This window comes from Epinephelus lanceolatus, chromosome 1 (genome assembly GCF_041903045.1).
Source record: "Epinephelus lanceolatus isolate andai-2023 chromosome 1, ASM4190304v1, whole genome shotgun sequence".
In the NCBI taxonomy this organism is placed as follows: Eukaryota; Metazoa; Chordata; class Actinopteri; order Perciformes; family Serranidae; genus Epinephelus; species Epinephelus lanceolatus.
This window is the reverse complement of record NC_135734.1, coordinates 38,164,039-38,224,986: the sequence shown is the minus strand read 5'-3', so window position 1 is coordinate 38,224,986 and position 60,948 is coordinate 38,164,039. Positions and strand designations below refer to the sequence as shown.

At 40.4% G+C, this 60,948-nt stretch overlaps 4 protein-coding genes and 1 long non-coding RNA gene across 6 annotated transcripts; 3 read left to right on the top strand and 2 right to left on the bottom strand.

Moving 5' to 3' along the window:
* Window positions 1-8,153: 8,153 nt before the first annotated feature.
* LOC117257406 (adenosine receptor A1) lies at window positions 8,154-10,678 on the top strand. The gene is made up of 2 exons (XM_033627582.2): window positions 8,154-8,762; window positions 9,670-10,678. Exons 1-2 carry the CDS (start codon window positions 8,407-8,409, stop codon window positions 10,304-10,306), a joined length of 993 nt encoding a protein of 330 aa, XP_033483473.1. The 5' UTR covers window positions 8,154-8,406; the 3' UTR covers window positions 10,307-10,678.
* Window positions 10,679-14,859: 4,181 nt separating this feature from the next.
* On the top strand, window positions 14,860-16,864 carry LOC117257510 (uncharacterized). Its single transcript, XR_004501702.2, has 2 exons — window positions 14,860-14,996; window positions 16,309-16,864. It is a non-coding gene; the product is annotated as an uncharacterized LOC117257510 (long non-coding RNA).
* Window positions 16,865-19,196: 2,332 nt separating this feature from the next.
* Window positions 19,197-21,925, top strand: rplp2a (ribosomal protein, large P2a). The gene is made up of 5 exons (XM_033626050.2): window positions 19,197-19,321; window positions 21,096-21,219; window positions 21,304-21,352; window positions 21,443-21,538; window positions 21,791-21,925. The coding sequence occupies exons 2-5, from the start codon at window positions 21,097-21,099 to the stop codon at window positions 21,865-21,867; spliced, it is 345 nt and encodes a 114-aa protein (XP_033481941.2). The 5' UTR covers window positions 19,197-19,321; window position 21,096; the 3' UTR covers window positions 21,868-21,925.
* Window positions 21,926-26,407: 4,482 nt separating this feature from the next.
* LOC117256491 (uncharacterized) lies at window positions 26,408-32,184 on the bottom strand. 2 transcript variants are annotated; one of them, XM_033625932.2, is made up of 6 exons: window positions 31,818-32,184; window positions 29,784-30,412; window positions 29,571-29,681; window positions 29,207-29,268; window positions 27,229-27,495; window positions 26,408-27,077 (listed from the first exon to the last, which is right to left on the bottom strand). In XM_033625932.2, exons 1-6 carry the CDS (start codon window positions 31,829-31,831, stop codon window positions 27,039-27,041), a joined length of 1,122 nt encoding a protein of 373 aa, XP_033481823.1. In that variant the 5' UTR covers window positions 31,832-32,184; the 3' UTR covers window positions 26,408-27,038. The 2 variants fall into 2 exon arrangements, with proteins under 2 accessions (XP_033481823.1, XP_033481822.1); XM_033625931.2 differs by having other exon boundaries at window positions 29,784-30,415; window positions 31,818-32,183.
* Window positions 32,185-49,194: 17,010 nt separating this feature from the next.
* LOC117257344 (potassium voltage-gated channel subfamily A member 10) lies at window positions 49,195-54,283 on the bottom strand. Its single transcript, XM_078170099.1, has one exon. The coding sequence runs from the start codon at window positions 54,148-54,150 to the stop codon at window positions 52,456-52,458; it is 1,695 nt and encodes a 564-aa protein (XP_078026225.1). The 5' UTR covers window positions 54,151-54,283; the 3' UTR covers window positions 49,195-52,455.
* Between the last annotated feature and the right edge of the window lie 6,665 nt (window positions 54,284-60,948).

The following is a 60,948-nucleotide window of genomic DNA, read 5'->3' as shown; positions in this document are numbered from 1 at the left end:
ATGCTGTCTTTCTCAATAAAAAATAAATAAATAAAAAAATCAGAGGGCTGAACACACACAGAAAAAAAAGAAAGAAGAAAGGACAGTCACCATGAAAGAAAAGGCAATACTATGGGGTTGAGGAAGGAATGAGGCCTCGTTTTTTTGTTTTGTTTTGTTTTTTGTTTTGTTTGTTTTTTGGCTACCCAGTGTCACAGATAAAAAAAAAGACTAATTTATTTGCCAAATTAGTAATTAGTAAACCTGCTTAAGACAACACTGTTAAACAGGCAAAGTCCTGAGTGTATTTTTTATTTTTTTTTATTTTAACAAATGTAGCCGACTTAGTTACTTTCCACCATTGCAGAATGGTAGTATACACACCCATGGCAGCCAGAGCTGGCCAGTACTTTTTGAAGAAGATAGGACTATTGTGTAAATGGTCTATTCTACTCTGTAACATCACTGGTGTTACTTTTAATAACCTACAGCATCTGTACCAAGAGAGGATCACCTCTAAAGCTCCGTCAGTTGTCTCAGACTCTGTACATCCCCTCCATGCTGAGTTTCAGATGCCTCCATCAGGGCAGAGGTTTAGCCTCCCTAAATGTAGCACTCAGCTATACAGGTCATCTTTTGTCCCGTCTGCTATCGCTTATCCTAACGAGCAGTGATCCTACATGTCCATGATTTACCCCTGGTAGTGTGTGATACTGGATACTGTGTGTTATGTACTGTGTCTGTTTTGTTGTACTCATGACTTCTGTCTGTGTCTCAAATGGCCCTCGGGGACATTTAAGTTCTACCTTACCTTACCTTACCTTACCTTACCTTAATGCTCCAACAATGACCTGTGTAGCAACAACTACAACTGTATAATCGAGTGTTTGAGGTCAATAGGTCAAATGCATGAAATCTGATACCCTAACAATACTATTAAGAAAGAGAAGAGTGTGCTCCTTCTAAGGAAACACTAGAAATGTTAGAAAACAAACATTAAGTAAAGCAGTTAAAGCTCTAAGGATATCAATTCCCCAAATAAATGTTCTTGATTGCTTCAATGACTTGTCTTTATTTAGTGAAATACAGCTTTCCCTGACTTTGGCAGCTAATTCCCTTCGAGGCACAGCCAATAAATGCATGTGTATCAGTTCATACTTAGCAGGAAAGAGTTTTGCATCGAGTAAATCTTCAACCCTGCTGCATCCGTCATCTATCATTTGCTTATCAGGACACCTTGTCATGTGTTATTTCATCACAATTTGCACCCTCCCATTAAAGCTGAGCTATTTCCAGCACACACACTGACTATAATTATGACCTGTATGTTACCCAATCACACATTAATGGCAAAGAGCTTAAAGGAGAGAGTTTAGAGGAGACCAAACTAGAGCTAAAAAGCAAATTATGGTCTTATATCCAGTCTGCAACAAGTTATGTGCAAGAATAGACAAACGTGACTTTAAAACCAGAGCACAAATGTGTTGTTATCATTTAGATTTAATTTGCATCAGTGGATGTAAGCTGTGGGTTTGAGTTATCACGTATCTGCGCAATAACAACCTTTGCTTTTATGGAAATGCGGGAGTATGAGTTATTGTTTACTCGTTTGCATCAAATTTTCCTACCACAGCTTTCAAAGGGTCAATGTAAGGATAATCCCTTCTTTAATACCTAGTTCCTGTTTGAAATATGTGACAAAACAAGAATAGCACACTGTGAAAAAGATGTTTAGATATTCAAATGAACAACTGGAGTGACACACAACAACAAAAAACACCACAGCACACTGCCAGCCATCTCATTAGAGCCATTAACTCCTGTCGAGGGAGATGGTCTGCTAATATTCAAAGCCACTCCCTTATTTATTTTTAATTTTCCGCTCCATTCAGCGTATTAATTTGAGCACTCATATCCTTTCAGAAAACTTCTGAGACTGACCGATTAATATAGACACAAACAGACACAGAATAGCCGTGGAGTCATTATGTCAGAGTGAAATAATGCTGCATTACGCTGGGATGCTAGCTGAGGATGTTGAGAATAATTTTCTTAATTGGAACCGGTAATAGAAGATTTACTGTCATGTAATACCTGCGGCACATGCGCAAGCGGATCCCTGCACGGTCATAATCGAATTCATTACTTCTGTCCGTAGATGATGATGAGTTGTGTGCTGCAACCATAGGGAGTCTCCTCTAGAGGAATATCAGTGGACGAAATTATGATGTGTGTGTGGTGATCAATTATAGCATATGTCTAATGTCTTTTTTTCCATTGGCCAAAAGAGTCTTCATATTTGCATGATGATGATGATGATGATGGTGCATGCATTTTTACTGACATTTTTCTATTTCTATTTCTGTCATAATTTCTCTATGGATGCATGGATGCCCCACCACCTCTCTTATATAGATCGAATCACAATGTTTAAAAATCAGTTTAGGTGTCAGCTATATTTAGAATATTTTCACTGCTGTCAGACAGACTTTTTTGGCGGGAATTGAGGCCGTTGCAACAAAGCCAGCAAACTCATGGACAAAACCAGTAACTTAATGTAGCAGAGCACTGGAGTTGCTGGTCTACTGCTGCCTCGATTGGTTAGTGTGTAAGGTAAAGCAGAGCAAATATTCAAATATAGTGTACACTTACACTGATATTGATTTTTTAGGTAGCTAAAATAGGTTTTGCTGCGGCCCTGTCCATAGAAGTACATCGCAATGATGTACGATGATCGCAAAGCAACAAAGTACAGTAGAAACGTTAGATAGGTCGGGCGATAGCGATTAACTTTTAATCTTTAAATGTTACAGCTATGGCTGAAAATGAAAACAGAAATCATCAAGTTTGCCGATTTTTATGTCTCCACAATTTTAGTCAACTGCCAATTGTCTACCCAAGGGTTGCACTGATATGGATTTTTTTTTCAACCAATACCGATAACCGATAATTACCTGCTTCTCATGGCCAGTAATCGACACAGTAACCAATAATCTCACATTTTTATGTTCTAAAAAGAAGTGTATAACCTGTAGTTTATAAACACCTGAGGGTAAGAAAGGTTAAAGTAGTGAGAAAACATGACTGATTTAATATTCAATAGCTGTGACTGACATCACTATTGCTAACACAACTGTGTCTCACACATATGCACCCACAGAGAGAGACAACAGTCGAGCCTTTTAAAAGCTTGGTGTTGGATGTAAGCTGCTGCTAATTTGCTCATGCTAGCGCTCTGGAGACGGTCCTTCAGGGCTGCGTTCTACTGGTGTTGCAGATCAGACCCGTGGCGCAATCCTGTTGTCTTCCTCTGTAACTGTGAAAGACGTCCACACCGCAATATGTTTTGCCCTCTAGACAGCGAGCTGCAGTTGTTGTTATTTTAATTCCCTGTGTTTATTGGCAGCTCGCAAACCAAGTTTAAGGGTACATGTACCGTCACCCACTGTGTTGGGTGTGTAGATGCTGCCCTTGTCATGTGAGTGAAAGCAGTCTGGCTTTGTGTTATCGGCGCTACTTAAAGGCTACAATTTTAATGCATAATTACAAAAATGTCCCATTATTGGCCTGATACATATCATGCATCCCTAGTCTACCTGGAAGTGAGTGTTGCTGCTAGCACGACATCATTGTGATTCAGTCTATAGGAGCAACACACACAGACTGTGGAGGTTTTACCTCTTTCTTTGTTGTTTTGCGTGTCTTTGTAGTCATTTTACATCTATTTGTGGTTTTGTGTCTCTGCTGTAATTTCGGGATAATTTTGCATTGCTCCATAGTCGCCATGTGTCTATATAAAGTAATTTAGTCTGTTCTTTGGTAATCCTGTAGCTCTTTGAAGTGGTCATGTGTCTCTTTAAAGTAATTTGGTGAGTTTTTGTTTTGTGTTTTTGGTCATTTAGTGTCCCCATTTTTTTTTGTTTTGTTATTGTTGTCTGTTTGCTGTTTCTTTGCAACTTTTTTATGCCTAGTTAGTACTTCCCAAACATGTATTTCTGCTTACACCATACTATTTTTAACTGAACTAAAAGTCAAATTTATCGATGCTATCTTCAAATTTTTTTCGCAACAAAAGCATGTACTTGCGAAACACTGGGCATACAACTGGATAAATGACATACTTTATTAATCCCCCCAAGGGTAAATTCAATTTTTTCACTCTTGCTGTCAATTACACACAGGTGCAAACACACACATGCACAAACGGGACCTATACATACACTAAGTAGAGAGATGTCAGAGTGAGGGGGCTGCCTTGGCCAGGCATGGACTGAGCTACTGCCACCGACTTGAATTATACTGCATGAGTTGTGTGAGCGTAAACGGATGTTTTGATATAGTTTTGCTGTTCTTGAACACAATATCCAGTAAATCAATACCACATTATATTTGCTGATAAACAAATAGCCATTTTGTGGGTGACGTATCTTTTAATTGTTAATCTATAACCACAAGGAAGATTTTTTTACTTCACTGAACAGATCCAAGACAGGAGAAAAGAAACAAACTGCTACGATGACATGGGCTCTTAAGTACTGAACCAATATGTTCAACACACACTGCAGTATTTGTGACATTTACTGTTAATGCCTCTCCAGATGTAATAATGCATGGAGACTCCCACTTGAGCTAATGAAGCATGTGGGATGACAGAGGCCTAATAAAACTGATTCAGTGTCAGCTCACAAACACTCTAATGCACACACCAGAGCCTGAAATCATATAGACAATGTCCCAAAGCAACATCCTGAGTCATGGCTTTCTCTAAAAAAGTAAAGTGATTGGACTGCATCTATTTGCAGGCAGACATTGAATTTGCTTCCTCAAGCAACTGCAGACCATCTCTTTGATTGCTTGCTCAGTCATACTTGCTGCCAAATTCTTTTCATTCTCTGACAGACCATTAGATTAAGTTTTTATAAGTAATTGAACTTTTGGATCTTATTCCTACCTGCAGTTTACCCTGCAGAGTCCAAATTAGAGAGAGCATGGACGTAAATTATGTGGAAAACAAAATAAAGAATAAGAGTGGAGTGGAGTGTAATGTTGTCTTGTGTTCTATGCATATGTTTGTCTAGGGACCCCCTTGAAAATGAGATGCTACATCTCAAGGTGCTATCCTTTAATAATTTCATCAAATTCATCAAAGAGATTTTAAAAATAAAATGTAAGACTGACTGTGACACTAAAACATTTCATGACTATTTTCAATGAGCACCATAAATACATAAATGACAAAAGAATGAAAGGTTTTTGCAGCATGTACAGAATTTTAGTTAGTAGATGGAATAAATATTAAATGAGTTGGACTATTTGCAAACCATTCAACCAACAAACAACAGAACTGGCTGTTTTTTAGAGACCTGTCGCTGTTTTTCCAGCTCAGTTTGTACCAAGAAAAAAGCGGTTGTTTTTTTACTGAGACATCACCAAGTTTCCGGGTATTTTATGCCAAAACACAATGTTTTCCCAACCATAATCAAGTGTTTTTTATGCCTAAACCTAACCACATAACCACACATTAACCACAGCATTGTTGAAATGTAAAGTTTCAAGATATCGCTGTCTCTCTTATTGTTACATGATTAAAGTGGAACATTATCCTTAAGACAAGAGAAGACTTCAATTCTAACAACAGTTGACCCTCATGACACAGGCTGAATCCACCTTTCAAAACACTAATAAAATATTTATATCATTGGTTTGCATTAATGTCCCTAATTAGTGTAGTGAAATGCACAGATTGCTTCCCTTAAATGAGGTGGTTGAACATTTTGGGAACTGCTCTAATGCAAGTTAGATGAGAGGATTAATACCCATCTCACAGCGGTCCAATAAATATAAGGCTACAGCTATTAACTGATTAGCTTAGCTTAGCATACTGGGAGGACTTGGCGCAGGGAAAACAACCTCAGTAGCTCCCAGCACCTTTAAAACTCACTTCTCAATTAACAAATTATATTACAGGTTAGTCTGCGCAAAAACAGAAGTTTCAAAATGGCAAGTTGTGGTTTTCACGAGGTGTTCTGGCCAGACTACATTTTAGTCAGGGGCGGGGACTTCTTGGAGCCATGTCGTCACATGTAGAAAAGACACCCGCACACTGTCTAACTTGCAAAATAATGACTTTAATGCTGCAATGTTTCGGTGACTGGACCTTCATCAGGCAGACAGTTTTGTAACAATAGCCCTTTTTAGATAGGAATTGTGCAATTTGCAGGAAAGCCCAATCAGTCTTCTTTCAGCATTGGCAGTATAAAAACAAAATCGGGGGGTGCAGCAAAATGCCGCCTACCTACTTTTGTTTATACAGAATGCGCCTTTTTCGGTGCAATGGGGGGCGTGAGCAAGTAACAAAACATGTAGCTCAGCGTGTGATGTAAACAGTGACGTGGGAGGGAAGCTGTGGCTGGTCAGTCCTTCGGCTATTCTCTCGTAAGTTGGCCCATTCTTCACCGTCCCCGTCATTTGACAGTTAATGGCCTCTTCGTTTGCGAGGACAAGGAGGGCGCGTAATTCCTTGTCTCCCCAGTTGCTCATCTTTACAGTGTCTGTCAGGTTTGCGTTTCCCTCTTGCTACTAGCTGCTCGCTAATTCCTGCTATCAGCTGTTTCCTGTTTATCCACCGCCAGTGGGGCGCACGTGCAGCGTCATCAACAGCCCCTCCTGTGGCGGCAGACCGCCTTGGCCTTTTTAAACCAAAAAGGTTCCGCCAATATGACTACCCTACGAGGCACCTCAGATCAACTTGCCAATCCGGCTCTGTGTGTCTAAACACTTGCTGCTTGCTGGCAAAATGGCCCAACATTCGTGGAAAATCTGGCAGTGTAAAAGGGGCTATAGAGAAACCATCTAAAATAGGAGTAGGTTACATTATCCATGTGCAATGGAAAGGCTAAATACCAAACATCAATTAGTGAAAGAATCAACATCATACATAAAATTAAGAACGTCCTTATTGTTAACTTGCATTCTCTAAGCATCAACACACACATAGGAAACTTGGTAATAAGTGCAACAAGGCCTCCACAGTGTCACACAGTAAAAACTGTCATCACGACAGGGTCTAATAATGCTGGATTTTTGAGAGTTAAAAAAGTTAGATAATAAATTGGCCACCATACATTCTTTAAGATAACTATGAGCAACATGTTCTCATCCTTACTCAGGATATTTTGCTGCTTAGAAAGAAGCCCTGGCATGACTAAACTGATACCAGGGGCCAGGACTGACAGATGGGTTTAGGCAACAAAACTAATTGCTTATGGTTAGGAAAATGTTGTGGCTCCCATTGGAAAGGCAGCAGTGTGTCGCTATTCAAAACACTTGGCACTGATTGGCACACATGTGGCAGTAAGACAGGGTCAGCGGTGACGTTCAGGTAACAAAGCTACTTCATTATGGTTAGGAAAATTATCAGATGTTGCTAAACAACACTCAGACCTGAGTGGCACAAACGTGGCTGGAAATGTGCAGCGGCATGTCGCTACCAAACATTCAGCTTTAAGTGGCACAAACATGGTGGAAAGACTGAGTTGGCTGTAACAAAACCACTTTGTTACGGCATCACTATCATGGAAGTCACAAAAAACAGCTTGGCTTTGAGTGGCACAAATGCATGAGCTGCTGCTGTTGTTTGTTGGACACAAACACCAGTATCCTGGGTCAAAGTTCGGTGTTTGTTGCTTTTCTTGTTGTTTGTCAGTATAATAATGACAGGGACACTGCCCAAGCCAATTCTGACACCCTGGAAGTGAGACCAGGCTGCCTATGACTTAAGCATCCCTCAAGTTTATTAAATAAAGAATTGTAATGAGCTGGACATTTTGCGGCCGAAAAATGAAACATCTGTGCCGTCTGCTTTACAAACTGTAATATTGACTCTTATTTCTCGAGCATATCTTTTATCACAGTCTCATGCTGACATGAATAAATTTGTAATATGATATAATCAGCTCTAATGCTCATCAATCTTCATCATCACTATTATTAACACTCTCACTGCATCCTGCCTATCATTACATAAGTGCCTCTCAAAAACCACACTCATAATGTGTGCAAAACTATTGCTGCAGGGTGCTGCAGAAAGCAGAAAGCAAAGTCCCTCCCCTCGATTTTATGACCTGTTTCTCCAGAGTCGTGAGAGAGTGACCGAGAGGGAGAGCAAGTAAGGATGTAGAGTGGTGATGCTCTGGTATCCAGTTCTGTGCAAAGCTTGAACAACATGCTGAGGATGAATCGTTCAGCATCCCTTCAGGAGCACAAGGGCTACTCGTTGTGTGAATGTAGCAAAGAGAAAAAGTAGACTTCTTTCAGCTTGAGATTAAACATAATGGGAGAAGCAGCACTCAAAGTGGAGGCAAGAAGTTTCAACATCCAATAGTGATTTTTTTTTTAACTGAATAACAGTAGGCGTAAGTAGTAAAAATGTCTTCCTCTCCTGGGATCAAGCGTCGGGAACATGTGGACATGATGTACATCTCCATTGAGACAGCCATAGCCCTGGCTTCTGTAGTGGGGAATGTGCTAGTGGTGCTGGCTGTGTGTGTGAACCGGGCTCTCCGCAACACCACCTTCTGCTTCATCGTATCTCTGGCCGTGGCTGATATCGCTGTGGGGGTTTTGGTCATCCCCCTGGCTATTGTCATCAGTCTGGAGTTTAACACTCAGTTCTACACCTGCCTCTTCCTCTCCTGCCTGCTGCTGATCATCACCCAGAGCTCCATCCTCTCCCTGCTGGCCATCGCCATCGACCGATATCTGCGGGTCAAGATTCCCACCAGGTGAGGAACTGTTTTAAAACCAACTGGTTATACTCTTGTTTGAAAGGTGTAGTTAGGTTGTCCCTGACAGATTAAAAGACATCAGGGATTGGTGTGGTTAAGATAGTGTTGGATGAAAAATATTACAGTATCAATCAAAATAGTTCTCGACAGCCTGTTTACGGTCAGACCGATAAAATATTCATAACTGAGAGCAATAGGAAGTTGATGTCAGCATAATCCCTGACTGGTTGTAATTGCCTGTTCCAGTCTGTTGCAGCTTTACTGATAAAAATAGGCTCTGAAATATGATGACATAAGTGCTGTTCATTCACAAGAATGATATCATCAGAACTAAATTCATACACGACATGTATTCCTTCCCATACAAGTCAAATCCAGCCATGTAAGTTTATTTATATTACCCAAAATTACAAATACGCCTTAGATCGCTTTAAAAAATATAGATTTTCTGATAATCTTACTTTCTAAAGCCGCCCCAAGAATATTTGAGAACAATCCATTGTAGTGATTGTAGTCTCCTTGTTATTGCTTTTAGCATCAGAGAGCTAAATATGGGACTCAATTACGAGGAGGCAGTCTCAGTGTTGATGTCTGACATGGTGCTATATTGTTGTCTGGTTTAATGTAAATCAATGGGCTGGACATCAGAAGCTTTTAAGCAAATGAAAATGTCCCTGTCTGCCTAAATAACTGACATAAGCACAGTTTGTTATGGGATTCTGGCAGTTGCCCATACTACTTTTTCTTTATCAGCTGGATCCTGATGTCAAAAGCTGTCAGTTAAGATCTATGGATCTATGGATATCAATCTATGGACTGGCATTTGTTGAAAGAAATCCAATGTGCAGTACGTATGTGGGCATTTGGGTGATTTAAAGACCTTGCTTGTTTTCTAATTACTCAGGTACAGCACCATAGTGACCCAGAGGAGGGCATATGTGGTCGTCTGTCTGTGTTGGATCCTCTCCTTCCTCACTGGGCTGGTTCCGATGATCGGATGGAATAACCTTGATGTTCAAGGAAACCTCAGCAGCTCCAGCAACATTGTGTGTGAATTCACCACGGTCATGAGGATGGACTACATGGTGTACTTCAATTTCTTCGGCTGGGTGGTGGTACCACTGTCCATAATGATCGCCCTCTACGGGGAGATCTTTAGGGTGATCCGGCGACAGCTTAACCGGCGCGCTGAAGCCACATGTGACGGAGACAGATACTATCGGAAGGAGCTGAAGCTGGCCAAATCACTGGCGTTGGTGGTCTTCCTCTTTGCTGTGTGTTGGCTGCCGATACACATCATGAACTGCATCACCTTCTTCTGCCCCAAGTGTACCATACCCAAGTTTGCCCTGTACGTAGGCATTTTCATGTCGCATGTGAACTCGGCGCTCAACCCAATGGTTTATGCATTCAGGATAAAGCGGTTCCGCATGACAGTCATCCAGATCACTCGTCGCTGCGTGTTATGTAAACCCACAGAGCCAACTCCATGCCCCACTAGCACACCAGCCCTGACTGAGAAAGTGGATGTAAACTTGTAACAAAGAACTGCAGCACTCCTGCGGACATGGCTTAAAATGAAACGGTGCAACAGTGACACTCACGGGATGAGGTCATGTTTGGAATATCACTCCATTAACCAACGAAAGCAATGCACTCTACTGAGTCACGGGACAAGTTCATATCTGACTCTTTCACGTTTCTTCAACACTACATTTTAAGAAAACGAGCCTGCAATCAAGAGAAAAATAATGTCCCCATTACCCTGCATTATTTCGTCTTCACTTAATGCTTCCTTGATTCATATTGAATTATACATCAACATAATGAGTGATGCAACAAATATTTCATGTTCAGAAAGCTTGTTGGTAAATTCACGAGAAATAAAAACATATCGCTTCTTCATTCCATTACTAATGTTACAGTTTTTATTTCACATTTACATAAAGTTAAAGCTGCAGTTAGTAACTCTGTGGGCAAAAAATCATTTTCCTCTGCCCACTCTATTGCCTTGTAGTGCTTCTAATGGCCTCACCACCTGCCCGCTCTCACCAAAAAACGACAGCATAGGTCAATTGTGCAAGCAGTTATTATGACCTATATTTATGTTTACTGCAAGGTGGCGCCCCTTAGTAGCTGTAGTAATATTACAGGAGAATAGGATAAGTGTTGCAGCATAAAAAGTGACAGTCCGTGTAAAAATGTACAAATATTAAAGAAGTCCCTCTAGGATGGGTGGCAGGGGTGGTGCATGGGTCTAAGGTAAAAATAGATCTTGATAATATAAGCAAAGACAAAATCTATGACAAAAACGTTAGTGGTGGGCTGTTGGATGCTGAATACAGAGAATGGCTGTGCTTGCAATTATCTTCAAATGCCACATGAGTGACAGGCTGGCAAACTCCAGTAAATAGTTTGTGCCAGGATGTTTCGCTTGCCAGCAAAAACATTCACACTGGAGCAGCGTCAACCGTTGGTGCGAGTTGCGAGCTGTAATTCAGCAGTAAATAAGCAGCCGTGTGTGTCTGACTGTGGATGGTGGAAGTGTTAAATGGATTTGTGGAGTTTAAGTTGCAGTGGTGGCTGTTAGCAGCTCCACTTATAAGCTGCTGAATGGTAGTGGAGCAACATCTGATCCCTTCAGCACTCCACTCAGTCCAGACTGTCTCAGGAAGGTTTATGGGTTGATGCTGTTTGACAGGCAGAAGGCTCAGTTATCTGTGAGTGTAGCTGAGTTTTCTCTGACAGAGATGAAAGTTTAGTTTTTAATCACCAACTCTGAGAGGACATGAGTTTAAAACTCCAGACTGACATATTGCAGATTAATAAAAAAATTCTGGCTTTAAATAAGTTATCTATCTACTTGTATATCTACTTCTTAACAGTGAGATTGATAGGTTGGAGTTTTCAATGAACCTGGGTACAAATCCTAGTTGTCTTAGACTAGTTCCTTGTGGTGTCAAAGTTTTTGAGAGCATAAATTGAGAGACATTGAGCTTTTCAAATGATGAGTGTGTGCTTGAATATCACCCCATTAACCTATCAAAAACTGCTGCAGAAATGACAGTTTGTAAGTGTGTAGAAATCATTTTTAGTTGTAGAAAAAAACTGTCTACATGAAATTTCTATACAAACTGTCACCTTGATTTAATTTCTGATACATGAATAAGCCTAACTGTATTAGTTTAAAGATAAAGAAAACATATTGACTAAAATGTCATTAATTTTCAACGACTAGAAAGTTTCGAGTTTTCATTACTAAAACTATTAAGGCTAAAACTGAAATGTGACGAAAACTAATAAGAACTTTTGTCTCAGGACTAAGACTAAGTCTAAAACATCTGCCAAAATGAACACTGCTAGGTTTTTTTAGCATGCTACGCTAGTGACGTATGTGACCTGTTGTATGTGAGGTATGTCACGTGAAATACAGCATGTTCCATTAGTCACAAAAGTACTTTTTTAATGCCAAACCATGATGTATTTCCTAAATCTAACCACACAGTTTTGTTATGGAGCAGAGCTGCGACCATTTCATGACATTAAGGACGTGTCTAAAACTGCCACCATCAGAACCGTAATATGCCTTTTTGGGGCCGGTCTTATAGGTCGTTTTGGAAGTCAGTGGAAATCAACCTACTCTGTGGTTATGGTATGTGAGCCTGTTGCATACCATATGTGAACAAATACAACCAATCAGAACCGAGGAGTCTCTAACGCAGCCGTCAATAATCTCAATCAGTGCTTGTGAACTGTGGTCAACACTGCCAAACTAGGCAGCGGTGATCAAATATGAATCAAGATTCTGTTACTGCATTGCCTATTTCAGTAAGTAAGTAGCAATAAACAAAAGTTTTGTAGTATTTGACAAATGTTGACTTCATGATGGTGACGGATGAAATCTCAAAGGATCAGCAAAGTTACCACATTTCATCGGAAGGGGAACATGATGGTCTGTATCAAATATCGTGACAAGTGATCCTGGAGACGCTGAGTTATCTTACTAGTTAAGTGAAAACTTGCTGGTGGTGCAAGAAGAAAAGTCCAACACATTCTCACTCTGACCTCATCACATATCGTTGCTGGGTCATGGACGTCCAGATAATAACATGAAAAGTACCCTGGGTAGGTTGGTTGTTGACGTTCTGGAGCACCATGTCAAGTTCTGCCTGATACATGCATCATCCTCTTTCAAAATACACTTCCATTTTCACAGGAAATTTACTGTTTACCGTTTTTAATCTCTTTCAAAATAAACGCACCATGTCAGTACAACAACGCGAATTGATGTTTTTTTTTTCATGGTTGGGTTTAGGCAACAAAAACATGTGTTAAGGATTGAGCAACCACCCATCCTACTTTGACTTTCGCCACCTTAACTTTCGTTCTTGTCCCACCGTGTCTCCCCAATGCCACCAAGCATCATTAAACTAGAACAGCGACCAGCCGCAAATCATGCCGATACTAAAGAACTGCTTTTTCGTCAGTGTCTGACACTGCAAGTCATTGCCCAAGCACTGGATTTCGAGGACTTCAGAGTGAGACCAGGTTGAAAAATCAGTAGATCACTGATCTATTAGGATTCATTCTCTGGGCACCATACATGTCTGTACTAAACTTTATGCCAACCTTTAACAAAGTTGTTGAGTATGCTAAATGAAGATTTGATCGCCGATGACACCAAGATACCACGTGATACCAATTGTTACCAGCTCAACCTTCTTCCCCTCTAAGGGTGGTGACGTTGTGGGTAACCTGTTAGTGTGTGACATGTACTTCATGGTGTATATGGAGGGAAGCAGCTCTTTTGGGGTGTCATGGTGAAGACGGTAGAGACGGTAAAGAATGATGATAGTCGGCAGAAGGAACTGTCTAGATAAGCAGTGAAGACTGCAATAAAGCCATTGTTAGTGAACAGCACCCGAACACCTGACCATCCTTCCCTCTGCCTCTGCTAGAAGTTAGTTACCAGCATGAGCCAAGCTAATTCAATGTTAGTAAGCCAACATGTTCCCAACTACGGTTACACAGAGGTAAACAAAACATTAATTTTGACCCCTCAAAAAAATTTTAATGATTAATTCACAGTATGTTTTTTGGAAAAGCAATAATCCTAAAAGCTAAACATTGTTCATCTACATAAAAATGTTATAAATATAACCTTTAAGCTGGACCACAGTGGTGGACCGACTGACCAAGAGACCAATATTGCCGCACAGAGCCACGCAGCACGGCTAAAAATTAAATTCGATTAATTTGCACACGTCTACATCGGACGCTTGGGTAGTCACGTAAACCAAAGCAGAAGAGTCAGAATGGGAGGGGAGGGAGTACAGTGTGTTCTGAAATTTTATGATTGACGGAAAAACCATTCAGTACAAAGAGCAGACACGAGGCCCTGCCTGGAATGCAAATGACCAATAAAGCCACTAAAGCAAATGAACAAAACTCTGGCAACATCAAAGCAGTCCAGTCATTAGTCTTTATCACAGGATGCAGGCATTTTTTCAGCTAATTCAGCTGGTTTCAGCCATATTTCACTGGCTGTGGCAGGGTGTTGAAAAGCCTCTGAAGCATTTGAGCAAATTACCCAAAGAGCATTATGGTGAAGTGATTTATTCCAACTCTAAAGCTAAAGCTTCTGCTAAAGCTGAGCCACTTCTGCTTGGTCATCAGTTTGACTTCTGCCTGGTTTCAGGCCATGTCACAATTCTGTTCCTCCACCAGCAGAACTTAATACTTAAGGAAAAGAGGTCTAATCTGGTTTAGAATACATGTTTAAATTTTTTGTCATTTGATATGTATATTTGATGTGACAAGGCCCACAGATACATTTATCCTTCTTATATTTATGTACATTCACCTGGCAGGAGTGATGTACCCACCTGAGACTTGTAGGGTTGAACAGTTTCACATGAACATGACATTTGAAGCCTTTACTCTCTATCTATCTATCTATCTATCTCTGTCTGTCCCTCCCTCACCATACGTATTTTACCATCTGTCACCTTCATCCTTGATGAGGGATTTGAAACTGCTGAGTGTGGCCTAATCCCCAGCCTTCGTCTTAGTGAGGGACACGCTGCGTAACCATCCCGGCATTTACCGTCTTCACAGTGCACACTTCTGTGGCTGGTGGCCTACCAAACGCTGAGGGGCACAAGCATGGTGTAGCAGACTCTCTATTTGGTGTGTTCATCTTATCTTCATCTTAAACTAATCTTCTCTGAGGTAAGACTGTTCACATTTATCCTAAAACAGCTGCAAAACAAAGATTGTGAAACTTTAAGATCTTAACCTCCTGAGACCCAAGCTTTTGTTTCAATGTCTCCTAGCTATTTAGGATAACTAGGACCTGGAAAGTATAATAAAAACTAAGCAGTAGGTAGTATTTGAAAACAAGAGGTGCTCATATGGGGACATTGGGTTTGTTTTTTTGTTTGTCACAAGTGTGCAACAAAATATAAAACTGTTAATTTCAGTGCCTGAAAATTGTTGTGCAAAAACAAAATTGCAAGTAATGCAACATACGTTCAATGCTCTGTAACTCTATAGCTTAGGGGTCACTGTTCAAGTCCAAAACTGATATCTTAAGCGCTATATTGTAGGCAACTGGACTTGCTTGAGTTTCTTGAAGACGTTTCATCCAAAAAGCTTGGAAAGTTCTAACGGACTGGTGCAGAGTCGCAGACTTTAAACTCTATGTGGGTGTGAACCCTTAAAGAGTCGCTGAGGTCACATGAGTTGTTGACCCATCTGGCCATCGTGTGTTGTTCGGGTCAGATTTGTCGAGGTGTGGATAGGTATTAAGTCGTCTGGGGAAGGATCCCAAGACTGCATTGTAGGTGGGTGATAAGTGGTGTCATAGGCCACCTCCTCTGCTCAAGAAACTCAAGAAAGTCTAGTTGCCTAGGATATGGCCCTTAAGATTGCCTTGACCTGGATGTCTGAGAATCTTCACTGACACGTCTAAAGCTGTTAATTTCAATGCCTGAACATGGCTTTACAAAAACAAAATTAAACAAAATTTTCCCTGGTACATCTCCAAGCTAGAAATGTCCTTTTTTGTCTGTAAGAACAGTCTGTCGCACCTAATGCTGTGATAATACAAAGGTCCCAGTGTCCTCAAATGAGTACTTTCTAATAAGCAGGGTTTTAGCTTGTTCCTAAAATTGGTCAAATTTGTATTCTATATCAAATATCAAGCTATATCAAGCATAAATAAACAAGTTTCAACCATATAATTCGATCAGATTTTGAACATTGTACACTTTTTGTGTCGGGATTGACTGCAGACTGATTTGGCAGAAAAAGCCACCATCTTGTTTTTAGTGTCTTGTGCTCTTGCTACCACTAGATGACACATAAAAGTGTGCACAAACAAGGACAACAGGTCCAAGTTAAGCAGAATGAAGAATAAGGTGCAGCCATCCAAAAAATTTGATGTTCTCATATGAGGACGCAGGGTCGCAGGAGGTTAAGTTTCCAAAATCAATACTTTTATCCAATCCCTTTTTTATCAACTAAAAAACTTATTTTGCAGGATCAAACCAAACTAAGATGGCTGACACGGACACACCGGAGGGTGTCCAGGACCTGGAATCTCCGGAGGAGGAGCTGGATGACGAGCAGACAGCCTTGCTACACTTTGGAAAATACTGTGAAGCCCGGCGTGCGCTTCCTTGGGACCAGTGGACCTTCAGAGAAAAGGCAAACTATTATATGGACCGCATCTTCCTTGGGGTCTTGATCATTTTTTTGCTCATGTTAGTGGGAGAATGTGCCTATAAAGTGTGGTACGTCACAAACGTGAATAAGATTGCACAGTTGGTGTCAGACTCGGTGGTCTCTCTGTACGACTGGCTCTTCACCCAGCAGAAACAGGAGGAGCTGTTGGAATTGTAGGTTGTTAATAGAGCTTTTTTTTTTTTAGTGTTTTCTACAATGTTTTAGGCACATGTGGTGTTACAAATGCTCAGTAAGGATTTAAGTCATAGCTCTTCTATTGTAACTACAAAAACAGCAATGTATTACTGATTTCTGAACGACATTTTTTGTGGTGAATTAATGGAAATAAATAATGTATGCAATTAACCGAATTATTGTTCTGTCATACAGTGTACTGCACACAAGCTTTATAGCATCCCCAACGTCTGATGATTGTCCTGTGGTCCTGTGGTTTTATTCTTTTATTAAAAGTTGCTGTTATATAGTATAGTATATAGTATTTTAGAATTTAAGGTCCAGTGAGTAAGATTTCGGTGGATCTAGTAGAATCTTGCAGTGAGGATTGCAGATTGCAACCAGCTGAAACTTCTCCCAGTTCAAATTCCTTCAATATTCATTGTTCAGGAGGTTTTTACCAGGAGCTGAATTATCCACAGAGGTCTCTTCCTCTCCAAAACAAACAGACCAGTTGATTTAAACCAGTAAAAACACTGAATAAAGCAGTTTCACATAAAAACAAAATCTGTTTTTTTCCTACACTGCCCATCACAGAGAGGCTGCTGTGAAGTGTGAATGGCCCTATCTAGAGCCTGTGTTAGGTTTCTCCATCTGGGCTACTGTAGAAAAAGGGCGGTGCAACATGGCAATCTCCGTGGACGAGGACCAGCTCCCTAGGTAGATGTAAACAGCTCATAAGGTCACAAACCACAACGATTCTTATTTCCAGGTGATCATACATAAAAGAAAATATATTTATGATATTATGTTCCATTTCTTCTCATATACCCCCCTTAAATCCGACACACTGGACCTTTAAATGAATTCAAGAAATAATCGTGAGGGAGTTTAACTGAGCTCTGACATGATCAGTCTCCTCTACTCATTTACTCAAATACTATACAGTTGTGAGCTATTTGTACTTTACTTTAGTATTTCCATGTTACTCTAAATTCTACTTCAGAGGAACATATTGTAGTTTTGCTCCATTATATTTTATGTTACATCTGTAGTTACCAGTTACTTTGAAGGTTATTAAAATGCAATATAAGACCCATTCTGGCCAGTTCCAATGTTACAATGCTGGAGAAGTGCATCAGTCATAATAATCCAAAAATATAATATTATATTCTAAAAGGGACCATTCTGCTGCCTAATGTGTTACTTTGCTATTTTGGTACATCTTGCTGTCAAAACCTCTACATTTTAATCAAAATGATGGATGTAGGAATTTTAGAGAGGAGCTTTTTCTTAATTTACAAGCTGCCAGGTTGCCTTATATCAATAACAAATAGAGTGCTGATCAAATGAAAATGTTCAATCAAGAAGGCTGAAGGTAAGGGGAGGAGAAAAGGTAAGGAATAAAAAAAAGAAAAAACAAATTACAAATACTCTTGCATACTTACAGAGGTGGAACGTAACTAAGTACAAGTACTCAAATACAGATTTTAGGTATTTGTACTTTATCTTCCTTTCATGGCACTCTATTCACTACACTACATCTCAGAGGGAAATGCCATACATTCTGCTCCTCTACAAGTATCTAACTTAAGAAATTTGCATATAAAACATATGAAGACATAATAAAATATAATGCTTTATTATAAATTAAACTACTCAACAGTATAGAATTTCTGCAGCAGAAATAATTACTTCATTGATCATTTAGTCAACTGACAGAAAATAGTTTGGCAACAATTTTGATATTTGTTCAGTCATTTGTAAATGCAGAAAAAAAAAGACAATTTATTATTGTAGCTTCTCAGATTTGAGATTTTTGCTGATTTACCTTTTATCTTTGATGTATAATAATCAAGTTTTGTTTTTTTCTGCATTGAGTACTTTTACTTTCAATACTTAAAGTACATTTTCCCTATTATACTTGCATATTTTTACTTAAGTAACATTTTCAGCGCAGGCCATTTACTTGTAACTAGGGTTGCAACAGTATGAGGTTTTCACGGTACAGTAACCATCTCAGAAAATATTGCGGTATCATGGTCTTACAGAGTTAATATTATGATCAGTCAGAGTGAAAATAAAAGTGTGATTTTTTTTTGAACAAACATTTTATTGGCATAACTGAAACTCGAAACCATTTTGTTTATGGAAGTACGTGTAAAAATTCAAGAAAATGTACACTGTATGAAAACAGTCAACTTTTATACCATAACATACCTTGAAACCTGTATATCACAGCAAGTCTACTTGTAACAGAGTATCTTTACAGTGTGGTATTTGTACTTTTACTCAGCTACAGGATGTGAATAGATCCTCCTCTACAGTTTTTATTGCCAGGGTCAGCGGAGATCATCTTATTGCACCACATTACAATAATAAAAACACACAATACTAAAAATAATAATAAAATAAAACAATGAATTTAATTATACTCTATTCTATATTGTATTTGCAGGTTAATATTAAATACAGTTGCAGTAAATAATGGGATAAATGTGACAGATTTCTCCCATTGATGTTAATCGGTATGTCTGTCATCCAAATGGACCAATGAAATCCACGCATTCCACTGCTCTATAACTTCCGGTACCTCCCTCTTCCTCTTCCGGATTTCCTAGCGTGACCGACGTTTCGTGTCTGTTTAGACTTAAGTAAGTCAATATTCAATCAATTTAAACTGTGTATGTAGATATCATGTTGTTTTGCTGTGCGTTTAATGCGACATGTTCGTAACTGCTGGTTTTAATCCCTGAAATATGACGCGTTGCCGGAGCAGCAGCCGCTGTCAGAAATGGAGGGCTGTTGGCGTTGTAGGAAAAACACTGTCCGCCATGCTGTCTGTGTTCGCGCTAAATCATATGTATCACAGTTGTTAGATGCCAAATTGCTGGAGGACTAGAAAGCACCGCTGAAAACGATACAATACCAACTCTTAACACTGACCTTTGATTCTTCACGTAGTTGGGGTGTTAGCGTCGTCTCAACACATGCTAACAGCTAACGGAAGCTAAGCTAACGTCTGACTGGGCTCCTCCCTTATCATGTTCACTCGTTCATTAGAGAGAGAAATACAGTATTCTGACTAAACATGGGGTTCTGGTGTAACTGCATTGTTATGTCTAACAGTGTTTACTTGATATACGTAAACCAGGATGTCCTTACATGACTGTTGTAGTTATAAATAAACCTGCTGAATGTGGAAAGCAAAGCAAAGACTGTGAGCCTCCCAGTGGTGATTGTGAGCAATGACGTGAGATACAGGCACAATACTACATTTAGATCCTTTTTAGGAAAGATCCTTGTACTAGTCTAAGAATTATCGTACACAGTTACAGCCAACTTTGTACATTTTACCACATGAGAGCGAATGTAATTTGTTAGTTAACAGTTAATTGTCAAGAAATACTAAGAAATCTGAATATTCCTGGTTTTCTGTGTGTCAAAAAAACAACATCTTTGGGTCTGTACTGTCGCTCAAACAAAATAAGCAATCTGAATGTCAGCTTCGGTTTTAGGTGATTGTGATGAGAGGCTTTCTTGCCATTATTGTGCATTTTATATTCCCAAACCAGACATTCATATAATAATCATCAGATTAATTGATGATGAAAATAGTCCCTATTTGAAAAAAGAATCCATTATTGATTAACAGTTATATTAGTAGTAATAGCCGTAGTTTATTTTGGTCAATATCTAACTTATATAAAATATACACAAGGAAAAAAGAAATAGTAAAAATACTGATAACAGTAATAAGTCGGGACTTTTTTTAAGCAGTGACAAACCAAAGCAAGTGAAGCTGACCGAAAAGGTGTGGGCTGAAGCTTTAGCTTATTTCAGATACCCCTTTTACAGTAAGAGTTTTGTACATCTTTTTAGATCTATACAATGCAGATGAAAGAAACAAGCAAGAATATATACTGTTTCATAAAGTCCCAAACAAACATTCATATACACACTATTGTTTTATATTTGTTACTCATCTTATTTAAAACATTTCTAAGTCTATTAAGTGTTTTATATTTCACAGTTAATCGTTTGAAAATGTCACAAAATCTGGGACAGTTGCCCATCACACTTGACAAGAGTTCATGTTGACATATTCACACTGCTTGTTGTGTCCATCCAATAGTCCATAACCCAAACATACTGACAATGGTATAAAACAGGAAAAAGCAGCTCATGATTTTAAAACAGGAACTATTTTGTCAATTTATCTTGAAAGTTTTTGGTGTATTTAACGCAATTTAAAAAAAAAAAAAAAAAAAGGATGGAAGGCAACGTTCCAGCAGGTTTTGGAAAGCCTCTGTAGTTGGAGTCTTTCCATTATTTTACCCTCCCAGACTTGGCGTCAGAGTTGTGTAACTGGCAGAGTTGCACTCAAATTGTTCACCTGTCATTTTGTTCTCTCTCTTGTTATTACAGAATGCGTTACGTGGCCGCTTACCTCCTTGCTGCGCTCGGTGGAAACACCAGCCCCACTGCAAAGGACATCAAGGCCATCTTGGGCAGCGTGGGAATTGAGGCCGATGACGAACGCTTAAACAAGGTATGCCATTTAACGGTGTATGTAATGCAGTTAGAAAAACTGAAAATGTTGTGTGGCTTAAAATAATCTCATATTTCTCTGCAGGTCATCAGTGAGCTGAATGGGAAAGACATCAATGAAGTAGTGAACTCAGGTAAGGGTCTCTCAGTGAACATACAACAAAGATTTCAAGATGTCAAAATGAAAGATAGCTAAAAATTGCATTTCTTTCTTTTGTCCACAGGCCTCTCTAAGTTAGCCTCCGTACCAGCAGGTGGTGCTGTGGCGGCTCCTGCCGCTGCAGGTGGGGCCGCTGGGGCCGGGGCTGCGCCTGCTGCTGGTATGTGTCATTCTTACCTTCAATTAATAAATGAATGTTTTCTGTATGTGTAGGATTGCTTTAAGTTCTACATGGCATTATCAAATATTGTATTTCAATAGCACTGCAAATACTGTGATGCCCTCACAAATGAATCTGTGGTTGCATTTAGCAGCTCTAAAATAAAGATGACTATATTGGGTGTCAGTGCTGCTAAAAATTCTTGCAGACATCTGTCTGTAGTGTTGACTGTTGTCTGTCTTGTCTTTCCAGCGGAAGAGAAAAAGGAAGAGAAGAAAGAGGAATCTGAAGAGTCAGACGAAGACATGGGCTTTGGACTCTTTGACTAATCTGCCTTCTCTGTGTGTAAAAAGCAATAAAAATGTAAAAGGTTTACACTCATAAAAATGTCCGTCTGTCATTTTTAATTAGTTTAAGAAAGCTCTCACAAATGGCCGCACAAAGCTAATTATTCCCAAAGACGTTAGCATTCAGGGGTTCTCGAAATAGATAGTCTGGCTCTCAAGGCTTGATGTTGAAAGTTATTTTGCTGCTGGCTAAAAATAGTGCAGACTGAGCAACCCCATCATCATTAGGCAATCCAGACCCAGCATGTGGTCAGTCTGTCCGGCTGTTAGCTGAAACCATATAATGACTCCAGCTTAAAGGGCCAACACAGAGATGGCCTCACCACCACAATTAAAAACAAGATTGAAACCTGATACTCCTGTACAGCTGAGTTGTCATCATGTATGTAACAACACATGGTTATATTTTGTAATCGAGTTTTACATTAGTTTTGTTTGTGAACAGTAATTAAACAGGCCTTTTTTAAAAAAAAAAAACTACGGTCAGTCGAGAAACAAAATGCTGTATTTTTTTCTAATTTGTAATTAAGTTATGTTTGTAACTATAGCTCAGATTTTGTGGTGAGACAGTTCACAAATTCATTGTTAGTTCGAGCTATAAGAAAACAGACGTTATTGACGAACTTGTGAAACACGAACTTAAAGTAATAATGATCAGAGGAATAAGAATCTTAATTTATAGAGCACTTTTCATACAAGAGATGCTTTTCAACAAAGATGCTTCACAAAAGCTTTAAGGTCAAGATTGGACACAGTCAATGATAAACAAATAGAAAATAAAAGGTAAAATGAACAGACACCAGTAAGAACTGAATAAATGAAAGAGTCAAGGTAAAATAAGAAGAAGAATTACATTTAAGGGCCACCTGGTGGCTCAGTGGGCAAAGCAGCCATACACAGAGGCAATGTCCTTGCTGCAGCAGCTGCGAACTCAGTTACAACCTGTGGCCCTTTGCCACATGTCAACCCCACTCTCTCCTCCTTTCACATTTCGACTGTCCTTTCAAATAAAGGCAAAAAGCCAAAAAAACAATCTAAGAACTACATTTATTGATTAAAGCTAGACTTCAAAAAAGGCTGTCAGCTGTCATCTAAAAATGTTTACTGAGTCTGCATCTCTTAAAGCTTTTGGAACGGTACTCCATAATTTTGAAGCATTACTAACAAAGGTTGTTATGCCTATACTCGTGCACATGTAACTGTGTAAAAACAAGTAAAAGAACCTTAAAATCTATTCTAAAAGATGTAAGGTAAAAAGGTGAAGTAAATGGTATAACATTTCTCATTAAGCAACAACTTAATTAAGCTCCGATAGATGTTTCTCTAGGTAAGATTTTCAAAGGAGAAACAGGACTTGTTTCTGAGATAAAACCCTAACCTCAGCCTCAGCTTTTTAAAAAGAGTATCAACCTGAGGTTTAAAAGACAGGAAGTCGTCAAGCCAAATAATGAGATGTTTGTAACAAGTGACAACCTCTAACTTCTCTCCCTGTGCAGTTATAACATCAGGAGTGTCCACAGGCTTCATAGCATTTGAGAAATGCATAATTTTAGTTTTATCAGCATTTAAAGCACAGGGGCCAATAAAACAGGGGCCTGGTATAGCGCCTGCAAGGACACCTGAGTGCAGCAGTGCATAACCTACACCTCTCTTCCTGCTTTGATGAGCTATCAGTCTGCTGAGAAACAGCAAATATGCTGATATGACAGCCAGGAATCAGGCTACGTGTTGTTTTGAAATGTGAGTCAATGGCTGTGTCACAATTCATCCTTTGTTATTTCACTTTTGGATACAACATTGATTTATGACAGCTGACTGAGTCACTGACGCTGGTGACACAGTTCTGCTCCCCTGCACTGCACCTGTTTCTGTCACACCTGTCAGTCACCTGAATGTGTGTCAACCTACTAGACATGTCCAGCTCTAAACGTCACATTTCACACTGGAGGACAAACAACTCCTCTGAACGGAAACGTGATTTTCCAGAGCGTCACTATTGGCGTGACAGGAGAGTGAAAAACAGAAATAGCAAAACAACAATGTGATGCTGTAAATGCAGCGTCAGCCGAGGGACACACAGGAACTTCAATTAAAAGGAAATTATTTTGAATGCACATGATATCATCCAAGGGTTTTACAGTCCTAAATGGGATCAATAAGCCAATGGTATGTCCTTAGCCCACAAATTTAACGACCCAAACATAAGTGAAGAAACATGAACGGAAGGATTCAGCTGCACAACTCACATTAACACCAACTAGATTTGTACATGGCAGTGACTGAGGACACCAGGACGACTGTTTTCATGCATTCATTGCATCTGCTATCTCTTTTCCCTTACGTGAGTACATGTGTTGCATAACACTGTGCTGCTGAATGCACAGGAATCCCCTGTGAGCCCATTAGTTCTGTCACGGCAGGATAATAGAGCAGCCCTCCGTGCTGGTGGAAAGGCCTCCTGCCTGCAGGGGAACCTGTTCCACAGGTGAGAGCCATCACTGCACGCTTTAACCACGCAAGTGACAGACTGTCACCTCTCATAATTACCTAGCATCTGGGAATCTATTATAGATGCTGTAAACAATCTCTGCAATCTAATTCACACCAACACACATTACTGATGCCGCTGATCAGCTCACGCTGTGTTGATGGCTGCAGCTGTTACTGCCGTGACATGTTAAAGTCAGTCTAACAGGAATGTCCTTAAAAAAACATTCTCATGCTGCAGGTTGTTGGCGCTGCAGCTCAGGAGGTATGTTGTAAGATAACAGAGGTGTGGCAGAATCAGTCTCATTTACTCCTCTGCTTTTACCAGCTAGCAGGTTTTATCTAACTGAGCAGTGCCTCTGAACCTTTGAGCTTTTGAGCTCTTAAAATGAAGCGCTGGCTGCTGCTGACCTTTGTCCCCTGCTGCATATTTCTACCAGTGGTGACATGCTGCAACAAAGGCAGATTTTTGGAATTTTTAAAAAACAGATGAGGTTAAATTATTCGGTGATTCACTGGAAACAGCAACTTAAAGTCTGAAACAGCACACTTCATTTTGTTTGTCTTTCCAAGGTCCTTTTTAATTGTTACATGAGGCTTCAAATTTAATAATAAATAAAGACACTGCAGGCAGTGTGCTTGCACTGGGGCCCATGGGGTAGAGGGGCCCGATTGCCACCTTTAAATACGCCCGTGTTCAAAGAAGAACTCACATTAAATCAAAAATAGTGCAATTTTCTATATATGCCCTCAAACCACCATCATGGTTTTCTGTTTTTGTGAAAGCCCTTAATGGTCTGACCCCATCTTATCTCGCAGACCTTCTAACCCCCTATTCCACGCCCAGGTCCCTGAGCTGACCTGGGGCTCCTGGCTGTCCCACGCTCCAGACTTCAGCTCAGGGGTGAATGTGCCTTTGCTGCGTCTGCCCTCAAACTGTGGAACAGCGTCCCCCACCCAATCAGATCCGCCCCCTCCATTGACTCGTTTAAGTCCAGGCTCAAAACCTACTTTTATTCATTCATAGCGTTTGAGTCCCCCTGATGTGGTTTTCCCTGACGCATGCCTGGGTGAGCTGTGTACCTGACAGTTATGTTGCCTCTCATGTATGTGTTTTTAGCATTTTATTCCTTTTGTACGACACTTTTGTCAACGTGAGTTGTTTTTAAATGTGGTTTATAAATAAATTTGAGTTGAGCTGAGAATAGCGCGCACTGGAGCCCATCGTAAATACCTTCCGCCACTGCCTTGTGAGCTCCTTTCTTTCCCCAGATTGGGAAACACTGCTCATTATCTCTGTGACCTCATTACAGGAACTTCCTCTGAAATCCAGCTGTATCTCAGTTTAGGATGACGTACAGGGGTGGTATGCAGGCATGCTGGGGCCTCACAACAAGTGGGTGAAGTTTCTATGTTCTTTCTGTGTTAGTGTGGGTTTACTCCAGCTCTCTCCCACAACCCAAAGACATGCAGGTTAGGTTAACTAGTGACTCTAAACAGGTGTGAATGTGAGAGGGAATGGTTGTCTGTCTCTGTGTGTCAGCCCTGTGATAGCCTGAGGACCTGTCGAGGGCGCGCCTTGCCGAGCAGTTCCATATAATGGATGAATAGACGATTAGTAATTAATCCATCTACTTGACAGTCAGTAGGCCTACACACCCATAATACATGGTCCAAGAAATTCAAAGCATCATCACACAGTTCAAGTCGCATTTCAACCATTATTTTTCCATTATTATCGTCACACAGATCTAACAACAGTGCTGCTGCCAATTCCGGCAATTATTTTGAATTTATGCCATCTTAACTTAAAGATTCTCAACTTCCTAACTAAGAGACACAGAAAGGGACACTCCCATCCAGGAGCAACTGCAGTGTTAACCTGCTGCTATTTGATAAACTCACATTCAGGAAATAAGCATTAGAGCTTGATGATTATTTCTTGCACAGCTGAAGAGATGTGAGTTCAATAACCAAAGAGTGACAGCTGACAGTGAGGTGTGAGCTCAAAATAACAAAAAACAAAGCACAAATCTGAGCATTAAATATATTTTATTTGACAATGTAAAATGAATGCCAGCATTCATATCAACAAACATATAAATTATAAAACATTATAGCTTCTATTAAATAAGGTTTTGCTCATTTTGCAATCCTAAAAATATAAAAAAAAAAAATATATTGCACATAGGTGTTCAGCTTATATACATCATTGCATGTCTCTTTTCTATCATTACAAATCAAAGTACAGGAAGCACAGGATTTAAAGGTGGATTTGTAAAAAAAAAAAAAAAAAAGCATCACATTTTTAGTGTCACTGAAACATTGCTACACGTAGTACAACTGTGCTTATGTTCTCAGTTGATCCCTCATGTGAGACATCAGTCAACACCACAGGCTCAAATCTACCAGAGCCATTCAACCGTTTTTTCAGAAAACATCCTGTTGCAGCAGAATTACACAAGTTTTCTATCACGAAACTGTAAAAATCAAAAGAACACAGCAACAATCTGTTGTTTAGATGCTTAAGTTGTGTGTAAAGTAGCCCACTGTGTTCTTAAAAGAGGAAGTTCATGCTTGCAACACATCCTTAAGCACATGTGAGGTGCTGAGAGAAGTTCAACGCTTCACTTGCAGTGGTAGTTTTGTTTTTGCATGGCTGCCTCTCAGTCGTCACTGTCGGATACTGGATGATCAGAACATGCCTGGAAAAGACAAAAAGAGTTTGAAACCAAAGCTCTTATTTGTTCTTATCACAGATATGCAGCACATATTTACATTCAAGCAGAATCATCATGTGTCTCTCTCTCGTGTTTAATGCTCTCTGATGTCTTTTCAATGGGGTTCGCTTCTTACTTGTTGGTATTCAAATCGGTCTTGTAGATAACGGTTTCCCAGGCCAGTGATGTGGCCTATGCTGTGCTTTTGTTTGGAGAGCCCGGCTATCCTCGCTGTAAAGTCGAGCGTGAAAGCCAGCTTGACCAGCTCAGGTGCAGTTGGTAGGACAGTTGGAGGATTGTGGGTCGGAGATGCTTCTGTTTCGAGATACGCGTCAGCCAACTTCTGGAAGGAAGAGTATGACATCCTCGTGAAGAAGTTGCTCAGGGTGGGGTTGTCTTTCAGCTGGAGGAGACAAGGAGAGGAAGGTAGTCAGTAAATACGGTGCACTTTACCCTATAAGGGATAACATACGCTCTCAGTGAAAGGATAAATACACCATAAACACTGCTAACATACATTTTTATATTTTCGTTTTTTTTTCAGGTGACTGGCAAAACAGATGATGATAATTTCATCTCATTTTAACTTTTAACAATCACACATTTAAAGCACAATTCAACATGGGCCCTGTTTTCCCATGTGTTTGTGTCTAAATGACAGATGGGGACACCAGTCGCAAAACAGGCTGCAGTGTAAACACTTGCGCCGTTTGCGCACTGTCAATTTGTGTCCACTAAGTGTTTGTTTTCACAGCTGACAAGCTCGGATCATTATTCAACATGTCAAAGAGAAAGACTTTTTTGTTAAAGAGTAAGATCCTTTTGGTTTAATAAGAAACAGCCCTGAAATCGCTATCGCCAAACCCACCAGACTCCATTTAAATAAACAGCAATTTTATCACACACAAAACTTCATTTAAAGTTGACAGAAACAACATAAAACTCATAGAAACCATCTTGATTCATCTTTACACTGTTCTAACACTCAGCAACTCTGATTTGGTTGAAATAAACCCTCAATTCACGCAGTTAGATGTGAAAATGTGCTGACTCTATACATGCTAAAATTATTGTTTATTTAAATGGAGTCTGGTGGGTTCGGCAAGGTGATATCAGGTTAAATAAAAAAGATTTTACCCTTAAACAAAAGGTCTATCTCTGTAGAGATTGTTCCCATCATGTTGTCAGACACTTATAAACACAATCTGAGCCTGTTAGTGGCAAAACAAGCACTTTTAGTCATCAGAAATTGACAGTGCACAAATGCCCTAATGGTAACACTGCAGCCTTTTACACCACAGCCAGCTGCAGCCCTGTCGCTCACTACTGGACCAGTTTAAAAAACTGTTGTTCTCATGAGACACTTAGACACAAAACCATGTGAAAATAGGATCCAGGTTGAAAAATAACAAAGCTTCCCTTTAATACTTTCACTAGAAATTAGTTTAATTGTTGATTAATCAAATCAGATCAGTCTTAAAGTACCCAGACATGCTGAATCACTGTTTACTGAAGCCCAGGGTGATGTCATCAAACTGCTTGTTTGTCAGACCAACAGTCCGTTAAACAAAGCAGTAACATGACACGCCATGTTATCAAAGCAAGTCTTGTGATTCTCTTGATACTTTCACTATTGGTATCAGTATCGCACACTGTCTCTCAGGGGCTTCCCAAAAGCGTGACGAATGACTGAACTCATGCAGAGGTCAGAGAGGAAGCTCAGGTCAGAACAATAGGAACTGTTTCACCAGAAAAATTTAAAGTAACTCAGGACGTCTGAGAAAAAATGATCATCTACAAACGTATAAAACAGTGGCTTTTCTTTTTAACATGAAGCTGTGTTGTGGAGTTTGTACCTTTTATTAACTTGCCTTTATAACCCTGTTTATATCTTTATTGGTGCGTTTAATTGCTCTCTGTTGAAACTGCTGAAGCACATAAACACTTCATGCGTGTGTTACTTTGATCTGACCATTGTTAATTCTTTTATAATTAACTAATAGCATAATCTTATCAATAGCCACACTCTCTCTGAGGCACTTAAATAAACTTGAATTTAAATATTCCCTAAGTGACTGAACACAACACAGAGTTTCATCAGCTAATATACCAACCTTGTCATCGATGGCATCGCCCTCCACCTTTGTCAAAGCAATGATTCGGTTGAGTACTTCATCTGACAGAAAACAAAAGCAAGAGGAGGTGGAATCAATACGCTGAACAGGATGTCATTTTTGAGTTATTATAATAATACAGAGCTAAGCTGCACGGCCGAGAGAAACGACAGGATGCTGATACATTTCCTATTTTCACAAAGTCAACACAGCTTCCACAACTCAAATGTAGGTCAAACTACATTCGTCAGAGAAATGCTGTTTGTTGTCTGGTGGTATTTTATCACCAAATGTTCTGTTTTAGAGTATTCAAATTGTCGTGCACTTGCCACATTTAATGAAGGAAAGAGAAACCGTGTCTCACCATCAGAGAGCGGCTCAGCTTCCTCTTTTTCTTTAACCTCGTGGACGATTTTTTCCAGTTCCTCTGACATCTTCTCGTAGTACGAGTACGTCGGCTCCACGCTGACCGCATCTGCAAAGACAGGAAAGTTTGTAAATGTACTTCTGCAAAAACAGCAAATAGATTCCCTCTAATTCTGGGTACATTAAACATTTCTTATAAAACAACTCTTACCTTCAACTCGGGTGATGTCAGCAGGGTGGAGATCTTTAAAGGGTTTAGTTGGTTTGGTCACAGATATCAGCCTTTTGGAGAACCTTCGCTTCAGAGATTTTCTCCTCATGGACTTCCTTTTTTGGGAAGCAACTGGAGCTGTGGGCAGGCAGGTGATCGCAGGGTCAGAGTCCTCTTCAGCTGAGGAGACCTCGGGGATCTCCGATGGACTGTCGTGCTCTTCATCTTTTTCATCGCTACTCTTCCGAGAGAATAAACCAAGGAAACTTTTCCAAAGCGAGGGCTTCTTATTCTTCTTTGGCTTTTTGGCGGGTTTCTCCGGTTCTTCAGGACGGATCTTGGGTTGATCTGCTTGAGGTTCAATGGCACTAAACGTACCAATTTCCAGATCGTCTGATCCTTCGGCCAGGTGAAGGGAAGGGTCGCTGGAGTGCCGTCTTTGCTTTTTCCGCAATGTCACCCACTTTTCTTTCCTCCCGTCCTTCTTGTCCCCCAGTGCCCCGTCATTTAGGCTGAGGCTGCGCTTGACGTACACCTCCAGCAGACGGATTGTGTCCTTGTGAGGCACAAAAATCAGCTGTCCGTTATTCGGCCTTTGTGTTTCTGTGTGTGTTTCCATGATGGGAAGGCTGCTAGAGAAAGAAAACACCATCACACAAACAATATAAGAAGATTGCTGCATCAAATGTCTGTTCTCTGTACTCCAGTCAGGTATCACTTGTGCACTGAGAAGCTTTTTGAAAGACGGCTTCAGTTTCTAAGACAAAATGCCAAACAATGCTTTGCTCCAGGTTCTAGATTGTGGGGATTTACAGTATTACATGATAATTACAGGAATATCTTTGGGTTTTGAAGTGCTGGTTGGACAAAACAAGCATCCTGAAGATGTCAATTTGGGCATTTTCACTATTTTCTAACATTTTATAGACAAAAAAAATAGTTAATTAATCAAGACAATAATCAGCAGCTCAGGGTTGAAAATGAACTTTCTGTCCATCTGCCACTGTGGCTGGTGGACTCTTTTTTGGCCAATGAGTGAAGCTTATCTAGCAGCCACTTGCATATTTAACCAGCATTTGGCCTTTGGTGACTCCAATCCTGCAGCTAAGTAAGTAAGTGATAATTTTAGGAGCAGTAGTAGTTGTGCATTTATTTCAGTCCTTGTTAATGACTCTCCAAAAACAAGGCATACGAAAAGGAATAAATAACATAATGCATTAAATAATAAATAATCAAAAAGGCTGAAAGTGTAGAACACAAAAAGTCTCATAACATTTCATACACAATAATGATCAGACCTCAGTTTCACATATGTTAACACAAAGACAAAAGCAAAACAGAAACAAAAGCAATAATTAAAGTCGTTGGTTGCGTAAATGTTTTGTAGGCATTATGAATTATTGTCTTGTTAAATCCACTAATCATTTAATTGTAAAGCCAGAACTGACACTATATAATGATGATTGGAGTTTTCATACAGGTATTTTTTAGCATTTTATCTATTTATCTTTTTGTTGTCCTGTGTTGTATGTCATATTTTTATGGCTGCAGTATGGACGTAGAGCCCAAGACAAATTTCTCACCCTGTGGGCCAATGAAGTTAATCTCGATCTTGATCTTAAAACATCTGTTTAAAACAACCACAATTATTCAAATAGCTTGTTTGTCCGCACAAGTCTAAAAACCCAGAGGTGTTCAGTTCATTATCACTGCAGAGTTAAAAACAGGAAGCTGGAGCCATTTAACTGCTGCTCAAAAATAACTTCAACAATTCATCATCTGATAAATTTAACCGTGAGTAAAACACTTGCTGATTAATCTAGTCGACTAATCAGTTTGAGACTACAGAAAAACACGGAGTCCTGCAGTAACTGTTGAGTCTTGTAACAGTGTTAGGCTCTGGGTATCTCAGCTGCAGAAATGTAAAACGGATTTAAAGACTACAGAGGAACAGGAAGAACTCAAGAAAAATAAATGTCTGTAATATTATGTAATTGCTAAATTAGAATAGATTAAATCTGTATCTGAACTCACCTCATCTCCTTCATAAGCAGCAGAGTCGTGTATTTTCTTGCAGAGATCGTGTCAGTATACAGTGGTTATTCAAAGTGACTGCGTCGCAGCAGGTTCATGCCAGGTTGTATATCATGAAGGGACTCTCCAGGGTGCGTCTACCTGCTCACATTCTCCACCCATGTTTGGACACGTCCTCCTCCTTCCTTACCTGAAGCTGTCCGCGTCATAGTTACTGAGAGGAGGTGGGCGGAGGACGAGGAGACAAACACATCTCTTCCTTACCTTGTACGTCAGGTAACAAGACGCAAGTTTAAACACATTGTTTTGCTGATTCGCTGGAGTTCTCGGTGCCTCAGAATCTACTCCTCCCCATGGTGAGGCCACGTTTTACAGGAAGTATCAGCAGCAGAAGCCACTTCCTATCAGAGACCGGGTTTAGAGGAAACAGCTGAAGTATCGTCGTCAGGGGCGGCGCAGAGGGACGGCAAAGGGGGCCATGGCCCAACTCATGCCCCCCTGGTGAAAGTAATAAGATACATGGCTGTTTTTAAGCAAAGATAGTGGCATCTTGTGAAACGAGAATCAGAATACTTTTAAGCAACTTGTAAAGCAGGTGTGTAACACTGTAAGATTCAATTTAAGGAATTTTAGGTGTATTTGAAACCAGCTCCCCTTAGATGCGGCAAAAATATACATGCATTCAATTATTTTTGTCACACCTGCCCCAATGCAAACACTTTACAAGCAAACACTCAAAGCACTGGACAAAAATACATCATGTTATCTCCTAGTGCTGTAGTATTCGAGATCGGTCTTGGTCTTGAGACCATTTTTTGAGGGTCTCGGAATCGAGGGCATTTTTACTCGGTCTTTTCTCGGTCTCGGACTGGGCGGACTCAGGTTTTTTGAACGAGACCGGTCGAGACCACCACTGATGCTTTTTGTCCGTGCTTTACTGATAAGAGTGAAAAAGACCATCTCAAAAACAGCTAATAACTTAAAATCATTGGTAGCATAAAGAGTTCCCCCAGCTGCAGCTGCTACCTGCCTAGTGTCAGTGTGAGTGACTGACACGCCCCCTGCACACAGAGGATGGAGACGGCAGGAGGAGAGGCTGTGTGAACTCATAGATTTGTTTCACTGCGCTCTGCAACGACAGAGCAGATATTGTTTTTGTTGTTATATTTATTTAACCCTATCGGCCCGAACGACGCATAGTGCGTCCAAATTCACACCTGTTCTTCTCTACTGATTTTCTCCGCGACCGTCATAGCGGGAAGCCACGCATATCACGTGAAACAGCGGAATTATAACTTTCCGACAAGGCCAAGCATTTGTCAGTAGTCCAATGTTTTCACAGCGAAAAAAAAAGATAAAGTTACACTAAAATGATGTATAACAGAGCTTTCATACAGCTTTGCACACACATTACTCTTGGATGGATTACTCGTGAATGCAGGCTCGCACAGAAATACCATGCATATCACATGAAAGCGCAGGACTAGAGCTTTCTAGTGATAACACACACATCGTTGTGCTGTCATCCCATCACGCTATAAATCCAGATTAATTAAATAAAAATAAAAATAAAATATCACTTCACATAGTGAGGAATATCGTATCTTACCACGTCTTAGGCTTGCGTGTGTTTCTCCCTGTCTATCCACATTTGTAGTCCGGCTTTCAAGATGCAAATATCTCCATATTGTCCAGTTGACACTCCATCAAACTTTGTATGACAAGACCAGCCACTTCACCTTTGCACACCCAGACAACTGCAGCCTAATTATGAATGCTGACAGGGCTGTAGTCACCATGTACATTGAGGGGGACACGTGCCCCCCCACCAATGCCCAAAATGCCCCCCCAATATATAACTGAAACAGAAAAACAAATATTATCTTGGAGGACATCATTGCACTTGGGTGACTATTTTTCTATGATCTTAGATGTAAATATTGCATGTTTCTTTCAGGTAAAACACATTTTTGACTTGTGAATGAGTCAATGGAATTTCTTGCAATAATGAAAAAATATTGTCAATCATGTCCGCCTGGCACAAACCACATGTTTTGGACAACTGTGAAGTGACAGAATGTCACAGCATCATGGTTCTTATATTGCCAGATTCCAGAGAGTCTCCCCTCTTCAGATATGGCAGAATATGTCTACTTCCAACTTGCTATGGTGAGATACATGTAAAAATGTAAGAATTTAGTAACACGGATTTATTTTTTTCATTGATAAAATTAATTAATTCATTAATTATATTAATTAATTAAAAATTAATATAAAATACAGTCACATAGAAGGACATGATGGCAAATCTGGATAGCCCAGATTGTCCTGAAAAAAAAAACAAGATATAGCATGTGTATGTAGCTTTTATAATGACTGTGATATGAGCTTAAAAGTAAAGGCAGTAAAAATACCCCAAAACGCCTAGGGCCCATAGGGTTAAAAGCAAACTTAAATAAAAAAAACTCACATTTTGATGTTTTTTTTTATGATTTTCCTTTGATATATATGGTCTTGGTCTTGTCTCGGTCTCGACCTCTCAATGTCTTGGTCTTGTCTCGGTCTTGGTACTCTCTGGTCTCGGTTGGTGCCGTCTTGACTACAACACTATTATCTCCACTGTGACTAGTCTAGTGTACAAAGTGATTAAATACCTGGCTGCTCCACCATTATAATATATAGTAATATATAGTAAGTATAATATATAACTGGAATCAGACAATGGGAGGACATGTAGGACGACCTAAAGGGGTGACTGCGCAGTACAGCATAGATCTACTGAGTTTGGTAGATCAGTCTTCTCAGTGCAACAGCTTTGTTGGTTTTAAATTTAAGATGACATCACAGCTAAAATTATCCCAATCATGTTCCCATCACATATGAACTCAAACACTCGATCTAACAATATGAAATATTTGTATGTCTTTTTTATGTCTACAGGGACTACAGATGAAAATTAGCATACAGCTAACTCTGGTGCAGCTAAGTAGATGTGCACTGTCCCTATTAAATAAAATTAAATTAAATACAATTTGGAAAAAAAAAAAAAAAATCAGAATCAGAAATACTTAAATGAGCCCCTAGGTTTAACTTGTGATTTATTACAGTTGGCACATGTAGAGAATAGCAAATTATAAGACGTAAGAATAAAAGTATGAAATAGAAGTATGTCAATACAAAGTAATAAATTCAATAAATTAGAGTTAAAAATGTGCATTACGCTACAGTGTTAACACTTGTACTTAAAATAGTAGGAATATAATATATAATATATTTCATCTTCACCGTGCTGAGCCTGTCAGTGTGTAAAAACATACAAATCTGTGCATTGTGCGATATTACACTGTGTAAACTAGTGCTACATTCAGAAATATAAAATATGTATTGTGCTATAATGGTTAAAACAGTATTTATATCAATAGAATAAAGACAAGAATAAGAATAAACATTAGAAATATGTTCAGTTATGTGCACTGTATGTTGAATAACTGCACAGAGTATTTCAGCAGTTGAATTATTGCATGTTTAGGACTGTGTATACATTTTTCCATAACGACACAAGCTGCGTCATATAAAAGATCATCAATATTCGCTTCTGAATGTTTTCAGATAACAGCGGTCAATTCTCAACATTTACCGACTAGTTTAAAGGGAATTGGTTTGCAGTGTTGGTACAAGATTTAACACACACAACACAAACACAGCCGATACTACAAGTCTGCACATGTGAAACGCCCACTGTAAACAGTACACAATGTGGCTGTAACCTCAGGGCGAGTGTGTGCGTGTGTGTTGATGATGCCTTCAGTAAATAAGTTAGCCTGAAGCTCTTTGTTAAACACAGACTAATTGTTGCTCCGTGGAATACTCTATCATTAAATATGAAACTGACGAAAACAAAAGGGACTTTCAGATGTTAGATAATGCACAGTGACAGATTGTATGTTATTGATTTCATGTTACGTGTTTTATGTCTGACTTTAAACATTATAGACCTTGTTGGAAATAGTATTTATGTATAGTGCTGAATAAACTTTACTCACTTTAAACAAATGAAACAAATTAGACAGGGAGACCAAAGGAAGTGCGGAAGGAACAAAGTGTCATTAAAAGCAATAAGAGGCCAGGCTATGTTTGGGCTACACACTGTAAAATGTTGTTGCTTATTTTTTATTGGTGGTTTCTTATTAGGGACTGTTCTTTATTTATCAGAGGAGGGGGTGGCAGGGGTGTGACTCCGTTTTATATTTTTTGACCCTCCTCGAAGCTACAAGTATTTTTCCTTGACCCTTCACCATAAATTAGTTATTAGACTTTTTAAACTTTGATCTTTGAAGGTTAAAAGTTTAAAGTTGAAGACAAAATCTTAACGTTAGAAAAAAGCCTTGGCTTTTCACTCTTGTTGTGCATGCTGCTGGTTAGTTCGTGCAAATGGTTTATTTTTGGCCAAATTTTAAATGAGATGCAGAATAAAGTGATTTCAAATAAATATCACTATTTCTTTTTTCTTGATGGAAGTGTGATGATATGTCCAGCAAAAATCAGAAATTTGAAAATCCAACGATAATTCCTGTTTTTACAGTTTCTGGCTGTAATAAATGCTGTAATATTGTCAATTTTTTAAAGAAAACAGGCGGGTTCGGAAGGCAATCAGCAGTAGAATAAATACAAAACACAACCATTTAAAACTGTATGCCCCTTCCCTTAGCCAAAATAAAAAAAACACAAGTCTCTCCCCAGTGCTTTAAAAAATATTTGAAATGCCTCCCCCTTTTTGCACCACCCAGTTCATGATCATAAGTAATGAACAGTCCCTTACTGTGTTTTTAGGGTCTTATTTTTAACTTTTTTCCTGTGAAGCACTTTGTGACCATGTTCTATGAAAGCCGCTGTATTCTATAAACGTATTTACTTGCATTTTTACATTGATTTTGTGTGTTGAGTTATGCTTGGAGGACACAACAATCATAAACATACTTTTATTTGTGTGTGTGTGTGTGTGTATATATATATACATATATATATATATATATATATATATATATATATATATATATATATATATATATATATATATATATATGTATAGTAGGGGTAGGGGTGCAACTATTATTGATTAATCTGTCATTTTTATGATTAATCCTTTTTTTTTTTTGGCGGAAATGATGTCAGAAAATTGCACAAAAAAATTAAATATTTTGTTTTGTCCAGCTGTCCAAGTGTGCTCATTATTGTAGTTACAGATGCATTTACTGTCAATCAACTAATTGTTTCAGCTCTAAAATATATAATTATCATTATTATTATTATCATGGATTTTTCCCCATTTGCAGCTTCATACCCAGATAGTCTGTATATTCTTCTGTCAGTAGTTTTGATGGTTTTATTGAATATGATGTAATATAGTTTTCTCTAGGCCGTATTGACGACCCAAATAAATTCCTCATCATTTTCACCTTTGTAATTTAGTTAATCACTGACCACGCGCAACGTGCCAGTTACCAGGCAGAGCTGTTATGACTCACCTCTGACAGTTTTCCCAGGTTTCCTAATCATTACTTTTCCCTGCGTGAGCTGTGATTGGCCCGACACAAAATACATAGAGCTGTCAAAGATTTCCAGGAAGTGATTCTTATTACAGTAAAACTATTTTCATAGAGGGAAAAGGTTTCTGTCCGTCTGCTTATTTCCCTATCAATAAACAACATTTATGACCAGTGCATATGACTTCATGAGTAATCTATTATCTCTTATCTGACTTGTTTACTGGAAACCTGAGACGCTTTATGTGACTGAAACCAACATTACCGGTTAGTTGTCCAGTTCCAGTCACAGCTGAGTTTAGAGTTAACAAAGCAGCTTCTTTTTGTTTGACCTGTCAAGGGAGATGACAGCAGTTTGATCACTATGAGCCTCCAGTGTATACCCTATAAGTTTTCTGTAACTATTTTACATTGTGAAAAAGGGATGTGTAATAAAGGTTTACATTTATATATCAAATTGGGAGACATTCCAGGAAATTATTTTTAAGTTGGTCGGGAGACCAGGCATTCTTTAGGGATCTATTAATTTGTCAATTCCAAAAAATGTGGCTGTGACTGTTGAACATATGGAATCCAGTTTGACCATAACTTTGTAAATCTGTTCATTTGTGGGTGAAGTGACAGACGAAGTTGATTGAATTTGAGATTGTTATTCATCTCAAACACAAATGACTGACAACATCTCAACATCCCCTTCATGCTGAGTTTCAGATGCTGAGTTTCAGACGCTGAGTTTAGCCTCCCTAAATGCAGCACAAAGCTTTACAAATCATCTTTTGTCCCATCTGCTGTTGCTTATCTTAACCAGCAGTGACCCTTTTATGTCCATGCTACCCCTGACAGTGTGTGATACTGGATACTGTGTGTTTTGTTGTCCTCAAGACTACTGTCCGTGTCTCAAATTGCACCTTGGGGACATTTAAGTTTACCTTACCTTACCTTATCTTACCTTACCTTACCTGTCTTTCCACATCCATTCCAATATCTACACAGAGGAGAAGAAGAAGTGTCATTCAGTCAGCTTTTTTTCAGCTTTAGTTTCACAAACCCCCTCACTTGTTCTAGGTCGAGAGAAACAGATAAAATATGTATAATTGTCCTAGAAAATTAATCCCTATCTGTTTCATGATTATGTGAGCCAACAAATTTAAACCAAAGCAAACAAATTGGTGAGAACCTTCCAGCAGTTCGTTTTAGTGTAGTACCACAGTAAGGCCACAGGGTGTCACTCTAAACACTGTGTGAAACAGTGTTGTCTCTATGACACAACATAACATCCAGTCCTGTCCCCATGAATTATCAAACATGTCACTATTGTGTTCCTGCAGGCAGAGCAGGATTATAACTACATTTTAATAGAGTATTTTCATTTAATGCTGTTACGGTACTTTATGCTTCTACTACACTACAATTCAGAGGGAAATACTGCACTGTTTCCTCCAGCACATGTAATTGAGAGCTGCTTACAGATCAAGATTCACAGACAACACAAATGATTAGCATATAAAACATTACACATCGTTATAGATCATTCAACTTAACAGTATATAAATGGTTATGATGAGCTTGACCTTGACCAGCTACAACAAAAAATGATACTTACACACAAATGCATCAGCAAAAACACTCAAGCACGAGCACTGAAACTCTTACTAATAATACTTACATACTTTTACCCTAAGTGACATTTTCAAAGCAGGACCTTAAAGGGGCAGTCCACCTCAAAATCACAAACACATATTTTTCCTCTTACCTGTAGAGCTATTATCAGTCTAGATTGTTTTGGTGTGAGCTGCAGAGTGTTGGAGATATCAGCCGTATAGACGCTGCCTTCTCTCCTATATAATGGAACTAGATGGCACTCGGCTTGTGGTGCTCAAAGTGCCAAAAATACATTTGAAAAACTCAGCAGCAATGTCTCTTTCCAGAAATCATGACCTGTTTACTCAAGATAATCCACAGACCTTGTTGTGAGCAGTTTCATGTAGGAACTGTTTTCTTTCTACCAAACTACACCCACCGATTGTAATTGTATCATGGCATATAAGAAAGCATCTACTTTTGGATGAGAGGCTCATGCTTGTGACACCGTGAGATGTAAACATTAATGGCATCCTGCTCGGCCTTTCTTCTGCACGGTGATACAGTTTACAGGTGTTGTTCGGTAGACAGGAAATGGTTCCTGCATGAAAGACCATGCAGAAGGAAGCATGCATCTACTACTAGCTCACCTAGCACCACTGAACCAGCTTATGTTACAGCTCACCACCAGAGGAGGACGCAATTAATGTTTACATCTTGCGCTGTCAGAAGCACAAGCCTCTCATCCATTTGTAGATGTACACTTCCTTCTGCATGTTGATACAGTTGGAGGGTGTAATTTGGTAGAGAGAAAATAGTTACTATACGAAGCTTCTCACAACAAGATCTGTGGATTATCTTGAGTAATCGGATCATGATTTTTGGAAAGAGACATTAGCTATGTTTCCATCCAAAAGTGATTCGAATCATTAAGGAAATGCGCATTAAAAGAAATATGAATCCTGTGTTTCCATTAAATGTACGGACTTTGGTGAAAACTACGAACTTGCACGAACTCCGCAGAACCGGAAACAAAACAAGTCTCGCATTCTTCTTCTTCTAAGTTTTCTGGCGGTTGGCAACCAGCTTGTAAATGCATTACTGCCTTCCCGACCCGGAGTGTGGATATCACCATGGAGAGAGGTGCGCTACGTCAGACTTAATTCGAACATAACTGTTTCCATCCCTCGTTTTGCGAATCAACATTTATTCGAATCAACCAAAACCCGGCTAAAGTGAGTGTATTTTAGTTTGTGTGAATCAGGAGATTGTAATTCGAATTTTGGCGTTTCCATCATAATTTTCTGATGCAATACTTCTACATGCGCATCTAAACAGGCTGATGGAAACACAGCTATTGATGAGTTTTTCGAATGAATTTTGGGGGGGTTGAGCACCACAAGCTGAGTGCCATCTAGTTCCATTATATAGGAGAGAAGGCGGACACACTCTGCAGCTCACTACAGGTAAGAGGGAAATCTATGTATTTTTGATTTTGATGTGAACTGTCCCTTTAACATGTAATGAGGTGTGTTTTATGTTGCAATATTGCTCAATACTTCTTGCCTTGACTCTCCCGATTTTGAGGTTTTCAAACAGTTATCTTTACAGAAGTTGAACACATGAGTTGCCGTGTAAATGTGTAATCTAGGTACAATAACAATACAGTGAATCAGACCTCCTAAATACTCAAGTCTGAATCAATGGATCTTTATTCTGGAGACTTTTCCTTTGGTTAATGGACAGTCATCTTCCCATTGTTAATATAATTACGGTAATTGTCTGTATAATGTTCCTGATTCATCTCTGTAATGCACTACAGCTGGATGACCCACATTCTTGGCACACCCACACCGCCTCTCTAATCTCATTGTCGTTAACATTTCTGGCTGTCCCAGATGTGAAGAGCAGCCTGTGTTCACCTAAAGGCAACGCTGTCTGATCCCGGGTGATACTCAGGTCACCTTCTTCATTTTTCATGGGTGCTAAGCAGGACAAATGTGAGACTCACGTTTCGTCCCACAAAGTCTGGCCATTGACCTCCAGGGCTGACGCACTGCAGCGGAGCAGTCACCGTGCAGTTACCTGTCATAAATCTTCATCTCCTTGAATCATTGCTCGCCCTCTCTGTCGAGGGACTCCACTCTCCAATCTTAAGATGATAGATGGTGCGGCAGGTGGAGCAGAACTGAGCTAACAAAGCATACTCAGATGGATACTGGAGAATACAATGGCTCCATTAATGTAGCCTCTACATCTAAAATTATTAATTACCTGTGTGCACAATGAACCCTAAGTGCTGTATTGATTTACTATAATATCAATTATAATGGTATATTTGATTTATACTGAGAGCTGGACACTGATGGGCCTCAGAGCGCCATCCCATGGGGCTGAGGAGGTACTGACAAATTAGATTCAATTATAAATGAAAGTTTTTGGTAATTTACAGAGCTAATTATTTTTATATTTAAATGTGCCAAAGAATCCACATATTTTTTAAAATAAATGTAAAATTAAAAAGCGAACTTTCAAAGTTATGTTTGGATATCACTGGCATCAATCATTAGGTAGATACAAACGATATGGTTGGGTTTCCATCCAAATGCAGTGCAAATTCTAACCTAATTTTTATAAAATCAGTTACATAAAACACAAATTTATGCACTTGTCCAACCACTTCTGTTGTGCAAATATTGGGAGCTGGTTAATCAAGATAAACGCTAACTTCCCAGCCAGGTGCCATCATACCACTGCAGAACAAGGAAGAAAACAAAGGAAAGTAATAGATGTAGTATAACAGAGAGCACATTAGATAATAGAAATTGAGAGTGTTTTACGACTAATATTACAGCTGTATGCTCTTGGTAGAGTTCTGCTAACAGCCCTGTGTGCATACATAACTGCCTCCGGAGATGATGGAGAAAGCTTGCAGCAGGCCTCAGGAAGTGGGCCGCGCTTTGAAGCCAATTTTTTGAGGTGGCCAAACACTGGAATTACATCCATCACGTGATGCCATGTGGCCCAAAGAAAACTTTTTTCCAAAGAGTTACATGTTGAAAGAGATGTCTGTATTCCAGATGGAGCTCGGACATCCGGAGGGAGCTCGGAGTAGAGCCGCTGCTTCTTCGCGTCGAAAGGGGTCAGTTGAGGTGGTTCGGGCATCTGATCAGGATGCCTCCTGCTGGAGGTGTCCCAGGCACGTCCCACTGGTAGGAGGCCCCGGGGCAGACCCAGAACACGCTGGAGGGATTACATATCTCGTCTGGCCTGGGAACGCCTTGGGGTCCACCAGGAGGAGCTGGAAAGTGTTGCCGGGGAGAGGGACGTCTGGGGTGCTTTGCTTGGCCTGCTGCTCCCGCGGCCCAGCCCTGGATAAGCGGATGAAAATGGATGGATGGATGGATGAAAATGGATGGATGGATGGACATCTGTATTCCTTCTCGAAATTACTTGTTTCACTGTCGGGATTTGAACCATTCAATCCGATAACATTTGCAAAGTCTAGAAGAGCCACCTGATCCAATCATTCTATCCCAATTGAAGTTAGCAGAGTGCTAAACAGGAAGTAACTGGCTCAGCCAGCGCAAGTCTTTTCGTGCATCTGCTCTGTGGGCCACACAGTGCCGAGGCAGAGCCGATCATCTGGGTTATTTTACAGGCAGCAGTTTTGTCTTTTTTTGGCCTCACTGACCAACTTTCATAGGAATTAATGAGCCTCGCCCACAATGGTGTATCCAATTCATCTTGTGTATCCATAGCTTGCAGTGTCTATGCAATAATGGTATGTCATCATTTATTTGCTGAATCTACTTCCATTGCACGTTTACCTTTTATTGATAAACCAACTTCTCCACCTCCCCCAAGCATAAAAATCTTTACTGCAGTTATTACAAGATTTCATTTTTACATTTTTGGCATTTACACCTAGGTTTTTTCTGCACAAACTGAAAATGTGCATAAAATTAGTGAATGAAAACACACCCACTGTTTCTAGCTAATGTTGCCCAATGACACAGAATAGATCAGTTTTTTAGATGGAAAAAGTGGGAGACAACCCCGTGCCAGTAAAAGCCCCAAAGCGTGTATTGAGAAAATACGACCCTGAATACATTAAGTTTGGTTTCATAATGGAGAGCAGTGCTGCTGAGCCGAGAGCACAGCGTGTTGAATGTGGTGAAATTCTGTCAAATGAGGCGCTAAAACCATCGAAGCTTCAGAGTGAATTATTCACTCTGAATTATTAAAAATGACCAAAATGTCTTTTAAATAATTGAAGTTTTAAGGAACAAAGTCCGTCTGCCACGAACTCTCAATCAGGATCACAGGAGCTTCTTGTCACATCACCAAGAGGAGAGAACACGAGGGCATCTGTTAATGTGTAACATGGTTTTATATTTCCTGACAACATCTGAAACGTCGCCAGTAAATGCAGAAATGAACAGCTGGTGAAATGTCAATCTTAAACTTGAAATGTAATGCAAATACAGAACACGCCTGTATCTGTCCTCTCTGATAACTGACAAATGATGGAGCTTGTAATAACCGTCAGCAGATCTGACTGAAAGAAAGACTGAAACCAACAAACGTCTTCTCTGACTTCATCACTGAATATGTTTTAAACCTCTTTAAAAATCAGGTCATAACTTCATTTTTAAAAAGGGCTGAGGAACAGCTGAGCAGTGTAGATTTTAGCAAAGGTTTGTCGAACAGAAATACACAGTGTTTGCTGGGTACTATTTTCAGTCAGGGATTTGTGAGTATTCACAGCAGCAGGATGTTGACGCACCAGGGTGTTAATGTTCTGGGACACCGTGTCAAGTTTTCTTCTTTCAAAATACACTTCAGTTTTCACAGGAAATTTGCTGTTTATATACAGTCTCTTTCAAAATAAATGCACTACCGCAAATTGACTTCCTTCAACAACAAACACACATGGTTGGATTTAGGCAACAAAAGCACCTGGTTAGGTTTAGGAAAAAAAGAACAGGGTTTGGCTTTAGAATTTATGGGACACAAACACTGCTCTCTTGGGTGAAAGTCGATGTTTGTTGGACCCATCCACCACCCCAAGACACCGGGCACCTTTAAACTATAATGGCGACTGGCCATGTATCATGCAGACGTTAAGGGACGCCTTTTTTCTTTGGTTTCTGAGACTTTCACTGCCCAAGCGTCAGATTTCTACGACTTCAGAGTGAGACCAACTCTTTTCACAGCCCAGTCACCAGAAGAAAATATTGGCAATGTATGTTTCTGCAAACCATGAATACTTTACATTTGTACGTTTCATACATATCATATCAACCGTTACAGAGAGGTAAAGGAACTGGTGGATGGTGTGACACCTAGACAAGACGCTTGCCAAGCTTCAGACCACTGCAGACTACTTTTCAAGAGCAACAAACAGCAAAACCATTTTTGTTTTTTAGCGGGTCATTGTTCATCATTTTCAGGAGCTATTTTAGCCACCAGAGTGGGTAATTTTTAGCAACCTGTTGCTGCATCTCCAGCCAGAATTGTGCCACCAAAAGCTAGTATTTTAGCCAAAACATGATCTTTTCCTAACCCTAAATGCAATGACCTGGCTCAAACTTTCAAAACACTAATAAAATATTTATTTCATTGGTTTGCATTCATGTCCTTAATTAGTGTAATGAAATACACTGTTTCCTTTTAAATAGGTGGCTGAACATTTTGGGAACTGCTCTAAGCCAAGTTAGATGAGAAGATTAATTCCTATCTCACAGTGGTCCATTGAATATAAGGCCACAGCTACAACTGATTAGCTGAGCTTAGCATGCTGTAAAGACTTGGTGCAGGGAAAACAAAATCAGCAGCTCCCACTAACATAACGTATTTTAAATTAATCCATACAAAAACAGAAGTTTAAAAATGTTGAGTTGTGGTTTTATGAGGTGTTCTGGCCAGACTATTTTTTGCCCGGGGGCGGTGACTTCTTGTCGACTGATGCTGGATTTTTGAGAGTTAAAACTTAACCACAACGCTGCTGAAACACAACAAAATGTAAAGTAGCAACGTATCTGCTACATAAAAACATACAGATGTAATGCATCTGTGGTTTGCAGAAATGTACAATTCAAACATTTGGACTGGTGATTGGGTTGGGTTGTATCAGAGAAATGAGGAAGGTTTAGCTTTGGAAACTTTTTTCTCATGGAAATTACATCCATATATTAATAAATCCTAATGATGTTCTGCTGACAAACATTATCACTGCCTGGATTGTGTTCATTATGTTAGTGGGATCAATTCTTGGTGTGGTTTGTTGACAATAAGAAAAATAAATAATGTCACCAGCCTTATCTGTTAAAGGGATAACTGAGGAAAAGACTAATTGACTGTTTAACCATCACCCAGATAATATTGTGAGATGTATTAAAGTTGATTCATGTGTTATCTTGAAATCTGAGACAGTCATAACTGGGAGGATGTGCGGGATGACTCAGTGATATCAGGGATTTCCAGCATGGGCGAAGCGAATGCAGCTAAAATCCCACTGTTATCACACTGTGTCAGGATGCCTGGTCTCCCGTCAGCCCCAGTAAGATGCAGGGTGTTCCCACCTGTCCGTCCTTCATCCTCTCCAGTGCTGAGAGAGCAGATGGAGCACCTCATAAGGTTAATTTATCATGTGCCAAAAATATGCGGCGTGCTTGCCTGTATGCACCCTTTCCCTTTTGGTGAAGATCTTTTTGCTTTTCCATTTAATCATCTTTGCCCTGTGGTCAACAAAGAAGCAATAAAAGTAATGCAAACCCCATGTCTGAACGCTCCTGGTCAGCAAAGTCAGGGCACAGGATCAATGGCTCGAGTAATACTGTAGGTGAGCACAGCTGATCAATATTAAACCCATGAGGATTGCTGTGCCACTCAATATTACACCCCGCTGTGCTCCGAAGCAACACTGCGTTCACACTTTGATCAAAAATGTAATGGCAAGGTCACGGCAGAGGTGACCCAGCCCGATGCTACCGTGCGCTCTTGTCCTGCGTCCAGGAGAGTTACCGTCACTGGAAGAAACAGGAGACTTTGGAGGGATTTAATACAAACACAAGCTGCCCAGTTCCAAGTGACTTTGCCCTCTGGAGGGCGTGAACTACAGTACACAGCGCTGCTGTCTGTGCAGGTCTGGAGTTGGCTTATAACGTGTCTGCTGACAGAACAGTAACCCAACCCAGCTGATATGAGTCTCACTGTTTGAAGCTTTCGTGTGAGGCCTGTCCATTGTTTCCCCTTAAAGGAGAGGGACACAGCTCGTCACTAACTTAAAGAGTCATGCAACAGGGATATTTTTAGATCCATTAAGGGTTGCAGTACAGTCTGCTGTGTCACCGTGATTGGACACTCTGCTGGTCTTTGCATGGATTTCATGAGGGTGATTCTTTATCAAAGGCAGGATGGATGTGATCTCCTCGTGGAACACCCGATGAATTATAAATGACGGCCTCACGTTGGCTTTGACCTTGCCAGAGCCACCTGTCTGTTAAATGCTAAAATGCTATCAGGACTCGTCTTTGGGGTATCACTGTACGATCAGTGATCAGCAGGGCAGAAGGGCAGCCCGCTGACCTGACCGTTAACTAGTGACAACAGGAGCGGGCCTCTGGACACACTGCAAAAACACAGCCAGTATGTTTCAGCAAGACTCCCGACAGCTTCATTTTACTGAGGGAAGAGAAAGCACAATGTATCCACAGATCAAACTGAGACATTGTCTTAACATACTGCCCGAGAACATTTCCTTGATGTAACTGTTTGGGACAGTAAAGCATCAAATGAAACAGCCAGCTCTCAGCCTCGGAGGCCAAGATAGATAATCTTATAAATGATTCATTTGGTCTGCATATTTAATTTGGTGCTTTTGCTTTTGAAGCTATCTCAGTCAAAGGCATTGTCAAGCTCACGGCGCTAGAATTTTCCATCGAGATAAGAGTCGTGCTAATAAAAAGAAAACGCCAATCTGATCGATATCCCCGACAACAACAAAAACTCCTCAGTATGTCAGCTTTCCATCTGTTGCATTTCTGCGTGATTTGATAATCCTTTTTGATCTTCCCATCATCTATTTTTAGCCGGGCTGTATCTTACTCATGTCTTAATTAGATAACAGGCTTGTTACAGAACACAGAGAGAGAGAACGTCTGCTCCTCCGCTCTGCCATCTACATCACCACACCAGATATATGTATTATACATATAAAAACATAAACCCGGCTCTTTTTTCCCCTCTTGTGATGCGACACGTTGGGCCCACTGGGGAGAGGTTTGGGATAGAGATAAAGGCAGAGAGGAAGAGAGAGAGGGATGCCGTCATGATATCAGTGCAGAGAACCAGCAGTGAGAAGGCGTTAATAACAGCTAACATGAGGTGATAATGAGTATTCAGCCCTGCAGCCATACACTGACACTTACACCTCCATTCTTCACTATTATTGTTGAGCAGAGGATAAAGTTTACATTTTGCTTGATATCACAAGTACAGTTCATCCTAGAAATGAGCAGAGGAAGTACATTCACTCCAGTACTGTACTCAAGAACAATTAAGAGGTATTTGCGCTTGAGTATTTCCATTTATGTCTACTTTATACTTCTTCTCTGTTACATTTGTTTAACAGTTACTAGTTACTTTGTTAAATATAAAAACCAGTCCAGTTGCCAGAAGATGTTGGTATTGTGTGTTTCTGCAAACCATGACTACGTTACAATTGCACATTTCATACTGATCATATCAGCGTTTGAGGTGATGGACTATATGAGCAAGATGGCTGCCAAGCTGTAGACCACTGCTCGAGACCAATAAACAACAAAACTGTTTGTGTTGAAGTAAGTCATTGCTGTGTTTCCATCTGCATTTTGGGCTCCAGTCATGGGTGTTTTGTAACGACCAGTTGGCAGGGATAGTGCCATGAAAAGTGGTTGTGCTTTTTTTATTTTTTATTTTTTTACAGAGACTGCTGCATTTCCTGCAGGTATAGTAGCACAAAAGTGGTTGTTTTTGACTGAGACATGGCTGGGTTTCCTGCCAGGATAGTGGCATTAACAGCAGGTTGTTATTTACAGTCACATTGGGTGCTGTTACATGATGGCTTCTCATTGGGAATGAAATAAATCTGAATGAAATCATTCGGAATTAAAGTTTTTCCAGGTAGTTTACATGGGAAATATTCATTCTGAATGAGGGTTTACATGGGAGATCAGTTCAATCGCCTTTTAATCGCCTTTATTCAGGTCCGCGCAAGATTTGAGGCAGGGAAGGTTTCTGATTGGATAGGGGGCGGGGCGGATGTTACGTGTTTACGTTTTCTGGAAGAAAACACTGTAGTCCTTGTTCTGGATAACAAGATGCTTGACGACGCTGTTCTTAGTGCCTTTTTCGGGCTTGTTTTGCTTATATTCTTGAAGCAGCAGTACGACAACAACCTTGTTCTGCTAATGCTTCGTCTGTTGAGGAGTCTTCTTATGTAGAAATTAAAAATAATGTTTCCGCTCAGGACCATCTCTTGTTTTTAGAAGCTGCCATCTGCATGTCCTGCAAGGGTAGTGGCAAAAAAAAAAGTAGTGGTTTTCTACTGAGACATCACTGTGTTTCCAGTGAGGATTGTGCCCCACAAACCATGTATTTTAATCCAAAACATTATCTGTCACACTATCTATCAAGTGTTTTTTGTGCCAAAACCTAACAAGTTAACCACAGCATTGTTGAAACAAAAAGTTTCAATGCATACGCTGCATAAAAATTAGTAAATGTAACATATCAGTGGTTTGCAGAAACGCACAATGCCAACATTTCTTCTGGTGAATGGGTTGATAAAAACAAATTATGTGCTTATCAAATATAATGCAGTACTTTACTACTGATCTACCTGGCAGCATGTAAGTCACCAAAACTGTCTCATTGACAAACTATTAAAAAGCTGTTAAATGTATTGGTAAGTGGTAAAAACAGAATAATATAATATTCTACCATAATGTAATAATGTAAAGAGTACTTTTACTTTTTATATTTTAAGTATATTTTGCAGATAATACTATGTACTTTTACTTCAGTATCATTTTTAAATTCAGGATGGAGTACAAGATTTGTAATTGAGTATTTTTAGGCTACAGTATTTCTACTTTCACTCAAGTAAACAATCTGAGTACTTCTTCCACCAGTGAAAATTAAAATCATCAGAGGGAAACTTCACACAGTTTGGATACATGTTTAATGAAAGGCACTCTTTACAGGATAAATAAAACATTATGCCACTGTATACTGTACAATGTTGACACATACAGTAACAGTCCTCAAATATTAAGTGCTTCATGACATAGTAAAGTGCTGAGTAACAACGTGACTAACTGATATCACCTTATTGCGTTTCATTTTAATTAATTACAGGTATTGCTCTTTCCATGGGCGAAAAACACAACATGTTTGTTTTTCCACCCACACGTCATCATTATTGCATATTGTAGGATTATTAGAAAGGCATTGGTTGTGTTACAACTACATCCACTTCCGTTTCTATACGAGCTGTATTTATATGTATAATAAACTCACATACAGTACATTTTCAAGATTGAAATGTGGCATGCATATATAGAGCCAATTTCCTGATTAGACACAAAAACGTTATTTGTTGTCATCATTTGACAAGTCCAGTCGAAGTATTGGCTTTCCCTATCACATGGAATACAATGATCATCACTATATGATTAAAAGACTATATAATATTTAGCTACAATAAATATGTCAAAATTTCAGTAACTGGTAATAAGAGTTAAACCTCATTTCGGCACACTATGCCATGCAATACAAATGAGAGAACAAAGGTAAATGGAGAAATGTTTGAAAACATGAGTGCAAAGTTTTCTTGTCTTTGCCCTCTCCTTGATTCTCTCAGTCTTATCACAAATATATATCTTATCTCGCATTTCTGTACACTCTTAGAAATATTTTTCCCTGCCAACAGTTGATGGCGTAACACCTCGTTTCCACACAGTTTTGTTTTGCGTCTGTTTTTCAGTATAGTGTATAAGTTATGCCCAGGTCACACTGCCTGTGTGAGCAGTGTATGTGCGTCGCGCAACTTCTTGTAATTTTTTCGGTGCCCATGTGAACAGGTAAGAGCAGCCACACTGCCTGTATGAGCAGCTCTGCTCAGGTGCGCCTCGGCTGCTGCTTAGCTGTGGAACATCTAGAGAAATGGGAATCTAGCCCATTTTCCAATGTGATGTGTGCAGTCTTCAGCAAAAATAGACTGTCAAAATTATATTATATTTATATTTACATAATGACACAATTCACCACAGTTTAAATTTAATTTAGCAGTCACAGACATGAAAAAATATATTAATGTTTATTTTTAACTCAACACTTCCTGTTTCCGTTTCAAAATAAAAGCCCTGTGACAATGTGGCTGGCAACAGAATCCTTTCATTTGTTGACACAAGTCTTTTTATTGCTAAATATTTGCAGGACCGTGTCTTTTACAATGCAGCGGCTCGCACGTCTCCATAAATGAGTGGGGTATCTGCTTTTAATTGTAAAATTACAGTAGTTATAGCAGCAGGCAGCTCTGTAGCAGCACAGCAGCAGCAGCACTGTCTATGTGAACACCACACTCATATCACTCGTTTAATGCCAAGAAATTGCTTGTTGACACCCAAAGATGTGAACACTGATACATGTAATATTTAACTGAAACGTGATAGTAATGTCATATGTTTTGACCTGTTTTACAGGCTGTATTGTATTGTTGTTTTTAATTTCTCTAGGATGCCTTTGACAGCTGGTGAAGGGACTGCTGATGAAAACTAGCCTTTCAGCTAATTTGGGTGCATTTACATTTGTTAAAATAATGATTAATGCACACTGTCCCTTTTCTTAAATAAATAAATAAATAAATAATAAATAAAAAAACACTTGTGCAAGCCACAGCAGTTTAGTGAGGTTGCAGTCAGGCACTGTTCACGCAGGCAGTGTGGCCCGGGCATTAGTGTTCAATGCAAGAAAAGGGATCTCTTTATGGATTGGTAAAAACGCCACTACAGAAATAACAGAACAGCTTATTTGGAGTGTTTTTCCTCCATCCAAACTTGTGGAATATGTGTATGGAGCAATACAGAGAAAAGAACAGGACCAATTATGCATGGCGACAAGTAAGTGAGAAGCTCACCTGTCAGGTGTGTAGTCCATTTTATGAAATATTAGTTAAAAGACGTATGATCCACTATGTATGCACTTACACAGCTAGCATGCTACCAATGTTAGCTAGCCAAACATGCCTATGAACTTTTCACTGAGAAAACACGTATAAATAGAGCTGCATTACATCCATCAACCTGTTAGCTAATCTGTCTTTATGTTAACGTCCTGTGGCACAGTTGATACGGTCTGTTCGAATCTGCTTTTTCAACACACTGGAGGCAAGTTCCAGTTAGAAGGAAGATTTTGGAAATTACGGAGGTTCTCATAGGAATGAACGTCACATCAGCTGACTCATATACCTGCACAGAGCCATGTGGAAACGAGGCGTAAAGCTCCAAAAGTGCTCGAGTGAAAAACAAAAGTGAAAAAAACTTTCAGTGCAATGTATTGATATGATCTTTAAAGGGTAAATTCACATTTTTAATAACATGTTTGAAGGTGATAATCTGGTGCAAAAAATGCCAAATAATAAAAATGGAACCACATAGATAAAAACTTGTGATTTTAAAAGCTGCATGCAACTACTGCATGTTCTATAATACACTGAATGTTAATGCAGATTGATACTGTGCAGCTACGAGACTGAAAGCAGACATGCCGACTATTTATCATACAGATACTGTTGCGCTGTGTCATATGGAGAAGTGCTGCTGGCTGAGCATTCACAACTATAGCTTTGCTGATAAGACAATGTGTGCGACGGTGTCCTCTTGCCTTACACTGGACAAACTCGTCTGCCCTTGAAAATCATGCCAGGTCCTATCTCGGTTTTGCTGAATATGACGAGACTAACTGTGATGTACAGTAACATGAGCTCCGAGTATGCTACCACAACTGTTTTTTTTTCTATTGTGGGATAAACTTACAGACTCTCAAGGACATTTTGGGTAAATTTACAACTTATTTTGCTTTTTCACTCGTCTATTTACTCTAACAATCTACGATTTCAAGGTGAAATGTCTATAATACAAATGAGTCATCACATTTTTCTTCAAAGTGCACTGAATGAAGGAGGTAATTATACCTTTCAGTTCTTCTCATTAAAGTTAACTGACACAGTAGTTGCTGAGTTGTGTTAATTGCACTTTGACACATCCACAAGCAGACAGACAACTTGCGTAAAGCCTGTCTCACCACACAGGGCCTATTAATACTGTCATATATGCACAAAACGCTGTCGTGTTTGGAGTACAAAACAGTGAGAAAGAAACTGATATCACCGCAGTGCATCTCACTACTGGATATGTTTGATTAGTCCATGTGTTTTTCACGCCCCTGTATGTGTATAAATACTTCCTCTAACAGTGTGTGCCATTTTTCTCATTCTGCCAGGTGCCATTACTTTTGTTTAGTGAGGGTGTGCTTCCATACTTGTTTGCAGCTGACATTTTCTGGGCAGCCTCTGCTGCTGCATCCATAATATGCTTCTCCTCCTGCTCAGTCTCACGGTGGTAAAAATAGTTAAAATTGGAGACGATGACAGGGACGGGCAAGGCGATGGTCAGGACACCAGCAATGGCACAGAGGGTGCCGACCATTTTGCCTCCCATCGTGATGGGGCACATGTCTCCGTATCCCACAGTGGTCATTGTCACCACGGCCCACCAGAAGCCATCGGGGATGCTGACAAACTGCGTCTGGGGCTCATCCACTTCTGCAAAGTAGATGGCACTTGAGAATAAGATGACTCCTATAAAAAGGAAGAAGATGAGCAGCCCAAGTTCCCTCATACTGGCTTTCAAGGTCTGCCCCAAGATCTGGAGCCCTTTCGAGTGTCGGGAGAGCTTAAAAATTCTGAAAACTCTCACCAGACGGATAATTCTTAGGATTGCCAGGGACATGTTCTGACTGGAGTTCATGTCTTCATCAGGGGTCGTAGCCAGCTCTGTTCCAAGAGTTACAAAGTAGGGAATAATAGAGACTATGTCAATGATGTTCATGATGTTATTGAAGAAATCACTTTTGCTGGGGCACACCACAAAACGGACACCGACTTCAAAGCAGAACCAAATGATGCAAATAGTCTCCACAATGAAAAAGGGGTCTGTTAAGTATGCCAGCACATCTTTTGTGGCAGGATGAGGGGCAGAACCATCTTGGGTCCCATTGATGAGTTGGGTTAAACCCGGGGGGAAGTCCTTGTCATCCCTGAACTCTGGCAGAGTCTCTAAGCAGAAGATAACAATGGAAATGACGATGACAAACACAGAAACCAGCGCGACAGATCTAGCTGCGCTGGAGCTTTCTGGGTATTCAAACAGGAGCCAGAATTGTCGCTGGAGTTCGTTGGTGGGCAAAAGGACATCCGGCTCTTTAATAAACCCTTCGTCTTCGCGGAACTGCTCCATCGCTTCATGACCCAACTCATAGAAAACAATTTCATTAGCAAAAACATCTAAGGGAACGTTGGCCGGTCTGCGGATTCTCCCTCCTGACTGATAGTAGTACAGAATGCCATCAAAAGACGGGCGGTTTCTGTCAAAGAAGTACTCGTTTTTCATCGGATCGAAGTAGCTTATCCTCTTCATGGGGTCTCCGAGCAGCGTCTCTGGGAACTTATTCAGGGTGCTGAGCTGGGTCTCAAACATCAGGCCCGAAATATTGATGACAACTTTCTCGTCTTTTTCTTCAAAGCAGTGCTTTTCAAACAAATCTTCATTCTCGTAGCAATCCTTCGCCATCTTACTGAAGACGCTGTCAGTGGGAGACTCACTGTTGATCAGGAGCTTCAGATTAGAGATCAAACTGCCACTGCTTGAGTTTGCTTTGGTGGTCAGAGTCGGGGGAGTGGACGGTGACAACCCTTCCTGGCCGGACGAATGCCCACGTCGTCCTCTGTGTGGCGACTGGTGAGGAGAACTCAGACGATGGGTTAAAAGATTCTGATCGGGGGCCTCTGAGGGGGGCGAAGTCGGGTACCCAGAGTCACTCGGGTCCCCGAGGTTGATACCAACATCATCCATGTTTTCAAAATTAACAAGCGGCACCTCCATCGCCTGTCTTGTTGCTAGCCACAGCTCCGTCTATCAGCCTGGTTGGAGTGCAGGAGACAGAGGGGACGCCACAACCAGTGCCACGCTGAAGATCCAGGCAGGGCCTCCCTCCTCCTGGTTCTCATTCAGGCAATTCGTTTGGATTTAGTCCACTGAGTAATCTGTAGTGGAGGGGCGGAAAAAGCAAAGTTGTGTTATATTTTTTGTTAAATAGTGCAATACAGTTTTCTTAGTAAATAGATTTTTCTGTCAGCTCGTGTTTGCATCAGCAGAGAACCGGCCATCTGATACTGTGCTTGTACAGTTATTTTTCCCCCCAATTCTCTCCCATGAACACAAAACACAAGCTCTGCAAGTTCGCCTGTGAAAGTGCTTACACGGGGTATAGGTACTATTATTGCTGATCATGTGCGACAAAACTGTTTAATTTCCTAATGGAAAAACATCTGAGCCTTCACTTATGACTGAAAGCAGAAGCTCATCAAACGAAACACGTTCACTCCCTGTGTCAGAACATCAGTTTCTAACTACTGTTTTGGTTAATCAATCCCAACCTTGTCCTGGGTAGTCGATCAGCATCACGTTTACTTTATCTCTAAGTAGCTGTTTATCATTCCATTTGTCTGGTTTGGACAGGTAACCAAATCCCGACACACGCTTTTAAGCTGCAACCTCTGTGTCCACTTGACACCGAGGGCCCTGCGCACGTAGAGAGACTCATCTGCTTCTCTTTCCACTCGCACTGTAGCAGATAACGTAACAGTCCAGCATATGGGATTGGATCTACTTATCGGAGTACATCATGATACGGCTTGTGCAGAAAATAAATATATTGATTGCGCCATGTCAGCAAAGAGGGGTTACTGCGTCCAAGAGAAAGGACAGGAAAGTGCGGTTGGATCGACACTCTTTTACCTCAGACACTTTTGTTTCTAGGAGCAACTTCTTGCTGCTACATGCTACAAAAAACGCCCCACTGAACGAACATCGAAAGACACAACAGATCCACATTGCATCAAAAACACCCAGAAATGCATGCAAACGTCTCTTCAATTAAGTGTAAAGTTTATATCCAGCTGTGTGCAGATGTCCGCACCACTCACCCGTGTCCCCGGCTCTGCAGAAGTTGCTGTGCCCTCTCTACTCTGCCCGGCAGCTCCGCTCTGCTCCCCCTTCCTCCCTTCAATCTCTCCCTCATCCAGACTCACAATCAAGAGTGTCTCTAGCTCTATTAAAGCTCTCATTGGGTAATTTAACACCCCATACGAAACCAGAGATGCCAGAGGTACCCACACACACATGCAAACTTACACATGTGCGCGCACACAAACAGAGACAAACACAAACACGGGCAGGAAACTCACTGTGTTTTGAATGTGGGGGTCACCTGGCTTTGTTCTCCCTGCTCCCTCCTCCGTCACCGGGATGAGTGAGGCATTATAGGTAGCTCTCTGATAGGAGATTTACCCTGCAGGAGCCAATCGCTGTTTGACGTGGCGAGGGGAGAGTGGGACCCACTCTTTCCCCCCTCGTTCCTGCAGAGTAAGCATCCACATGCAGGATCATCCAATCCACCCTCACCTTGGGGATTATACTGTATTCTTCCCCTCTTACAGCACTTGTCACAGCTCTCAATACCTGCAGCAGTGCACATCTGCCCCGGGGATTCAGCTTTGACTTGTTTACATCCTCAGTGATACATGCTGACGTCAAGTTTTATTTCGTCTGATATTAGATTCTGTGAAATTTTCAACTGTCTCTAAGTCTTTCCTGAAGTCTTATTTAAACTTTTCTTTCAGTAAACAGCCCTGTATGTCTGAGCTAACACAATCTATAATATGTCAGTTCCTCTTTGGAAAAACAGACTAAGGCGGTACACTAGAATCAATTTCATTGATAAATACTTTTGCTTTTCATGAAGTCATTAATTCTGGGCAGACATTTCCCCTGGAGGTGTTCAGTATGGATTTGTGAGAGTGTTTATAGAGTAAAAACAGTCCTTTTCCAAGAAATTCCTGCAGATGTGTTTGTGTTGTTTTATTTCTGGTGTCCCTGCCAACTCCGGCACCTCTGCGCCTGCCAGCTATTGAAGGTTTGTCAGATTAATACAGTAGCTCCGTAAGCTTTGAAAAACTGTGACAAGCCTAATTAGAAAGGTTAAATTCAAATTACAGGAGGGCTCCACTTCCCTTTTTAGTTCCAGCCCAATTCTCTCGAGGAGCGCAAACTTTAATCAAAGTTAATCTTGTACTTTTTCAGAAGGGCGGCCAATTTGGCAACATGGGTCGAATATTGTGTTACCTGATAGAGAACCAGCTGCCCGAAGTCAGAAATCGCTCCCTCACCTCACTCTCCCCCTGCTGCAGCCTGGAGTTGGCTGTCTGCTGGTCCTTGGTAACATTGCGGCGTGAGCAGCACCACTGCAGGCATGAGCACATGGCTTCAAGGTCACAGAAAACCGTTTTAAGTCTTCGTTTTGCTATACATCATCACACACACCGTCACCTCCAGAAATCTCATTATGTGTCCTCACGGGAACATCAGGCACACACGCAGCAGTGAATTTAAACTTCATATGTTCATGCCTGACATATACTTTCAGGTTTGCTCCATGCACATGGAGCACAGGGATGCAGGGAGGTGCATGTGCACACACACACACACACACACACACACACACCACTCAGCTGACTCAACATGCTCGATATATATAGGGATCTTTTTCTTGTGTGATTCTGCAACGTCCTGGACATGTCATTGAGAAGGCAGTCAGCTGTGGCATGACCCTCCTCTTAAACACTTCATAATAGAATCTGCTACAGGCAAAGAGAGACAGGAAGATAGACAGCGAGGGGGCGTGATCATAGACTGCACGAGTCAGACTGAGAGGGTAAATAATCGATCCATTCCCCTGGCTAAACGATTTGTGTCAGTAAAGGAGGGAAAGGGGAGGTAAATGGGTGAGATATGAGCTACAGGATGGACTGCAGCGGTTGCAGTGTCACTCGTCTCAGGACTCCTGACAGCGGACCAGAGGGATAACGTCCCTCCTTCTGTCCTTCCACGCAGCCCTCCATCCATCATCCATCCCCCCCTCCCTTCTGTCCTGCATCCAGCCCCCGCTCCCCTCCCCTGATGACACTGTCACCTTACCCGTTAACAGACTGTGTTGACAAAGCAATTTCTCCATCAGCATGCTTGTGTGTGAACTATACTGACGCTGCACAGGTATAAACACCTCAACTTGGAGCCATGGACGCCTGATATGGCAATATTTGCTCAGGAAAAATAAATAACGTCAACACTGAAGTGAAGGAAGTACCCAGAATAAAAGTAGCATCACCACACAGTGAACATGCTTCATCACAGGTCCTGCATTTAAAAGGTTTTATTTTAATCAGTACCTGAAAATCAGTACAATGATGTCCTGTGCATTTTTTTACTAACAATAATATGCTCTACAGTCTTTAACCGCTGCCTGTTTGGTTAATCTTAGTTTTTATTGTTTGATGAATTGTTTAATACCCCACTGAAGTTTTTTTGTTGACAGTCAAGACAATCAGTTCATAGTGTCATCCTGCAACTCTCCACACATCCTGCAACTCAATCAACTCTTAAACCCGGGGCGTTGCAGGCTTAGTGGTAGAGCAGGCGCCCCATGTACAAGGCTGTTGCCGTAGCGGCCTGGGTTCGACTCCAGCCTGTGGCCCTTTGCTGCATGTCACTCCCCCTCTCTCTCCCCCTTTCACACTTGTCTGTCCTGTCCATTAAAGGCTAAAAAAATGCCCAAAAAATATCTTAAAAAAAAAACAAACTCTTAAACCAACCGCAGCACCTGGATCCTCAAACAGTGAGTAAAACTAAACCAAAGACAGTGAGGTCATCGTATCTCCCAATGAACAACCTTGCAATACAGTAAATAGTCATAGTGACTATTGCATTTGTTTAAATGATATCACAACCTGTTTTTAACCTTAATCAAACTGCTTTTGTTGTCCAAACCTAAGACAGGAGTCTCGATACGAACTCGAGGTTCTGGTGTCAAGGTCCTGCACCCTGTATGCCTGCAGTCCTCCCCAGCCATCTCCCTGTGATGCCTCCGCGATACATGAATGTAGTGTTTTGTTACTTGAGACAAACGTTGTCTCTGAACATAATCCAGGCAGCAATTAGGTTGTCACAACAACATAATTAAGAAAGCAGCTGAGTAACATACAAACATAATTTCTAGGAAACAAGATTTAAATTTCTCAGGTCGGCCGCATGTGGCTTTTTTTGACTGATAGTAGTACAGAATGCCATCAAAAGACGGGCGGTTTCTGTCAAAGAAGTACTCGTTTTTCATCGGATCGAAGTAGCTTATCCTCTTCATGGGGTCTCCGAGCAGCGTCTCTGGGAACTTATTCAGGGTGCTGAGCTGGGTCTCAAACATCAGGCCCGAAATATTGATGACAACTTTCATGTCTTTTTCTTCAAAGCAGTGCTTTTCAAACAAATCTTCATTCTCGTAGCAATCCTTCGCCTTCACTTGAGACAAACGTTGTCTCTGAACATAATCCAGGCAGCAATTAGGTTGTCACAACAACATAATTAAGAAAGCAGCTGAGTAACATACAAACATAATTTCTAGGAAACAAGATTTAAATTTCTCAGGTCGGCCGCATGTGGCTTTTTTTTCTTGCAAAAAATGAAAACAATCATTTTTACTAATCACAATAAATATGTTTCTTTTAGTTGTTTTAAAAAGTAATGGTGAATATTTTGGTTCAAAATAAAACTTGGTTACCTGACTTTCTGACCCAGCAGCTGCAGGAGTTTTCTGGAAGTGCGTTCCCTGCACCCTCTGTTTGTCTTTGGAAATCACAAAGTAACTAAATCTGTGGGCCACTCATCTCGTGCACATGATCTTTGTAATTCTATCTCAAAAGACCATATGCTCATCCAATAAGGGTGACAGGATTTCAACGTGCATGTCAGGTAGCACGGATTAGATATTCCAGCCTGGTAATCTTATAGCAGCTGTAAAGGCAGCTGGTTATTCCAGTCTAGTAATCCTATATATTGCGGCAGAGGTTCTCCTCATTGCAAATAACACACAAGGTTGGGTCAGGCACACACAAGGGCAAAACAGCTACAGTATAGAAAACCCCCACACAGCTCAAAACACAGACACATATTCATTGAAAACATCAGAGTGCCACAAGTTCACAAGTTCAGATTCAGTGTCAAACACCTGCAGAGAAGTGATCAGGGTTTCTCCGTCACAGGTTTGGCATCCTTTGTGAAAGTCAGAGTGAAAACTGTAACAAAGCTAAACAATGAGAATACACCACAGAGCTGAAACCATAAAACATAACTATGATCAATCCAAAACAATAACTTAATCAAACAAATCAGTTTTCAAAAATACACCAAAACACCGGCAGCCAGAACAGGGAGCAACCACTTCTCTGCATCAGTGATTTAAATTCACAAAATAAAAACAACTTTAGCAGCTTTAGATGTGTCTAGGTTCCAGGCAGTCAAAGCTCTTTTTCTAAATACACGCACTACATCGGTACTACACCACAAATTGACTTTTTTTTCGTTCAACATATAAACGCACATGGTCGGGTTTAGGCAACATGGTTAGGTTTAGGAAAACAGAACAGGTTTGGCTTTATAATCTCGCGGGACACAAACACCACTCTCCTGGGTAAAAGTCGGTGATAGTTTGACCTATCCACTATCCCTCCCGCCTACCCGATTCAGACTTTCGCTGCCTGGTTGTCATTCTTGTCCCACCGACACTGACACCACCTAGCGCCCGCCGTTAAACTATAATGGCCACTGGCTGCGTATCATGTCTTAGTTAAAGGACAGCTTTTTTTTGTCTGTGTCTGATGCTGCAAATCACTGCCCAAGCGCTGGATTTCGACGACTTCAGAGTAAGTTTGGGTTGATGTCAGCACTGTTGCAGTTGTTAGCACTGTTAACTGAGGTTGGGTGGTGTCTGTTTTTTCATACCTTCCTGAAATTCCACTGGGGTGTACAGTATATGACGGTCTTAGTGTGCGGAGTGGAGCTACCACGCCCCCCACCAGCGAGTTTGCTACTTTCCCCAAGCTCTCTTAGCTTTTTCGCGCTATTGCAATGGCGACACATTATTCACCATGAAACAGGAAGTTGTTTTAACTTGAGTGTACATTATCCAATCTGCCCCAAATTTCACGTGTCAGAAGAGTCCAGGCCTGAAGAGGTCAATGTGGCACTTACGTGTTACAGTTATTGCGCCACCTACTGGCAACAGGAAGTAAGCCTTGTGTGTTACATGAAATTTACATGGTGTGGTCTTCAATTCATACACAGCTACATGCGTACGTAACTGTGTGTTCTCAAGCCCAACTTGTGGATACAAAAGTTGTACAAAGTTTGCAATATGTCATTTCCAGCTCCACCTCTCCACGCAGTCAACACCACCTCAATCCTTCTTGATGCATCTGACTGTCAGAAAACAAAAACTGCATCAACTGGCGTACCGCCAGAACCCCGACATGTGCAAAGGTGTGAGAGCCCGTTCATCGCTGCTTGCAGCTTTAATTAAAAATAGTTTTCCTGTCCTCTGTGAGCGCAGACTTCCCTTCATTGTTTGGACAGAGGATTTGGCCTGCAGCTGACTCTGAGGACTGCTACTCCACTAAGGAGATTATGCAACACAGGAGATCAGCCCGGAGAATCACCCTCATAGATGAACAGTGTGGACTAAATACTACAGACTTAATTGAAATGTCTGGATTGTTTCCAGCCTCACTAATCAAA

Coding starts and splice junctions, on each gene's coding strand:
- LOC117257344 (XM_078170099.1), bottom strand. CDS start 54,150: ATGGAGGTGCCGCTTGTTAATTTTGAAAACATGGATGATGTTGGTATC.
- LOC117256491 (XM_033625931.2), bottom strand. Junction 29,269..29,570: donor AGCTGAGCCGCTCTCTGATG/GTGAGACACGGT, acceptor GTTTTCTGTCAG/ATGAAGTACTCAACCGAATC. Junction 27,496..29,206: donor GCGATGCCATCGATGACAAG/GTTGGTATATTA, acceptor TGTCTCCTCCAG/CTGAAAGACAACCCCACCCT.
- rplp2a (XM_033626050.2), top strand. CDS start 21,097: ATGCGTTACGTGGCCGCTTACCTCCTTGCTGCGCTCGGTGGAAACACC. Junction 21,353..21,442: donor CAATGAAGTAGTGAACTCAG/GTAAGGGTCTCT, acceptor TTTTGTCCACAG/GCCTCTCTAAGTTAGCCTCC. Junction 21,539..21,790: donor CGGGGCTGCGCCTGCTGCTG/GTATGTGTCATT, acceptor TTGTCTTTCCAG/CGGAAGAGAAAAAGGAAGAG.
- LOC117257406 (XM_033627582.2), top strand. CDS start 8,407: ATGTCTTCCTCTCCTGGGATCAAGCGTCGGGAACATGTGGACATGATG. Junction 8,763..9,669: donor CGGGTCAAGATTCCCACCAG/GTGAGGAACTGT, acceptor CTAATTACTCAG/GTACAGCACCATAGTGACCC.